This window comes from Glandiceps talaboti, chromosome 14, assembly GCF_964340395.1.
Source record: "Glandiceps talaboti chromosome 14, keGlaTala1.1, whole genome shotgun sequence".
NCBI lineage: Eukaryota > Metazoa > Hemichordata > Enteropneusta > Spengelidae > Glandiceps > Glandiceps talaboti.
The window spans coordinates 10,894,250-10,966,338 of record NC_135562.1 but is presented as its reverse complement, the minus strand read 5'-3'; the positions used below and the strand labels follow the sequence as shown (position 1 = coordinate 10,966,338).

The 72,089-nt window shown below is 36.5% G+C and overlaps 1 protein-coding gene across 3 annotated transcripts; it reads right to left on the bottom strand.

Annotated features, from left to right (window-relative positions):
• Nucleotides 1-46,067: 46,067 nt before the first annotated feature.
• LOC144445587 (uncharacterized) lies at nt 46,068-55,553 on the bottom strand. Of its 3 annotated transcripts, XR_013481919.1 has the most exons (5): nt 55,075-55,553; nt 49,883-50,316; nt 48,905-49,048; nt 48,550-48,725; nt 46,068-47,902 (listed from the first exon to the last, which is right to left on the bottom strand). XR_013481919.1 is itself a non-coding variant. In XM_078135195.1 (4 exons), the coding sequence occupies exons 2-4, from the start codon at nt 50,272-50,274 to the stop codon at nt 47,836-47,838; spliced, it is 603 nt and encodes a 200-aa protein (XP_077991321.1). In that variant the 5' UTR covers nt 50,275-50,316; nt 55,075-55,553; the 3' UTR covers nt 46,068-47,835. The 3 variants fall into 3 exon arrangements, 2 of the variants coding, with proteins under 2 accessions (XP_077991321.1, XP_077991322.1); XM_078135195.1 differs by lacking the exon at nt 48,550-48,725; XM_078135196.1 differs by lacking the exon at nt 48,550-48,725 and having other exon boundaries at nt 49,887-50,316.
• Between the last annotated feature and the right edge of the window lie 16,536 nt (nt 55,554-72,089).

Below are 72,089 nucleotides of genomic sequence, written 5' to 3'. Positions count from 1 at the left end.
AAGCCACCTATGGCTCAAGATTTACCTTACAATACATGTGATAAACAGAGTAGGAAGACCACCTGTTGATCCAGGATTTACCTTGCAATTCACATGTGACAGACAGACTAGCAAAGCCACCTATGGCTCAGGATTTACCTTACAATACATGTGATAAACAGAGTAGGAAGACCACCTGTTGATCCAGGATTTACCTTACAATACACATGTGACAAACACAGAAGGAAAACGACCTGTTGATTCAGGATTTACCTTGCAATACACATGTGACAAACATAGTAGGAAAACGACCTGTTGATTCAGGATTTACCTTGCAATACACATGTGACAAATATAGTAAGAAAACCACCTGTTGATTCCGGATTTACCTTACAATACACATGTGACAGACAGACTAGGAAAACAACCTGTTGATTCAGTATTTACCTTCTTGCAATGCACGTGTTAAACAGAGTAGCAAATCTACACATTGATTCAGGATTTTGTCTTACAATACACATGTGACAAATAGAGTAGCAAATCTACCTGTTGATTCGGGATTTATCTTACAATACACATGTGACAGACAGACTAGAAAAACAACCTGTTGATTCAGTATTTACCTTGAAATGCACGTGCTAAACAGAGTAGCAAATCTACATGTTGATTCTGGATTTACCTTACAATACACATGTGACAAACACAGTAGGAAAACCACCTGTTGATTCTGGATTTACCTTGCTATACTCCTGTGACAGACAGAGTAGGAAGACCACCTGTTGATTCAGGATTTACCTTGCTATACTCATGTGACAGACAGACTAGCAAAACCACCCATGGCTCAAGATTTACCTTGCAATACATATGTAACAAATAGTGTAGTGAAACAACCTGGTGGTTCATGATATACAATACATATGATTCAAACATAGTAGGAAAACCACCAGTTGATTCAGGATTTACCTTACAATAAACATGTGGCAAATATAGTAAGAAAACCACCTGTTGATTCGGGATTTACCTTACAATACACATGTGACAGACAGACTAGGAAAAAACAACCTGTTGATTCAGTATTTACCTTGCAATGCACGTGTTAAACAGGGTAGCAAATCTACACGTTGATTCTGGATTTACCTTACAATACACATGTGACAAACAGAGTAGGAAAACCACCTGTTGATTCAGGACTTATCCTACAATGCATGTGTTAAAAAGAGTTTCAAATCTACTATTTGATTATGGATTTACCTTACAATGCACATGTGACAAACATAATAACTAAACCATTTGTTGAAAATGTTTATAAGTTAAATAGAGTAGTAAAATCATCTGTTGGCCTACCTTATCTGTCAAATAGTAGAGGAAACAACCACCTGTAGATTCAAGATATACTTGACAATACACGAGTATCAATCATAGTAGTAAAACTACCTGTCAGTTTATGAAATACCTTGCAATGCATTGAAGTAAAACAATTCAGCAAGACCACCTGTTGATTCATATACAAATGTACAACAGCGACTTAGAAAGCAATATGTAAATTCGGGATAAATCCTATGATATATTGGTTCCAAAAGAGAATAAAAAACCACCTATTGATTCAGAATATATATCCTAATATTAAGATATCAGACATAGACTTATTACACAGAAGCTTCTGTTCACTGGTTTAGATGGTGGTCACAAAATGCAAATATGTGATCCATGCATTAGGCCATTCATTGATGGAACCACCATCTATTTGACAGTGGATTTAAGGTGTATTAGGTCACTCATTGATAGAACCATAAGTTATTTGGTAGTGGTTTTGAGAGAGATTGGGTCACTCATTGACAGAACCACCACCTATTTCATAGTGGTTTTAAGATATATTGGGTCACTCATTGGTAGAATCACCATCTATTTGATAGTCGATTTAAGGTGCATTAGGGCATCCACTGATAGAACCATAAGTTATTTGGCAGTGGTTTTATATAAGGTCAGTCACTGATAGAACCACCATCTATTTGATAGTGGCTTTAAGGTATATTGTGTCACTCATTGATAGAACTACCATCTATATGATAGTGGTTTTGAAGTATATTGGGTCACTCGTTGATAGAATCACCATCAATTTGATAGTGGTTTTAAGGTATATTGGGTCACCCATTGATAGAACCATCATTTATTTGATAGTTTTAAGGTATATTGGGTAACTCACTGATAGAATTGCAATCTATTTGCTAGTGGTTTAAGGTATATTGTGTCAGTCGTTGATAGAAGCACCATCTATATGATAGTGGTTTTAAGATATAGTGGGTCACTCATTGATAGAACTACCATCTATTTGACAGAGGTTTTAAGATAGATTGGGTCACTTATTGATAGAACCAGTAGATATATGATAGTGGTTTTAAGATATAATGGGTCACTCATTGATGGAACCATCATTTTTGTGATTTTGAATTAAGATATATTGGATCACTCTCTGATAGAATTACAATCCATTTGATAGTGGTTTTAAGATAGATTGATCACTCACTGATAGAACCACCATCTATTTGACAGTGGTTTTAAGGTATATTGGGTCACTCACTGATATAACCACCATCTATTTGACAGTGGTTTTAAAGTATACTGGGTCACTCGTTGATAGAACCACCATCTATTTGATAGTGGCTTTAAGGTATATTGTGTCACTCATTGATAGAACTACCATCTATATGATAGTGGTTTTGAAGTATATTGGGTCACTCGTTGATAGAATCACCATCAATTTGATAGTGGTTTTAAGGTATATTGGGTCACCCATTGATAGAACCATCATTTATTTGATAGTTTTAAGGTATATTGGGTAACTCACTGATAGAATTGCAATCTATTTGCTAGTGGTTTAAGGTATATTGTGTCAGTCGTTGATAGAAGCACCATCTATATGATAGTGGTTTTAAGATATAGTGGGTCACTCATTGATAGAACTACCATCTATTTGACAGAGGTTTTAAGATAGATTGGGTCACTTATTGATAGAACCAGTAGATATATGATAGTGGTTTTAAGATATAATGGGTCACTCATTGATGGAACCATCATTTTTGTGATTTTGAATTAAGATATATTGGATCACTCTCTGATAGAATTACAATCCATTTGATAGTGGTTTTAAGATAGATTGATCACTCACTGATAGAACCACCATCTATTTGACAGTGGTTTTAAGGTATATTGGGTCACTCACTGATATAACCACCATCTATTTGACAGTGGTTTTAAAGTATACTGGGTCACTCGTTGATAAAATCAGCATCTATTTGATAGTGGTTTTAAGGTATATTGGTTCACTCACTGATAGAACCACCATCTATTTGATAGTTGTTTTAAGGTATATTGGTTCACTCACTGAAAGAACCACCATCTATTTGATAGTGGTTTTAAGGTTATATTGGGTCACTCACTGATAGAACCACCATCTATATGATAGTGGTTTTAATGTATATTGGTTCACTCACTGATAGAACCACCATCTATTTGATAGTGGTTTTAATGTATATTGGGTCACTCACTGATAGAAGCATCATCTATTTGATAGTGGTTTTAATGTATATTGGGTCACTCACTGATAGAAGCATCATCTATTTGATAGTGGTCTTAAGGTATATTGGGTCACTCACTGATAGAAGCATCATCTATTTGATAGTGGTTTTAATGTATATTGGGTCACTCACTGATAGAACCACCATCTATATGATAGTGGTTTTAATGTATATTGGGTCACTCACTGATAGAACCACCATCTATATGATAGTGGTTTTAATGTATATTGGGTCACTTGTTGAAAGAATCACCATCTATATGATAGTGCTTTTAAGATATAGTGAGTCACTCACTGATGGAACCATCATTTGTGTGATAGTGGTTTTAAGGTTATATTGGGTAACTCACTGATAGAAGCACCATCTATTTGATAGTGATTTTAAAGTATATTTGGTCACTCATGAGAACCCCGCAGTTTATTTATTCTTTTAAGGATGGGGTAACTAGCGTCCCTTGGTATACATAGTTCTTGACGTCAATTTAAACTGGCCTTGGCATCTTTCTAATCTGCCGTATCCGGTCCGGATCATGTTACGGCATTTCATTTCAACGTATGTATTGGACATAGCGCACGTCACAAAGTTTCCCAAAACGAGGCCGAGAGTTTAAAGACCGTGTGTGACATGGACCAATTCTTGCAATCGATTTCGTTTGGCCTTGAAATTTTCTAACTGTCGTATCCGGTCCTGAGCACGTTTACAGCGTTTAATTTTCATATAGGTATGAGAATAGTGCACTGCTATAATATTTCCAAGATGGGGGCGAGATTGCAAACTTCCTACTGGTGGACAATACAACCCCACCCGATCGAGTTCCTTCATTTCGTCAAGCTCTAACAATAATTAATAATTCATTTCTGTATGTTTTTTACATTAATAACAATAATCATAATAATAATCTTTATTTATACTGGATAGTTCTTTAAGTACATAAACACTTGTCTCCCAAGAATTCCAGTGAGGGCCATCCCTCATGAGTTCAGTGTTAATAATGCAGATGGAAATCGGAGCACCTGGGGAAAACCTGCGTTGTTCGGTAGAGTCAAACTGAACGACACTCTTCTTACTTTCAGCGTTGTAAATTTTAATCAAAAACCCTCAATGGGTTCGAAGGCAAGTGGTTTAACCACTCGGCCACCAACAACCTAGAGAGTTCTTAGGTTTACAGTTTCAAAAATGACGAAAGAGGACCATTATTTGATTTGTACTATATTTATCCACATCTATATTCTTACATTACTTATTAAAAACACGATGAGTCATGAACGCGGACCAATGGTTTTATACTGTCTTTCGTTCATTTCAAATTCCATGTACATTTTCTCTGAAGGTCATATATTGTTTATTACTGGTATCCAAAATTTATTCAACGCCTCCTGCTATTTCATTACTACAATTTGATAATTCTGTCGAATCCAGTGTGGATACTGAAGAAAGACAAGTGATTTGTGTGATTTGAAAGTGGGTAGGTAGAGAAAGTATGGCCTTGGTATGCAATTTTTTTTTAAAGTGTTGTAACCTGTCAGGTGATTTGTACGTGATTTCGTTCCAACCTGTTCAGACAGCAACAATACTTTCCAAACCGAGGCAAAAGAATTAAAATACACGAGCAATGGACAATGCAGGTATTGATAGCCACTCACACAAAGATCTTGCTTTCAAGAATGACGAAAGAGGACCATTATCTGATTTGAATAATATTTTCCTATATCGTATTTATTTTCTTACACTGAGTTACCTTGACATATGATACGTTATACAATAGAGACTTCTAAGCTGAACGACCTGACACCCACGATGTCAACAATTTTACTCGTTAGGTATTTCGCCGAGTCAGTGCATTAAGGTCGTATCTGCTATGCAATTGTATAGGCAGATACGACCTTACTGCACAGACTCTGGACAATGCAGATGGACGGACGGTCAGACAGACAGACAGACAGACAGACAGACAGACAGACATACAGACAGACAGACAGACAGACAGACAGACTGCCTGAGTGATCTAGTGCTTGAATTATGTATGCATGCATGCATGTATGCATGTATGTATGTATGTATGTATGTATGTATGTATGTATGTATGTATGTATGTATGTATGTATGTATGTATGTATGTATGTATGTATGTGTGTGTGTGTCTGTGTGTGCCTGCCTGCCTGCCTGCCTGCCTGCCTGTCTGTCTGTCTGTCTGTCTGTCTGTCTGTCTGTCTGTCTGTCTGTCTGTCTGTCTGTCTGTCTGTCTGTCTGTATGTCTGTATGTATGTATGTATGTATGTATGTATGTATGTATGTATGTATGCATGTGGTGGGTGTGCGTGCGTGGGTGGGTGAGTGAGTGAGTGATTGACAATAGGCCACCCTCTTGCAGTTGAATTCACATGTTCATATATACTTGCCTTAAAGAAACGCTTGTCCCTGCGACTATTACCAGTGCATTTACACTACGTTGTGTGCATGTGTTCTACAATGTGATACATTTTGAATGTTTCTTCTCTCGTGTTCCTTAGTTAGTTACAGTTGGCTGATAACCTTTTTTTCCGTGAGGCCTTTAACCGTAGGAAAATCTTTATTTACGACTGAGATGTATGTGATATTTATTCATTATTGTATTTAATTTGATATTCTTTGTGTCCTATAAGCCAGAGGGTTGGATGTGGCTCTTTTTGTAAATTTTATTGAAGTATTATATAATTTGTTAAGTCCACATAGGACACCTTAATAAACATGACATAACATGACATGACATGACATGACATGACATGACATAACATAACATGACATGACATGACATGACATGACATGACATGACATGACATGACATGACATGACATGACATGACATGACATGACATAGCATAGCATGACATGACATGACATGACATGACATGACATGACATGACATGACATGACATGACATGACATAGCATGACATGACATGACATGACATGACATGACATGACATGACATGACATGACATGACATGACATGACATGACATGACATGACATGACATGACATGACATGACATGACATGACATGACATAACATAACATGACATGACATGACATGACATAACATGACATAACATAGCATAACATAACATAACATAACATAACATAACATAAAGTAAGATTTTTGTCGAACCAAGAGATGTTTCGTTTCAGGTGTTGTTATTTTAGTGTATTAACAGCATAACTATAACGATCACAATCTCCTCTACAATACCTTTTAACCAATAATATGTTTATTTCGTATCAAACTTTACAAAGCCTATTCCTAGTCTGCCCCTGTGTATTTGTTTCATAACATTTACACGTGTCAGATGATTACTGTCTGTCCCCAAGCTCCATTCTCTGTTCACCATTCAATGTTTAATGCTTTCTACTTTTAAAAACACTTTTTCGAAGATGTGTTTTCTTTTTCCGTTTGAGATACTTTGTATATCCATTCAACAGTTTTATAATTTATGATAATAACATACAGACTAGTCTCCTTAAAAATGGCAGCAAACTGCTGAAAAGACATCACAACTATATAGTATATGAACAGTTTGCGACAATTCCATGGGGGGGGGGGGGTAAGCACACGGTCTCGGTGACGTCACGGTGTGAGTGGATGAGAAAGAAAACGTAGTCCTTTTTTTTAGAAAATTGATGAATAATTACAATGATACATTTTATTGCTGCTTGTTTTTTTTGTTACTAGTTCAATGTAATCATGATAACTTTGAAATATAAACTTTACTTTAGTATTCTGTATTTTGGACTTCTAAATTTAGCCTGATGATCAATAATATCTAATAATCACGAAGACGTCTTCAATATTTGATCAGTGGCTAATAAAAGACTTCTTCAATGCTACATTCGACCTATCCTCGTTTCATGATAATTATAATCCCATACGATAGTTCACGAATGACCATTAGTTGTGTTAGTGTATATATCCCCAATTGTTTCCTTTTTTCTACCAACAGCAGAATACACGTACACCTATAATAGTACATTTACTGGTTCTAATCGATAACCACGTGCACCTTTCATTCAAGTGACATTTCCTAGCTGTTCCATCGATTTTTTTTTTGTATTTCACTCGACTATGGTACCGATTACCTTGATTAACATTTATGCTAAGATCCTTTCATAATTCACAATTATTTTACTGTTGGTGAGCAGACTAAAGCCGATGGAAATTTTCAATGTCGTATAATGCTATGGATCAGGCATTGTCCGTCATGAGACGGCAGAACAAAAGTTTCAATTGTGTTTCAATTTTGATGCCGGCACCTCTTTCTGCCTGAGGATATCGAACCCTTCATATTACCATATTTGGTTCAGTCAGACAAGTACACCGATATTTGTTGAGTGTTTCATTGAATGAAAAAAATATCATAAATCATGCAACAGACAAGAAGTATAGAGACGGTAGCGATATAAAACAAACAGAAAGAAAGTATGCACTTTAAATCGATGAATGCACGTAATCTAACATGATGACACAAAAGTTGTAGGCCGACGAGAGACAAATGAACAGTGACCTGACACTCGCTGCGTCACACAAACCCAGATACTAATATCTAACGCACCAAGGGGACAATTTCACATGATATCAAAGTTACTAAAATCTTACAAAATTTCGCCATATGAAAGCTTGTACCTGCTGCTTTTGAAATAATAAAACTTTGCGGCGATTCACCGTGACGGTCTCCTTTTCAAGGAAATCAAACATCTTCTATTTGGCCTACAGTGTTAACACAGTATTCAACGGCCATTTCAGATGATTCTAAAACGCTTTCATTTTGATTTTAAAAAGTTTGCAATGCCAATCATTATTTGTTAAACTTGGTTTTCAGCTGAGAATGGGTTGGAGTTCCCTTGAACGAAGTAAGAGATAGTAGGTTTTTTTAGACTTTAAGTTTCGAGGTAATGAACGTTACGATAGAAGTGCACATTTAGTTTAACTGGACCAGGTATGGTTCTATTCTGTTGTTAAGAAGTTCATACGTAACTATGACAACAATTTAGCTGTATAGTCATGAAAACAATTAATATTTTTAATGTTGTCTTTAATCACACATTGAAAATGTCAAAAATTTGCAACGTTTGGCAAAAAACATCGAGATCGCTTTGAAAGTCAATAGTTATAAAAACCACGGCTCTGAAGAATGAATGAATGATGAATGAATAAATAAATAATACTCAAATAAACAAACAAAAACCAAACAAACAAACAAACAAACAAACAACAAACGAACAAATGAATGAATGAATGAATGAATGAATGAATGAATGAATGAATGAATAATGAATAAATAAATAAATAAATAAAATGCTAGTTTAAGATTCAATAAAACAAACACAACAGTTAGTTTTAATCATTTTATTTGAGAAATAGAACATACAGAAAAAAAAACGATCTGGTGAAGGAGCATCTCAACATTCAACAGCTTCTCTTTTTGTACAATTGTTGTTACTATCATTGATGCAATTTTCGTTGTTATTATTGTTGTTGTTGTTCTAACTTTTGTTGTTTCTGTGGTTGATATTATTGGCAAAGTTGTTGTAATGTTGAAACTGATATTCTAAATATATAACAGAAATTGCTGCTAAGACCGTGTGCAAAAGCTTTTCAATACTTTGCGTTCTCGCAAGGAAAAACAACTCTCTGTTCAAGTTGCCATGACACTACCTAAAAGATGTGCCGATAGGTATAGAACATAACAGTATGGATGTTACGAATTGGTAATTCCTTCAGATCGCTCTCGATGTAACACATGTTAGTTTTATCATCAATGCTGGTTATGTGTTTAACGAACAGTATGGTCACTACAAGTACACAAACTTGTGCAAACTTCTACTAATATTGGATACATCATTACACCCAGTTTCTTTTTGCATGTGCATGTAGGTTCGACTGTACGCCGCTTTGCCGAGAGTTTTGTGAAGCATCCCGATCCGTAACTCCATTTTAAATACTTAACGATCATAGTTTTTTTCAGGTTGTCTATTACAGGTGTATGCAGAATCTCTGCAAATTCAGATCAACTGGGGAGATGGAGATACAAATGATGTACCGCTATCGTGGTACGTTTGAATGTGGTGACATTCGACATGTATGTAAAAAAAAAAACTTGTTATTAAACCTTACGAGTAGGTCTATGTATTTGGGTTTCCTTTTTAGTTTAGATAATTTCGTAGATCTTTTGCGTGTAATTAACTAATTATGTAAACACTTCAAGGACCGCGTATAGTAAAAAGCTTTAGCGCATAAAAAGAAAGTTTTATTCCCAGAACGTCATATTTTCAATTTGGAACATCGGCATTCTACTTGTCCGTATGTATATGTACGTTGCCACTATATTTCTACCCGTGCATTTCAAGTGCTGTCGTTCTTTTCATAACAGTCTGTTTCATATTTGTGTTCACTGGCTCTGTTTGATACAACCACGCAGAAACCAAATAAGAAACTGAACAAGTCGCACTTTAAGATAACAAAATTGTATGAATGCAGTTTCTTGCGACCGTTTGTCTAAATTGAAACGAACTGAGGTGCCACCATGCAGACAACAAATGCAGTAGAGATCAAAACATTGGCGCCGGCGTGTCCGCATCTAGTTGGCGTGTTTGCAGTACGTAAAAAAAATGTAGCAAAAATTGCTATCTTGCTAAAGTGTAGAATGTGCAGTTCTGTGTGGTTGTATCAAACAGTACCAGTGAATACTAGCATAAAATGGGCAAAAGTGTTCGTTGTTTTGTCTCCGAAAATGAGTCATAACTCGAAAGGTCAGATTTCACATTATCAATAACTTGAACCTATCTTTCTATTACTTTTGCCCTGTAAGTATTTATTGTTGCCAATGTTGTTGTTGTTGTTGTTAGTATAGTTGCTATTGGTTGGTATTATTATTATTATTATTGTTGTTGTTGTTGTTGTTGTTGTTGTTGGTTTAATTGTACTTGTCATCATCATGGGTGATCGTCTCTCAACAATGTTTCATAAAATAACTTATACAATTAAGAAAAAAGAACAAATTAAGTATTTCTCGAAATTCTCCGACATCAGGCCTCTTTATCTTTTAATCTTACCAGCGTCAGAGTGAACACGACCATCGCTTGACATTTCGTCTAAAATTCGTAGAATTTGTTCATAGAATACACATAATTATGGAACACTCACTTATATGAAAAAATATAGGTTGAGGTACGCCACAGTGATTAAGTGGGGGTAATTTACACTTTTCCTTTAAATCGTGTACCGGAGTATAAAGTTGAACGACTGTTGGTTTACCCAACAGTCAGCGCGCGCGGTCGGTCACCTTTTACGAAACTCCCCAAATGTACAACCCTGGACGACGTAAAGAATGCTTGATTAAGCTTTAGCTTGCTAGACTGTTAATTACAGGAAACTTGAAGATGTATCGAGATAAGGATCATTATATTAAAAACAGATTAAAAATGTGGTTGGTGGTGTATATAAATTAGAGCGTGTACAATGATCAGATTACAGCACTTGTCATCAATCAAACAGGGGGCTCCAGCCCTAGAAAAAAAGCCAGCCTCTAAAATAATGCAGTCTTATGTCAATAGAACAGAAGTCCTATCTCTGCATAACTGCCACCGCAAACGGTTGCATTATCATTTTATTCATTTTGTTATTGTGAATGGATTTTCTGGGATTTTTTCTAAATTTTCTTTCTTTTTTTAATTTTGTGTACTGATACAGTGTTGTTTTTAGTGTACCGCCAAGGTCGGTATTGACCATGCTACACATACAAATGACTGTTCAGTCGTTTACTCTCGTATATATAGCGAATCGTCCTCTTTCTTAATTTTTTTTATTAAACCTGGAAAACAGAGACAATTTTGTGGAACCGTGTGATAACATCGCTATTTCTGATGAACTTGAATATTTTATAGTTCATCGCGAGTTTAAAATCGCAAATATTCGTGCGCTGGGTTCGTTTCATCCATACACAAGTACAATATAAGTTTAATAAAGCTTTTCCTTTGAAAGTTGCATTAGGATACGCATGAACTGATATCACTGCAACAAGTCGTACGGGCGAATGGTTTGCTAAACGTGGAACGTTCTCACATTTCTACCCGTACTTTGGTATAAGGGAGTGACACCCCCGTAAAGTAAATGCGTGTTATCTGATATAAGCCGTGGCGTTTGAGAGTGTGATTGGTAACGGTACATGCTATATGGGTAAAGTCATTGAGAGTCTATGCACTGTGACAATGGGCTGAATGAATGGATGCGATCTTAGAGATAAACAAACCCACAGAGTAACCTCTGAGGAGAATCGATGTCGGGACGACGTGCTCGGCTAAGATGAAGGCTGAGATGTAAAAAAAATGGTTGTGAATGGGACAGACCGTTCCACCAAACCAACTGTACAAACATTCACCCTATTGTAATGTTTCGAATAAAATGAAATTTCTGGAAGTGAGTAGTTGGAATTGTGGTATCGGAGACAGCATACATTATCAGATGTCGGGTCTAAAACTTTGCTAATCAATTGAAAAGTCAGGAAATATCAACTTGGTGGTGAACTGACCACGTTACGCGTATATATTCAATATCATTTGTAAGCGACACGTAACGGGTTTAGTGGATTTGACACAATATCATATGTTTGTCGTTATTATAAAATTACACGTTTGTTTGTTTTTAGAAACCGTGAGTTTTCGCCATTCAAGAATTTGAAGGTTTATTTTTCATTTCCACAGTGTGCGACTTCTCCCCGTTTGAATTTCAAGGTCTGTGACTATTAATACTTTTTCAATGATAAGCCAGGGGAATTAACTAAGAAAATTCAATTTTATCAGTAGCTTTGACAAACACTATTTTTCACACCCATGTTGGAATACCAACACCACATCAGCGGCCAAGTATATATGTGCGTGCTTTTGTACGAGCAACATATAATCACCGCCAGAAAGTGTGGTTTCATCGTGGCGACAACAGCGTTCAAATAATCTCTTACTTGTACCTCAGTTATCGAACTTTTTAGACAATTTATGTGTTTCAGGTCATTATCATGTTATTACCCAGCTTTGACTGATTTATTTTCTATATAATTTTTATCTAACGACATCTATGTTTCGTAATTCTCTTTCATTTTACGAGACATCTCCCTGACGAAGCGCTGTTATTTCTTACTACCATAATCTAAAATGTGGCCACTTCTGTACTGATTATATTTAAAAAAAAATTTAAATTGTTGGATTATTGTGAATTAAAATGAATTGGCGTTGAAGCTTTTACTTTTACAAATATAAATAAAAAAATGAAAATAGTGGAAAATGTAAATGTTCCAATATTACAAATACTAAAATCAACGAAAGATTTTGGTGTAATTAAACGCCCTTTTCATACTCATGTCTGGCGATAGAAAGTTTTACGTGACACAGTTAAACTTTGCATGCATCGCACACTTTATCTCTAATATTTCTTTTATTAATGCAGTCTGCTAACTCGGTCAATAATTATTGTTTTTATACTCCAGGGAGGCATTTTCGGGATACTTCAATAACGTGGTTCGTTAATAGCACCTGCAGGCTTTTTACTCGAGTAATATTGTACTCAACTTAATGTGGTTATAATTGATAATGTACAGAAAATAAGCTATCGTACGCAACCACCTGCAGCTAATATACTGGACTATACATATCTGTGACGTGTCAAAAAAACAGTATACAGTCCTCCACACACATAATCGTCTACCCACTGAGGAGCGAATTATCGGTTGCAATTTTATAAAAAAAAACTATAAAAATTAATAAACGTTATAAAGCAGATAGTCGCATATACAGTCTGGTTGTTCACTGGTTTGCTCGCTGATGCGGTCTTGCGAAATGTTGAAGCCGTAAATTAATCAATTTGAAAGATAAAATACTGTTATACGAACAGTTTGTTTGCCGAGAGGATATTTAAACAAACGACTGATGCTATTCAGCAGAGAATTGTCCACCCTTGTTATCCGCTAACTCCTTTTCAGTTCTGTCATCTCACGCTCAATATTTTCAGCAAAACAGTTCGACGAATATTAGACTTTTTAAAGTGTCGGATGGTTTTATCGGGCCCACTAAAATGTACAAATGTAGACGACACACACAGTCTACGTTGTATCTGTTTCAGAGTCAGCTCCCGCCAAACGCTGTGTGCGAGTTACATTAATGTGCACGTGTCTCATTTTATTATCGGCCAAACTTTTCCTGTGTTCCGAACCGTAATTGTATCTGAACTGCTACGTAAATGAGCGCTTGCGTAGCTTTTCCAAATTTAAAGAACAAACTAGCTTGTGATTGCGATCCCGTCATTAACTTAACTATATGGAACAGCCCCCCTCCACCAGCACCACCAGCACCACCACCCCAACCACCACCACCACCACCACCACCACCACCACCTCTGTCACGTGACTTTGTTGGTATAAATGTGAACGACTATTTTCAGAACAAATATACAGCTATGGCTGCATGGCTGTTCTTGGATCTAACTTTAGCTATCGACGGTGAGATGATATTCAACAAAGCTTTCGGTGATTTCACGACGTCTGATATCCCAGTAATTTCTGCTATATCCTGGTAACTACGGTTGCTATGACAGACTTTCGAAGCCAACGAGAGTGGAGTGGAGTGGAGTGGAGGTGGAACAACAATATTTGGTTTTCAACCGACAATGTCGGAAATCAAAATTTGACACTAGTCTGGGTGAATGTTTGCAAATTCGAACACAAAAATGTATTAGTAGATAACTACACACAAATAAACATATTGCAAAATATTGTCCAAGAAGATCATCACAATGATAATATTCTTTTATTTTCATTTCATTTCATTTCATTTCATTTCATTTCATTTCATTTCATTTCATTTCATTTCATTTCATTTCATTTCATTTCATTTCATTTCATTTCATATTTCATTTCATTTCATTACATTACATTACATTACATTACATTACATTACATTTCATTACATTTCATTTCATTTCATTTCATTTCATTTCATTTCATTTCATTTCATTTCATTTCATTTCATTTCTTTTCTTTTCTTTTCTTTTCTTTTCTTTTCTTTTCTTTTCTTTTCTTTTCATTTCATTTCATTTCATTTCATTTCTTTTCGTTTCATTTCATTTCATTTCATTTCATTTTTCATTTCATTTCATTTCATTTCATTTCATTTCATTTCATTTCATTTCATTTCATTTCATTTCATTTCATTTCATTTTTCATGTCATTTCATTTCATTTCATTTTTCATTTCATTTCATTTCATTTCATGTCATTTCAGAACTGAAATTGCTAATGGTTGGATCAGATCGGTTGTGGTGGTTCCCCACTGGTTGGATAAGATCTGTTGAAGTGGTTCCCCACCGGTTGGATAAGATGTGTTGTGGTGGTTCTGCCATTGGTTAGATAAGATGTGTTGAAGTGGTTCAGTCATTAGTTGGATCAGATCTGTTGCAGTGGTCCCCCACTGGTTGGATTAGATGTGCTGTGATGGTTCTGTCATTGGTTGGATAAGATGTGTTGTGGTGGTTCTGCCATTGGTTGGATAAGATGTGTTGTGGTAGTCCCCCACTGGTTGGATAAGATGTGTTGTAGTGGTTCTGTCACTGGTTGGATTAGATGTGTTGTGGTGGTTCTGTCATTGGTTGGATAAGATGTATTGCAGTGGTTCCCCACTGGTTGGATAAGATGTGTTGTAGTGGTTCTGTCACTGGCTGGATAAGACGTGTTGTGGTGGTTCTGTCATTGGTTGGATAAGATGTATTGCAGTGGTTCCCCACTGGTTGGATAAGATGTGTTGTAGTGGTTCTATCACTGGTTGGATTAGATGTGTTGTGGTGGTTCTTCCATTGGTTGGATAAGATGTATTGCAGTGGTTCTGCCATTGGTTGGCTCAGATGCAAATGTCCTTTGCAGTTGGTAGATATTTCAAGGGATTCAATCAACATAGACTACAATTGTGTTGCTAGACTACAACTCACTTGGAGTTTATAGGCATTTACTTATAACAAACACAAAATAAGCCTGAAGTCGTAACATTAGCACCTTTAGTTGTATGCACCTGCCCAACGTTCCAGGAGTCACTTGAACCTAAATATTTGCAGCATGTCTAGACGAAAACCATCTGTTGCTGTCGGTAGTAGTTTCAAGTCTTGGCATGGTGAGAATTCAGACAGGAGACCTTTTACAAAATGACATTTTCAACAGCCGCCTACTACTCGGTATTCTTAACAACGTACTAAGTGTTCAGATATCTGAACCACGTGTGGCAAAGAACGTAGGAGACTCCCTGCAGGTGTACTTTTTTTTATTACAGTAGCCTGATGGATGACGACTGGGTATTTATTTTTTCAACTAGTAAACCATAATAAAATTATTTTATAAATTAAAAAATCTAAAATAAATACCAACCCTCATCCATATGGCCACTATGGCCATTGAGAGCTTCGATACACAAATGGGACCAGGTATGTCACTATTCGACATGTTACAGCAAGCTGTTACGCCGTCATCCTCCAGAATATTGATATTTCAAAACCAACTTTAGACCATTCTGGACAGTACAGTCAAATTCAATATTTGAGCCCAACCCTCATCCATATGGTTAATATGATCATTGAGAGCTTCGATATACGAATGTGACTAGGTATGTCACTGATGGACTTTATCATGTCACAGCAAACTGTTACACTGTCATCCTACAGAATGTTGCATGTAAGATATTTTTGTAACCAACTTTAGACCATTCTGGGCAAATTCAATATTTAAGTAAAGATGAGTAAAACTTAGTGAGGGATAAAATGATGGGGGCACTCACATATACGAACAACAGCAGTTATGTTATGTATTAGATATTAACTGCTGCGACAGATTCGGATCTAGTTTGGGTTTTTCATCTTCTTAACAAATGCGATAAATTTTATATCACAATCTTCTAGTTTTGGTTATCGCTTTAAAAACTTACTTTACAAGTGAAAATACTTTCATTTTATCAGCAAAATATCGAGAAAGTGTAAGAAAATAAAAACGCAAAATAGACCAGAAGATGTTTACTACAATGTTTAGTTGCTTTGATGGGAATGTCTTTTACTTGCAATGTTTGTTGTACAGTTGTGTAAAATAGTCTGTATACAGGCCTGGAGTGAATACAATGGGCAATGTACATACTTGAGTACTTGCTAGTTTACCAGTATACACTTGCTATAATGGTACGTATACAGGGTTGGTTATAATGGCTAGTATACAGACTTAAATGACGTATACAGGGTTGGTTATAATGGCTAGTATACAGATTTAAATGACGTATACAAGGTTGGTTATAATGGCTAGTATACAGACTTAAATGACGTATACAGGGTTGGTTATAATGGCTAGTATACAGACTTAATATATTACTTGCATACAGGTTTGATTTCGGATACGCGACAGAAAATATGACAAGAAATGAAATACTCACAATAGAACGGTCTTGCACCGGTCTTGTTTCCCATAATTTTAGTATGCCCTTGTCACTTTTTTGTTAAATTTTCCAGCTCTTCAGACCACCCTGGTTAGACTTGCTGACGTCTTCTCTGTATTCTAAATACTTATTGACAGATGAATCGAATGTCAATAGGATTTGGGAGTTTTTGTGGCGCAGGTTTCCATGTTCTCTACTGATACGAAGGGCAAAATGCAAACCAAATAAGTAAACTTGGGCATCAAGGAGTGCCTGCGGAGTACGATCTCCAAGAGTTTCTTTTCCCCAGAGTGTACTCTCTTCAGCTAGAGTTATTACCTGAGAGTGTCTTTGTTAATTCCAAGCCCTGTATTAGCACTCAATTTAACTGCATAGTCAAGACCTCTATGTAAATCTCTGAAAATTGGATCGTTCAAACACTGAAGGTTACAGATGTGTTCTGAGAATTGTAGCGTTTGATTCGGGTTAAACATTGTAACGAAAAAAGGCACAAAACAGACGAAAAAGCCCTCAAAATCACAGCAAATGCTACAATTATTGCAGCTAGGTCATTATTAGTTTTATTTCACTTAAAGCTTTACTGTTACAGTTATCCTAAACACTACTAATTCCTGCACCCTCGTCTGCACCCTGAACATCATTAAATTCCATAAGAAAAATAACTCTCGGGAGCAAACTCAGGCAAGTCACAAGAACCAGGAGAGTCACTGTCAGACCTCTCTGCTCCTGAACATATCTCGGGTAAAGCAAATGTCGTCAAAATAAGACATGTTACCTGCGCCAAGGCCCCAGCTCAAATAATGTCTGTAGGCAGGTTGCAATCATAAACTTAACCATTCACACACCTGTTAAATCTTGATGCAAATTCGCCAACTTAATTAACATCTTCAGACGTGAATATTAATGTTAGACACCTGTTATGGCAAGGCACGTGTTACGGCAAAGCTAGACGAGCTATGGACAAGAGATCTGCTTTTCTTTCTTTTTTTCTCGTTTTAATTTTTTTTAAAGTATCGACATAGTCGACGAAAAACTTACACGATCGACATTTTTGACACGACTGAAAACCCAAAATGTCAATCGTGCATTTCAAAAAACTTTGCAATCGTGCAGCACGATTGACATTTTTGAAAGCCGACACAGTCAAGTTCCACGATTGACTAAAATATGGGCTGGACGGGTATTTTTAGAATTACCTGCTTTTCGCGAATTCGGCATGAACCATTAAAGGATAAAAGGAGTCATTTAGTTATATGTGAATTTCCTATAACTTTTTTTTACTAAAATAAGCATCCAAATTTTTTTTCAAAATTGGGTTTTTAACAAAGGGTTGGTTTGTATAACATTTGTTATTTTCGATCGTAGTTTAAGTTGGAGAACCCCCCCCCCCCTCCACACACTCGGAGTTTCTAGCCTGGAATGACTTCGGGGCGCGACCCTCGGCGATTCTATCTAAGTATAAAAAATATGGTGGAATATATTTCTTTGAGTCGAGTATATAGGGCAGACAAGACAAAAGTGAAACTCGTCTTCTACACTATTGGTTTCACAAACTCTTTCCAGACGATTTATTGTTGCGCAATTGACGATCTAGTTTCGATAGCCAATGAATGCGACGAAATCGTAAGACTACATAAAGCCTATCTGTAGCAATCCTTGTTAATAATTCAGAGATAAGTCTCCTGCCGTAAACCAGATTTAAATTTCGTGTAAGAGTCAAGTTTTGGAAACAATGATAAAGGAATTGTACCATCTTTGGCTGTCAATGTCTTGACAATGCAATTCACAAAGCTCTGAACGTTCAATACTCCTTGATGAAACCTAGCTGCAATAATTGTAGCGTTTGATGTGAAGTTGAGGGCATTTTCGTCTGTTTTTGTGCCTTTTTTCGTTCCGACGTTTAACCCGAATCAAACGCTACAATTCCTCTAACGCAAACGCAAATAGACGGTACCGATTCTGATCTGAATCGCAAAGTTGGGCGGACTTTTCTGCTAAATTACGCCTTACCTGGCAAAATATCGGACATTTCCTAACGCCAACATTAATTACGGAGCCTTCAAGACCAAAGAAGTGTTCAGAAGTACCCCAATTCCGTCAAAATCGGCAAATGTAGCAAGGCATGCAGCAGTTTGAAACGGGTAGTACGCTGACCCCTCGCCCATGTTTTCAATGTGGTCTCGTCTATTTGCATTTGCATTAGAGGAATTGTAGCGTTTGATTCGGGTTAAACGTCGGAACGAAAAAAGGCACAAAAACAGACGAAAAAAGCCCTCAAAATCACATCAAACGCTACAATTATTGCAGCTAGATGAATCCATGCTTCACCCATCTCAAATACGAAGACTAGCATCTTAAGATCATGAGCCCAACAAAGCTTCCCTAGTTCGGCTTCATTAAAATGTAAATAAATATCATTTATTAATTATGAGCTAATCTATGTGGTGGCATTGACAATAAACTAATACAATATTGGATAATACGTACAATTCTGAATGAACGAACATAAAATGACCAAATTTATATTTGACTCCCACTTCTGAAATGCTCTAAGGATAAAACAACCCAACTGACTCCTTTACTTGCAAGATTAGGTGCATTCTGATATGTTTTAAGGACAAAACGACCTAACTCACCTCTCTAACTGCAAGGTTAGGTGCATTTTGATGTGTTCTAAGGACAAAACGACCTAACTCACCTCTCTAACTGCAAGGTTACGTGCATTTTGATGTGTTCTAAGGACAAAATAACCTAACTCACCTCTCTAACTGCAAGGTTAGGTGCATTTTGATGTGTTCTAAGGACAAAACAACCTAACTCACCTCTCTAACTGCAAGGTTAGGTGCATTCTGATATGTTCTGAGAAATAAACGACCTAATTCACCTTTAACTACAAGGTTAGGTGCATTCTGTTATGTGCTAAGGACAAAACGACCTAATTCACTTCTCTAATTGCAAGTAATTCACCTCTAACTACTTAATAGGTTATGTGCATTCTGATATGTTCTGAGGATAAATCGACTAAATTCACTTCTCAAACTGCAAGCTCAGGTGCATTCTGCTATGTGCTAAGGACAAAACGACCTCACCTCTCTAACTGCAAGGTTAGGTGCATTCTGATATGCTCTAGCTCTAAAGACAAAACGACAAAGTATGTTGTGAAAACTCTCGATTTCGCCGCCATACATTAAAATGGACAGGCTCTTCCAACCAAACATTTTGAAAGGAAGTCTAATATCTACATCAATGATATCAAATTTTGCGAAAGCTCTCTTTGCCCCAAATAAAGCTTTTGTTGCCTGACTTGCAACACGGCGGTGAGCCTGGCCCCATAGACCAGAGCTGGATAGCACAATGTCAAGATAAATTATACATAGGGACAATATCTATTTTTCCCAAACATTCTCGCATGTCTTGAGCCACGTCTAAAAATTATATTTGATTCATTGACAATTAGTTAGAAGACGCTGGAGACCAATTGGCGTGGCATTGAAAAGGGCAATCATGAGCAGATAATAAATAAAACAGTGTGATAGAAGCTATATGAATGCCGATGTAGTCATGATGTAAAGCCAAGCACCAAATCATTGATGGAGACAAAGCACTACCTGGTTGAACTCCAAGCTCACAACTAAAGAAATTAGAAACCGTTGACCCATTGAACTGAAAAGAACCTGTACTAAGAATTTTGTTGAAAAGCATGAGTAATATACCTTCAAAATTTAAGGGAATGTATTTGAAAATTTCTGGTGCAATCCCATCAACACCTGGGGCCTTGTCAACTTTCAGACGATAAAGAGAACTGTCTAACTCTGTCTACAGAAATGTTATGTATATCAGTATCGGGGTCAAAGTCGAACAATCAATTCCATCAATATGTCAACCCTAACCCTAACTCAACTCAAGTTTAGAGTCAGACAGTAAAGTACTTCACTGACATCAAGGAGTGGACACAATCAATAACATATTTCACCTGACTGCATTAATTTGTTGACGTTTTGTTTTTTCTCAAAGTCCCATAATCAGTACACATATGTCGATGACTCTAGCACTGCTAACTGATCTTTCAAGGACGTTGATATAACTCAAACACATGAATTTACACAAAACGCTATCAACACCTGTTGGAGTGTTTGGCACACCTGACATTTTGAAAACATTCGTACACCCCGATCACAGAAAAGAAGACTTGTTTGATCAGCTACTCAGCCCGGTTTACAAAATTGCACAACTTGTAATTCTCTGTTTATACATGGGTTACTCAGATTACAAGGTCTGGGGTTGAATCAAAAGTCAGCTGCTCGTCTTATTACTAATCGCACGAAGAAATTCTAAACGCCAGTCACCCCTCACCCCAATCCCTTAAGAAACTTTACCAGCTCTTGGTAATATGCAGAATTCAGTTGATTCTAAATGCCCCGTACCACGACCTTGAAAACTGTTCTTTACATGTCTCTTAAGCAGTAGATACACAGCTAACCATTCATAATTGCAGGGTAAGTGAGAAAAAGGAATAAAAAAAACCAGGTGATCGGTGACAGACCCGAGCAATCATACACTTACAGTTATATTACCTATGTGTTCACTCTTTTGGGGATTATGACGTCATAGAAGGCAGAGTGGTGAATCTTCAATGACGATTTTATAATGTTTGATGGATTCATCGGGCTGTTTAATATGTAGGTGTCGTGTCTTACAATAACAACAATAGCGAAAATGCTTGTGATCTAGGAGAGTATATCGGGTTGATCATCGAATTCTATTGCCGATGGAACCTCAATAAAACTAGGAGCTCAACTACTGTTACAAGTCAATACCAAAATCCCTGTAATGATAACCAGACTCAAAAAATCTCTGTTCCACTCACTTCGATAGACAAAACAGTTAATGGCATCTTGATAGACTTCACAGTTAAACCGATGTAGTCGTCAACATCCATTAACTAGAACAGACAATAAATGAACTCTATAAAAAAAAGACCTCATTATACGATTAACTGGCGTCGTATACAAAAACATCAAGTCGACATTGACGTAGACATGTATTGACATTCATTATACTCGTGCTGTGTTTGTCTGGTCCGTCAGACTATACATGCACCTAAAACAGAACTCAATCACATATTTTGATACCGACGTTACTTACAGCTGGATACTTCTTGTCATATTCTCTGAGCAAAGGTGCGACATGCACACTTACAGCACAACGCGGTAACTTTGATATTTCCCTCATGGGACGTGGTTATTTTTTTTTTACACATATTCCGAAAACTCAAAATGCGAAATACAACAACTACAGCAATGTCTGCATACACTTGGGATGTAGCGGCAGACAAGTAATCATGTTGTTTATCAGTAAGCGCTTACTACCAAACTAGAAAATCTATAGAGTTTCGATTAGGCGACACTGTGTTTTTTTTATGTCCACCCAACGTTTTTTTGTTACGAATACACAAACAAAATACAGGCACTGACAACACGCAACCACATACCATTGACAATGGGAACATAAATGAACAGATTTGTGATTGAATCATCCTTCTTTCATCTGACAGCGATGTTGATTTGTGTTCACAGTGAGATAAAATGTATCATTTTATATACCTGCATGCTAATCAGTGTCTGTATTTTGTTTTATGTCATTTGTAAAAGAAAAACCTTGTGTGAGATATAACAACAACACCCTGCCGCATAATTGAAACTTTATAGTCACTCTGGTTTGGTAGTAATTGAAACCCTATAGTCACCCTGGTTTGGTAGTAATTGAAACCCTATAGTCACTCTGGTTTGGTAGTAAACAATTGATTGATATAAAATCACCACGTCCATGTGTAATAATTTCCTGTTTCTACTGCACTCAGAAAGAAAAGCAACGCGTTAGTGTCATTTACAATGTGATAAGGTAGTTTAGACTACCATAATTTACTTTCCACCCCCACCCCGACCCGGCGCTTGAAATAGGGTTAGCTCGATGTTGTATAAAGGAAATGACTACAGCATGTCTAGAGATACTTCCCCCATATATCTGGAATGTTTGTACTTTGAACTTAATGTCAGAAAGTCAATCTTGCCCTCTCAAAAAACATCTATTTAATACATCAAAACAAATATAAGTTGTTAAATAAATATTTTTTATAAATATTTTTTTGCTGGTTGGCCAGGTACAAAAAGTAATGACTTTGCTGGTTGGTAGGGTGTAAAACTAGGGGTTTTCTGTGATATACGTTACGCTGCCTGTCGATTTGGCATCAGGCCAAGATCAATAGTTCAATGTAAGCTTTTTTAAACAAAAAAAACAAAAAACGTAATTCTTTTAGTCGGGGGGACCTAAATACAAGAATTTTCGGTATTATTACATGCATGATACTAATATATATGTTTGAACAAGGGTTTTGTATTCATAGTACATAATGATTAGAAATTTATTGTGCAAGTGGAGTGGGACCCCTAACACAGAATTTAGTGTTATTGTCCTACATTAACCTACTTGTATAACTTTCGCCCCTAATCCCACTGCCCATTGTACCACAACCGTTAAATCTAGTCAACACAATATTTGCTTCATGTACCATGTTGTAGCTTGTAATGTAATGTGATTCTAAACACACGTATAGCATCTACGTCATTCGGCTTTGTAAAACACTTCCTATTCGATGATGGTAAACAGCTATTTGGGCGAACGATAAATGAGATATAGGATTTCAGCGAAAAAAACAATAAGCCATAAATACTTGTGTAAATGTCTACCACCGCCACCACCAACAACACATACTTTCCCACTTGTGTGTCACTGTGAACCGTAAGCTTCTTAGCTATATGTAATTGTATAATATACTATATAGACAAATACATACTCTTTACGTCATTGACACCATTTACATGGAAGCACTCCCAATTCCTGCTGCACCTTTATGTTGGTTTACAAATTACAACGCAGTCACTTGTGGACACATTCTATTCAACAACAGACATTTAAAAAAAATAATAATATTTACGAATATTCACCAAAAAATACCGTTCTGGTATTTTTTGAATATTCGTAAATACGTAATAACGCAATTTCTTATGCATTATGACCATCCTTGAATGGAATATTAGCTCACAAGTGAGAATGTGTTTTACATCATCACAAAACCTTAAACAAAATGTCGTCTGGCCTAGCTAAAATCTCATTAATAAGCTGCATTTCATCGTCTGGCTAAACAAATATTTCTGTTGATAAAAGTTTTGATCCAGACGATAAAATGTAGCTGTGTTTAATAGTAAGGTTTTTGTTGAGGCAGACGATAAAATGTAGCAATGTTAGTGAGATTTGTTTCTGAATGGCTAGAGTCCTTGGGCAAAACTTGAACCACGATTCTGCTCCAGTCCACCCAGTTGTATAATTGGGGACCTTGTATAGGTTCGGGTCTTTGCTAGGGATAATAATAACTCGGCCCTCACGAAAAAACGAGGCTATAAGGTTTATTATTGTTATAATAATTATTATTTTAAACATATTTAATAGTAAGATTTTTTGTCCAGTCAGACGATGAAATGTAGCAATGTTAGTAAGATTTTGTTCGGTCAGACGACAAAATGTAGCATTGTTGATAAGATTTTTGTCGAGTCAGACGATGAAATGTAGCAATGTTAGTAAGATTTTGTTCGGTCAGTCGCAATGTTGATAAGATTTTTGTCGAGCCAGACGAGGAAATGTAACAATGTTAGTAAGATTGTGTTCAGTCAGACGATAAAATGTAGAAATGTTATTTAGATTTTTGTTGAGCCAGACGACAAAATGGAGCATTGTTGGTAAGATTTTTGTTGAGCCAAACGACGTTTTGTTTAGGGTTTTTAATTGCAATGTCCCAAACGCAAACGAGTCTTTACCCCTCCTGAACGGTCATCACATATAGGAAATCTCCTGACCCCTCCTAGATCCCGAAAACATCCTGCCTTAGGATACCTATGGGAAATATCCCGACGCCCCCTCCTAAATACCCCCCCCCCCCCGACTTAAGATACATATGGGAAATCTCCTGACCCCTCCTTGAACCCGAAACCAGCCTGACTTAAAACATCTAACTTCCAACCCCTCCTGAAATTGTACTTGCTCACATTAGACATATGGGATGTCTCAAGAAACCATTTCATCGTCTTTTTGTGTATAGCGCGTGACTTGGTGGCATTTGCAGACCTGCATATAAATGCAAAACCGTTCTAACTGAAAGTAGCCAGGGGCACCTAATGTAACATACCTATGTGTATTCGAGGGCATAATATTCATGGTGTTTTGTGACTTCTTGCAATACTTGTCGATCGAATTATCTAATGACATTTCTATACTTACAAGTTTACAAAGTACAAATGTGCGATCGATTTATTGCCAAGGTCACCTTGAGATATGTATGATGCCGCCCGCGTACACTTTGTGTTGCTTTGCCATTCAAATGCCATTGCCAGCTTAAAGAAGGGACACATTGAAATGATATAATGGTCGTACACAATGTGATCATAATGGGTGTCTTTATATGGGTTTATTCAATTTATGTTACAGCTTTGTAGACGTTCTCTGTATTAATACAATTTATCAAGGTCGTGGTGAGCTTACTGTGTACAAGTAACTCTGATAATCAGATTAGGATCAAAAGACTTAGCTAGCAGAGACTTAGCGGAAAAGCAAAAGAAATCTAAATATAACATAAACCATAGACCCGAGGGTCTATACATAAACAGCAGTGATAAAGAATGTAACACAAAATGGTAACTAACTATTTAGGTTACCTATTATCAACTTGTTTGCGGTAATTTCAAACGCTATGAGTATCACTTGCAAACAGATGGTTAGCGGTCTCCCTTTCAATTGTATGGCCATTGCCACTTTAAGCCAAGCCACGCCACGCAAAGTCGTTAAGGCAAGCCAAGCCGAACTGTATATTACATCATGGGGTGAACAGCAGCTGACATGAGCCTCATTATTAATATTATTATTCATTATTATTATTTATTATTATTCATTTATTAGTCCTCAAAGGATCTCACAACAAAATAAATAAAAAATGATATACACAGATTAGTAAAAACAAAAAAACCAACACAAATACACAAATACAACTTAGCATCGATTTAACAATTTGACGGCTGACGGAACAAAACTCTTACTGTATCGAACTTTGGAGCATTTAAGGCAACGGTATCTTCGCCCAGATGGGAGAATATCAAAATATGCATTATAAGTAGGTGTTTATCGTCAACAGCAGTCACACGTGCCGTGCACATGATCAATAAGGTCGGAGAGAGCGAGAGTACGCAGGCCCACAATTTTAACAGCAGTGAAAGAAATGTTCACAAGTTTGTGATTGTCATACACTTATTCCTCCTTACGAAATAATTCAAATAAATTGGTCGTTCGTAAAATATCAATTATGTAGATTTTTTTGTAAAAACTTAAATATAGTTCAATATTTGGTTGAGTATACATGACAATCCCATTAAATATGATTAAGTTGGTTAAATACCTTATGTGATTTTATATATATAAAAAGTCTTGGTAATTGACTTTTCTCTTGAGGTGAAATTGCCTGTATTTGCATGGTAAAACATTGTCCTTCGAACTACGAAATCTTGCTTCAGACAGACATTGATGTATCCACTGGGCGCAATGAACAGGTGTCAGACAAGTTAATCACAAGAGGGCGCTCATCTCCCCAAAACTTTTCATACAGCAAAATAAAATAAACTTGAATAAACCTGTGTAATGTGTAACCATAAGCATACGAATTTGATTATTTGTTCACTCTGTTATGAAAATATTTACACCGTGTTTATTGTTTTTAGAATGTATTTTTGTTAGAAACGTGTGACGGTAGATTTGAGGATTACCCAGGTCGCCAAGCGTTAATTGCCTTTGTTGTCTCCACATCATCAACAGTCTAAACTCTGACACATGTTTTTGGTTATTTCAAATATGGTTGACAATGCTTTTGGGGTCAGGGGTCATGACGTTGAATGACACCTCATGACTGAATCACATAATCCGACATGACATCCCTTTAATACAGACTACTGAAGTAACAAATCTGAACCGTACTGACAGGGGAATGCGTGGAACGCACGGTGGTGTGTGTGTGTGTGGGGGGGAGAGCAACTCCCATAGGCAACCATATGGGACGGGTCCTCTGGAAAAGGGTACGGGGGGGGGGGGGGGGGTTGTGCTCACAAGGTATGAGAAGGGTATACTTTCCAGCATGTACAGGTATCGCAAAAGGGTAGGGTTTTAACTTCCCACAAATTTACATAAAACTGGTCCAGTGGAAAATGATAAATACCCCGGGAACAGTAACATCTAATAAAAACCAAATCAAATAAAACAACCCAACCTTTGGCGATAATAAGATGAAGTCATCACTATATTACCACAATGCACTCTCTTCTTGCAGAAGGGATACTTCAAAGCAATTCTTAGTATCTATTTTGTAGGATACAGTTGGTATGAGAAAGGGTCTCTTTTTTGGATTTTTGGTATGAGAACAGTTTGGGTTAAAAAGGTTTCAGAGCATCCCCCGTACCATTTTATACACAGTTGCAACCCCCCCCCCCACCCCCACCCCGGGGATGGAACGTCATGTGGACGTCAAGGAAAACCGAGGACATCACTAGAAACTCAGGCTACTGTGTTGGTTAGAATAACCTTTTTATAGACATACTGAAATACCTGAGTCACCCTAAATGAAAATATTTGTTGAATCGTTTACACAATGCTATGCATACCTCTATGGCACTTAGAATACTCCAAATGAACGAAGCTAACAGTAGTATATTTTATATTCAAACGAAAATACAACAACTACATATACAATCCTCCAATCAGTTTTACCACCATCGTCATAAACCACCATCGTCGTAAACCACAGCCTCTTTTACGACACCGTCCAAGACAGGCGCACCGTCGTTTTTCGTTGCGTCAGTAGAAAAATTGTACTAAGGCTTGCAAGAATGCCACGGTTTCGTCACTAGTAGACAACTCGTCATTTTCTTTTTTATTTACTTTCATGTGTGGAAATTTACAAAATGTATGCGCTCTATATTGTATCTGTGTATTATAACTGAGTGTTTTAAAACAGTTTTAGAAAGTTCAGATATTGTATTTTAAGTATCTAAATTTGAAAATATGTGTACAGGAGTTCGATGACGACTAGTTGCCAGTCAACTACCTCTAATCGCCTTTCCTGGTATGGTGTAATCAAGTAAACTATATCTTATACATTTATGTTTCTATGAATATAATCAACATTATTATATGTCATAATATAAATGTTATCTTAATTAAATTTCTCTCTTCTTGTAGCTCCACACTTTTTTTAGTGTTTGTAAAATACAGAATAAGTTTCATTTCTGATAATCGCGATTTTATCGACAGCAACAACTAGGGCACACTCTGTCAATACCCCTCATTATAAATTCTTTACAAAGGGGTTCTAATTGCTGCATGACTACCTTCATCAATGCTTTAAAGACGTTTTGCATAATATGTATCATCTATAAACTTGTTACATATTCATGTCCAAGACTGCAGCTGCCCCGAGTTGAATGAAAAAGATGGAGTTCGTAGAAAGTTAAGGGAAATACTGATGAGAAGACGATTTCTCATCCTTGATAGGCGATAGTTGTCTAGTGAACTAATAAAATTCAAAACCCTGTCCTCGCTGTAAAAAAAAATGATAAAAAGGAAAGCATACTAATTTCGATGAGTTACAAAGATTTTAATTGTGATTGGCAACAGTGATTGAGGAACGGGGGAGAGCCGATAATAGATGGACTTATATAATAAAGGGACGAGTAGAACATCTCTCTCTCAAGATGGCAAATTAATGTCCTTGATGTTTTCTTTGAAGACATAAACACAAAAGATAATATGTACACAGCCGCCCCTCTTGTTTTGATTGAAGACGCGCCCTTCATTTACGAGAGTTTGCAAAGTAATCCCCATAGAGAACAAATGCTTTGATTTAATAATTGTTTTCATTTGGCTTTGCGACTACGACACCAAACCATGTATATACCCACCACCAACTAAACCTTGTGTTAGAATGGTTCAGTTTATAAGAAAGTAGCTATGGACCCTTGATGAAACAACTAGTTAATACAAATCGTTCAATCTACACGTGTGTTGAACTGTTAACATATAAACTACAGTAGCTGAGACGTTTATTTAAAAAAAAAACAGTACAATGTAACTACGTTTGAATAGGCGGATAATGACAAAGAGCGCATCGGTTAAAACTAGCAGGTAAAAGGAAGCAAAATAAAGAAACCTGAAACTAAAATAAATTTGATAAACTATAAAAAAAAAAAAAAAAAAAAATTAACGGCGTGAACTGAAGTATCTTATCCTTTGAGAATATATTGTTTATAGTTCCTAGCTTCCGATTCAAAGAAGACACCGGAAGGTATGAGATCACCGGAGATGCTGGTGACCATTGCAATAACATCACCTAGTGTCCTAAGATAATACAATGTTATAGCCAGAGAACAGGACTGGTAAATAAAGCCATCCACATTAGATAGAGGACAGCCACTAAAGGTATCAACCACATATGACATAGTATTCCACTGGAGAGAGGTATTAACGTTGAATAATTAACCAGTGTGTTTGATCAATGTCCGTAATAGACCGATGTAACGTCTCTAACTTTACCGTTACAAAATAACAGTATTTTACTTTCCCACACGTGACCTATCCTTAGAATGAACACATCAAGCAACGAATAAATATTGATAGTTAACAGCGTTAGCCAGTCTTTCAACTTCATTTAGTCAATGACGTTGGAGACAGATGTGATAGTCCGACCTACTAAGAGAAAACTAAACGGATAATCAATCCGTTAATGGCTTAGAAAGTCGGTTGGGATTAGGATTAAAATGCAAGTGTGCAATCCAGTTTGGTATATCACAGAAAAGTAGATCAAGACTTGAGCTAGAGCTACAGAAAAAGTTATTCTAGAACAAAAGAATGATCATTTGCTATCCTCATGACTGCTTTGATAAAATACAACTAATGTGGGAACATAAAAGCCAGACCTTGGGCTCCTTTGATGATATAATACAAATCAGAGAACCTAGGATTGAATCCCTGGCCTTTAAGCACTACAACGTGTAAAAATAGACGTTGGTGTAGAAAATTTGATATACTTCCAACCTAAAAATAATACTTCCTGCTGAAACAGGGAAGAGTGTACATCACGTGAACACTGTAGATCATTTGGCAAGTTGAGATTGTAATTTTGTTGGCTAAATAAGCATTTTTTCTTACTGAACACAACAGGATTAAGATAGTTTTGTTTACGTCCACTCATCTTTTTAGACTCCCCTTAATAACAACTATGCTTTGTGCGGCATTAAAAGTATATGTTGCACCTCGGTTACATATAGTCTTCCGGTAAACACTGCCTGATTTAGCTGTAAATTCATTGATAATATTGTCATAAAACTGCCTGAAAACCCCACCGGGGTGTTACACTATAGTCAAAGATTCGAGATTTTCTTTTTACTCATTCTATAATACTCTCCAAAAGTCGTACGCAGTGACATCACTCGTTGCTTGATGGCTACGTTTTGTATTTTACGAGAGTGTTGTTCTCCTTTTTCTGAAGTGATCGTTCACGTATTCTTGACAAATAGCCTTAGTCTGCTTTGTATGGAACTCCGTTCCCATCTATACAAACAAATAGGTAGGTATATCACTGTCCTTGGCGTTTTGTGTAAGACGTTATAAAACAAGAAAGACGCCTGCCCATACTTATTTTGAACTATGGAGAAATGCCGCCAGTCATTCTCCTGAGATCGGCAGAACGTTCCCAATTTCGCGGATTAACTCCCAACACATGACAACAATTTCTAAAATTTCGACTTTGAGAGTGACATTTCTGGCTTTGTGTGAAATTTCAATTTCATTTTCATGATCATACAGGAAAAAAATAATCGCTCAAGAACTCAGACTGTTAATAAATGGAAACCTTCAGCAAGACTTTGTTCGAATGGTTCGTCAACTTTGATTTACACTAACCGTACAATTTTTTTGCTTGAGGTAAAATGTTAAAAATTTAGGTTTGAAAAACAGTCACAACAAAATCAAAATGAAATCTTGATTTACCCCCACCGCGCGGCCTAAATTACAGTTGCCGTTACTGAGCAACCATACCTTCCTCAGATGTACTGAAATTTCGTGACACTGATCTTAAACCTTGTATAAAATTTATCTGATAGCTTGTGTAAAAGTTACTGTTTTTCAAGTTTTCTGTATAAAAAACAGATGATGTGGGTTAAAGTTACTGCTTTTCAGGTTTTCTAGTTCTGTATTTAAAAAAAACAGATGATGTGGGTTACAAGGCAATTAAGTTTACAACTCCAATCTAAATCTCTTATCTGTGACCTTGTTTTAATTGGGGGAGGTGGAGTTGTTATACCATATTGCAGCTGTCAGGGTGAGACATGTGTCTAGCTTCTGATACAAAAAAGGGGAGTTAAAGAGAGATGAACAAGAACTATGTTCATCATCGCCGAATTGGTTCCAAGTGTGAAGTAAATCAATATGAATCATATATCTATTTCTACTCTAGTGACTTTGATCGACACAACATTCGTGGCGTTCCAATCAGCTGCCCACTCGCTTAAACCGACGGCAAACATTCAGGAACTTCATAAAAGTGACAGTAAACGAAGTCAATTAAAATCTCATTTCAGCGCTAAACGACCCCGTATGTATAACCGTCCCATGTACATTGGTGAAGATCTTTTGTCTGTATCTTGTCGTCCGTTAAATTACGGTCTGACTAAAGCTATATTCTTCCCTAAAATTCTTTGCACGTGTACACAATTACTCGAGGTTACAGAGTCACCATCATGGATACAAAGCCCAGAGGACCTATCTTATGCTTTCTATTCTTTCATTGTGTTTTTGATCTGGAAAAGAGTAATGGAATTTATCGAGCAAACAAGGCGTGAAATCAATTCCAAAAACATGAGAAAACAAACAATAGATTGATTACAAATAGTTGTCTGATCAAGTGAATGGGGACGCGTGGCCAAAAAAACCACGTTTTACTTGCAAAAGCGCGAATTGAGGGGAAAGTGATCTCTATACAATTTTTCACGAAAGCATACCAACAAATTACTGTAAAACAAAGTGGTAAATCAAACTAAACAAAGATTGGTGTCACGGTAACCGAGATATATTCAGATAGTAAGTAAAGCCGAGTCTGTCTGTCTGTCTGTCTGTCTGTCTGTCTGTCTGTCTGTCTGTCTGTCTGTCCGAGATATATTCAGATAGTAAGTAAAGCCGAGTCTGTCTGTCTGTCTGTCTGTCTGTCTGTCTGTCTGTCTGTCTGTCTGTCTGTCTGTCTGTCTGTCTGTCTGTCTGTCTGTCTGTCTCTGTCTGTCTCTGTCTGTCTGTCTGTCTGTCTGTCTGTCTGTCTGTATTTGTGTATGTGTATGTATGTATGTATGTATGTATGTATGTATGTATATATATATGTATGTATGTATGTATGTATGTATATATGTATGTATGTATGTATGTATGTATGTATGTACACGTACGTATGTATATATGTCTGCCTGTCTGTCTGGCGTGTATAGATGTATGTTTTTTCTTACAAAATGGTTCAAAGTTAATCATGTAAAAAAATATAAACGTGGGAATATAGCGAAAGCTTGTACGATTTGGTGTATAGGAAATTGAAGCCTTAATGATTGACAGAAACTAAAGTTGCATAGATGGATAATAATGACAACTATTTCATTATTATGGACGACATTGTTAGGGGGAAAGAAAGAATCGTGTAGTAAATGATGTATAAATACGCGTTGATTAGGTGTACAAGGAGTTGAAGTAGGTAGCGCTCATATCGAACACGTAAGTATCCGTAATGGTCACGTGCTTTATTGATCATTGCTCTTCCTTACTTTAACTGCTTGTACACTTCTTTAACTTTTACGTAATGGGGATAATTCCCTGACAAGTGTTGATATAGTTATTTGATTATCAGGTTCACCAAAAGTCATGGATGTGACCTTCCCTTTGTTGTCACTGACTGTATCTCCATTATGAACTCAAACAACGTGGTTTGAAGTGATGTCAAGTACAGTTGTCACTGTTTGAATGCATAGTGTCTAGGGGGGCATGCAGTCGCGTGACCTCTATCGTTTGATTCACACAATGACTAAGAACACCCAAAAACAAACAAAATCTCTCAAGCTGGCAACTAACAACTAAATAATATACACAGTTCAAAGTTCTGAGAGGGACATGTACAGAATAAATCACACAACATTTTGACGATATTCAAAAAATGGCAATCAGAAACATGTTGATTTTGATATGCTGTGTTCTCTCGTTTGTTTTTGGAGAGTTAGACTTCATTCGTAAAAAAACCATCTTACTTAGTAGATATTCGTTACTCAACTAACAGTTACAACGCTTGACAGCCAACGAAAACGTTTTCCCTTCTTATCACAATCATTTATATAGCATCCATATCAAGTGTAAAATAACATTGGTTTAATTATAAGACTACCATGTGGTATTTCCAACTGTAGTCAATTTATAAATAATGTTGTCAGCTAACAATGTAATGAGAGTGCCCCAACTGTAATTATCTATAACTGTAACTGAGATGTCCATGTCTTATGATATCTATGTTTAGTATCTTGTGGTTTTATGACTAACTTGCGATTTGCACTGGTATCACTACAGATTGCTTTAATACATTTACTTAGAGACACTGTTTTACACATTGAGTGGGTTTATTTAGAGACATCACATACTAGGCAGATAATTAAACCAGATGTAACAGTATACTTTCACACTTGCTATGGATGCTATGAACAATTGTGACAAGCAGTGAGAACGCTTTAGTTGGGGTGTTAAGCGTTTCATTACCAGGGACAAACGTCAACCCACATCGCTTCTATTATCTTTGGACTCTGATAGAGGAATTGTGATCCAATCAACAAAGGAAGTGTTACCTTCATGATCATTCCTTTGCACCCCCAAAAGAACATTAAAAAAAACAATATGGCTACCCTTGTGTTAATTTATTCAAAAATTAAATTTATAGAAAAGTTTTTCTTATGAGGAACACCATCATTTAATGCTGGTTATTTCTCTTTCTTTTTTACATTTCCTTTTGTTCCCCTTTCTTTCACATGTGCACTGGTGGAGTCTTTTTTCTTTTGATTATCAAAAATAAGTAAATAAAACATTAATGTTCCTGAAGCAGTAAAGGATAGGGCATTCCATCTTCACCTATAAGTATCATCGACTTTATTCTCAGTTTTCCGTTAAACTTCTCAGACCACAGTGGTTTGACGTTAAACAGATAAATGACTGACATCCCCTCCCCCGTTTGATTGTGCATACACAATGAGACCCGCACACACACACACACACACACACACACACACACACACACTTCGATTCTTTCCACACTGATGTTGAGTTAACCGACTCCGTCTAAGTTTATTTAGATTGTATTATAAATACATTGATACTAGTATTGGTTTGTCCCGATTTAATTTCCTCCTTCTTAAAATCATACCTTAAATTGACCTGACAAACTATTAGCACATCCCTCTCAATGAAAACAATGTATACATTCATGTACATATACGAGAAATACACATAAAAGCAAAAGAAAGTCCCCTACAATATTTTGCGTCAGTAGATATGAGAAAATTTTGGCAAATTTGTAAATAGCTTGTACCTACTAAATGAAGAGGTTTATTTCTCATTTAGAGGCCATCGGCCAATAATATATATATATATATATATATATATATATATATATATATATATATATATATATATATATATATATATATATATATATATATATATATATATACACAAACAACTTGAAGTCTAAAGACTGCATACGTATAGTACTGGAAGGAACTGAATGCAGAATATATCAACACATATCTTACGAAGTGAAAACGTTTTCTCTAAATTTGAATGTATTGTAAATATATATTGCAAGTTGTCTTAGGGTGACAAAGGGGTTTGGTTGATATTACAATGTTATACATTTGTATTTATTCAAGGTGTCTTTGAAACAAGGGATGGGGTTACGTATACAACAAGGTTATTAATTTTACAATTCTAATCCAAAGTCACTGATCTGTAGCTTTGTTTTAATTGACAGATGAGGAGTTGTTATTCCATATTGCAGCTGTTAGAGTTAGACATTGCTAGATCATTATCTTAAGATGATGATCATAAGTGGTGAAAAGCAAGAGTTTGCCGTCACAATATTGGTTTTGTCAGATGTGATTTTAAACAAAAGTAGTTGTGTCTGCTATAGTCCCTTGGGAGCAACAAAACGTAAATGACATTATGATTGACTCTAAAATTACACCGACGTGATCAACAACATACAATAACTAAGATAAAAGGAACAACAATAAACCAAGTCAATTAGAACCCCATTTCATCACTAAACGACCCCGTATGTACAACCGTCCCTTATACATTAATGGAGATCTTTTTGTCTATATCTGGCCATCCGTTACGGAATACCTCTACAAAGACTTCATCAATTGACCAACGCTTCTTTTTTCCGCTACAATCCTTTACACTCCAATGGAAGCTAATTTAGTGTTACAATGAAATCAACATGCAAATAAAAACATATGGAAGACCACTGTTAAATTTTCCATTCTAGATTCCCACATCTAGGAAAAAGGACAATGGGTTTTTTCCAGTTGATCAGACCTCATCAAATTATAAGCAAAGTTTTCTTCTTGTATTGACGTCTTTCACACACCAATGACACAGATAATTTAGTGATACAATGTCTTCAGTATCAAACAGAGCCGACGGATGGTAAATTGAAATGGACTGAAATTAATTTCTTATTTAATCAATTACCTACATTGCTTCTTTCTTAGATAATATCAGACATTCACATTGTGAGTGTGGCCGCAAGGGCCTTGATTTTACTTTGTTTGCGTGGTGATGGCATCGTAACGTTATCTGTGTTAGGACTTCAATGCAACTTGCAATAGAAGAAAGAAACAAACCCACTGCCCTTTTCCAACAAATGGGCATCTGGCAGAATTTAAAGTGTATCAACAGTCTGTATGCCGAAGCGAAGATATTATACCACTCATCCGTGTCATTGATGTGTGAAAGAATTCAACACAAGAAGAAAACTTTATTTATAATTTGATGAGATCTGATCAACTCGAAAATATAATATCTAGTGTAATACTTTCGGCATACAAACAAAGCTTAATGAAGACTGTTGTTCCACTTTAAATTCTGCCAGATGTCCATTTGTTGGAAAATGACTGTGGATTGTTAAAGTTGGCAAACCTCATCAATTGCAAATAAGCAAAGTTTCTTTCTTCTATTGCAAGTTGCATTGAAGTCCTAACACAGATAACGTTACAATGCCATCCCCACGCAAACAAAGTAAAATCAAGGCCCTTGCGGCCACACTCACAATGTGAATGTCTGATATTTATCTAAGAAAGAAGCAGTGGAGGTAATTTATTATATAAGATGTGAAATTAATTTCACTCCATTTCAATTTACCATACGTCGGCTCTGTTTGATACTGAAGACATTGTATCACTAAATTATCTGTGTCATTGGTGTGTGAAAGACGTCAATGCAAGAAGAAAACTTTGCTTATAATTTGATGAGGTCTGATCAACTGGAAAAAATCCATTGTCTTTTTTCCTAGAAATGGGAATCTAGAATGGAAAATTTAATAGCGGTCTTCCATATGTTTTTATTTGTATGTTGACTTCATTGTAACACTAAATTAGCTTCCATTGGAGTGTAAAGGATTGCAGAGGAAGAAAGAAACTTTGGTCATTTGATGAAATCTTTGTAGAGGTATTCCTTAACAGATGACCAGATATAGACAAAAAGATCTCCATTAATGTATAATGGACGGTTGTACATACGGGGTCGTTTAGTGATGAAATGGGGTTCTAATTGACTTCGTTTATTGTTGTTCCTTTTATCTTAGTTATTGTATGTTGTTGATCATGTCGGTGTAACTTTAGAGTCAATCACAATGTCATTTACGTGTTGTTGCTCCCAAGGGACTATAGCAGACACAACTACTTTTGTTTAAAATCACATCTGACAAAACCAATATTGTGACGGCAAACTCTTGCTTTTCACCACTTATGAACATCATCTTAAGATAAGGATCTAGAAATGTCTAACTCTAACAGCTGCAATATGGAATAACAACTCCTCATCTGTCAATTAAAACAAAGCTACAGATCAGTGACTTTGGATTAGAATTGTAAAATTAATAGCCTTGTTGTATACATAACCCCATCCCTTGTTTCAAAGAAACCTTGAATAAATACAAATGTATAACATTGGTAATATCAACCAAACACATTTGTCACCCTAAGACAACTTGCAACGTATATTTACAATACATTCAGATTTAGAGAAAACGTTTTCACTTTGTAAGATATGCGTTTATTTATTCTGCATTCAGTTCCTTCCATGTACATACGTATTCAGTCTGCAGTGTTTGTATATATATGTTATTGGCCGATGACCTCTAAATGAGAAATAAACGTCTTCATTTAGTAGGTACAAGCTATATACAAATTTTCCAAAAGTTTTCTCATATCTACTGACGCAAAATATTGTAGGAGACTTTCTTTTGCTTTTATGTGTATTTCTCGTATATTTATGTGGATGTATACTTTGTTTTCATTGAAAATTTGAGAGGGATGTGCTAATAGTTTGTAAAGTCAATTGAAGGTACGATTTTGGGAAGAAAAGGGAAAGAAACTCGGAACAAACCTTTACTAGTATCAATTTATTTATAATACCATAATTATGTTGTACTTAGACGGAGTGGGGTGAATCACCATTGATGAGGAAAGAAGAGTGTGTGGGGGAGAGGGGGAAGAGAGAGCGAGACAGAGAGAGACAGAGAGAGACAGAGAGACAGACATACAGAGAGACAGACAGACAGACAGACAGACAGACAGGCAGGCAGGCAGGCAGGCAGGCAGACAGACAGACAGACAGACAGACAGACAGACAGACAGACATATATAGTGCTCAATCGGGGGTTCAATTGTTTTTATTTTTCGCTTTCGCTACGTAGCGGATGGTAGCGAAGGTAGCAAAGTGAAATGATTGTCAAATTACATTGCCTGGGATATTAATGCGCCATAGATGTCGTAGGAACTACTTTTGCACACATGGGGTATTCTTTAATAGAATTTGTTTCGTGTACTTCAATAATTGTTATTCATATGGCACCTTGAACAGATAGTAAGTGATTTTTTAATTATTAATGAAGTGACCTGTTAAAAGCAATATTTTCTCTCAAAATCTAGTCAACTAGCATGGTGGATGTAGCGTAAGGTAAAGGTAGCGATTTTTTTTCCAGCAAAAATATTGAAATGTGGTAGCGAAGGTAGCGGTAGGTAGCGAATTTTTTTTTTCCAGCAAAAATATTGAAATGTGGTAGCGAGGGTAGCGGTAGGTAGCGAATTTTTTTTTTCAGCAAAAATATTGAAATGTGGTAGCGAAGGTAGCGGTAGGTAGCGAATTTTTTTTTTCCAGCAAAAATATTGAAATGTGGTAGCGAGGGTAGAGGTAGGTAGCGATTTTTTTTTCCAGCAAAAATATTGAAATGTGGTAGCGAAGGTAGCGGTAGGTAGCGGATTTTTTTTCCAGCAAAAGCGCTGAGATTTGGTAGCGAAGGTAGCGGTAGGTAGCGGAGGGTAGCGGATTTTTTTTCCAGCAAAAATATTGAAATGTGGTAGCGAAGGTAGCGGTAGGTAGCGGAGGGTAGCGGATTTTTTTTCCAGCAAAAATATAGAAATGTGGTAGCGAAGGTAGCGGTAGGTAGCGGAGGGTAGCGGATTTTTTTTCCACCAAAAGCGCTGAGATTTGGTAGCGAAGGTAGCGGATTTTTTTTCCAGCAAAATTATTGAAATGTGGTAGCGAAGGTAGCGGTAGGTAGCGGATTTTTTTCCCCAGCAAAAGCGCTGAGATTTGGTAGCGAAGGTAGCGGAGGGTAGCGGATTTTTTTTCCAGCAAAAGCGTTGAGATTTGGTAGCGCAGGTAGCGGAGGGTAGCGGATTTTTTTTCCAGCAAAAGTATTGAAATAAGGTAGCGGAGGGTAGCGGATTTTTTTTCCAGCAAAAGCGCTGAGATTTGGTAGCGACGGTAGCGGTAGGTAGCGGAGGGTAGAGGGTAGCGAATTTTTTTTTCAGCAAAAGCGCTGAGATTTGGTAGCGGAGGGTAGCGAATTTTTTTTTTCAGCAAAAGTGCTGAGATTTGGTAGCGAAGGTAGCGGTAGGTAGCGGAGGGTAGCGGATTTTTTTCCAGCAAAAGGATTGAAATGTGGTAGCGAAGGTAGCGGAGGGTAGCGGATTTTTTTTCCAGCAAAAGGATTGAAATGTGGTAGCGAAGGTAGCGGATTTTTTTCCAGCAAAAGGATTGAAATGTGGTAGCGAAGGTAGCGGTAGGTAGCGGAGGGTAGCGGAATTTTTTTTCAGCAAAAGCGCTGAGATTTGGTAGCGAAGGTAGCGGAGGGTAGCGGATTTTTTTTTTCAGCAAAAGCGCTGAGATTTGGTAGCGAAGGTAGCGGTAGGTAGCGGAGGGTAGCGGATTTTTTTTCCAGCAAAAATATTGAAATGTGGTAGCGAAGGTAGCGGTAGGTAGCGGAGGGTAGCGGATTTTTTTCCAGCAAAAGGATTGAAATGTGGTAGCGAAGGTAGCGGTAGGTAGCGGAGGGTAGCGGAATTTTTTTTCAGCAAAAGCGCTGAGATTTGGTAGCGAAGGTAGCGGATTTTTTTTTCAGCAAAAGCGCTGAGATTTGGTAGCGTAGGTAGCGGTAGGTAGCGGATTTTTTTTCCAGCAAAAATATAGAAATGTGGTAGCGAAGGTAGCGGTAGGTAGCGGAGGGTAGCGGATTTTTTTTCCACCAAAAGCGCTGAGATTTGGTAGCGAAGGTAGCGGATTTTTTTTCCAGCAAAATTATTGAAATGTGGTAGCGAAGGTAGCGGTTGGTAGCGGATTTTTTTCCCCAGCAAAAGCGCTGAGATTTGGTAGCGAAGGTAGCGGAGGGTAGCGGATTTTTTTTCCAGCAAAAGCGTTGAGATTTGGTAGCGCAGGTAGCGGAGGGTAGCGGATTTTTTTCCAGCAAAAGGATTGAAATGTGGTAGCGAAGGTAGCGGTAGGTAGCGGAGGGTAGCGGATTTTTTTTCCAGCAAAAGGATTGAAATGTGGCAGCGGAGGGTAGCGGATTTTTTTCCAGCAAAAGGATTGAAATGTGGTAGCGAAGGTAGCGGTAGGTAGCGGATTTTTTTCCAGCAAAAGGATTGAAATGTGGTAGCGAAGGTAGCGGTAGGTAGCGGAGGGTAGCGGATTTTTTTTCCAGCAAAAGGATTGAAATGTGGTAGCGAAGGTAGCGGTAGGTAGCGGAGGGTAGCGGATTTTTTTTCCAGCAAAAGGATTGAAATGTGGTAGCGAAGGTAGCGGTAGGTAGCGGAGGGTAGCGGATTTTTTTTTTCAGCAAAAGCGCTGAGATTTGGTAGCGAAGGTAGCGGAGGGTAGCGGATTTTTTTTTTCAGCAAAAGCGCTGAGATTTGGTAGCGTAGGTAGCGGTAGGTAGCGGAGGGTAGCGGATTTTTTTCCAGCAAAAGGATTGAAATGTGGTAGCGAAGGTAGCGGTAGGTAGCGGAGGGTAGCGGATTTTTTTTCCAGCAAAAGGATTGAAATGTGGTAGCGAAGGTAGCGGTAGGTAGCGGAGGGTAGCGGATTGTTTTCCAGCAAAAGGATTGAAATGTGGTAGCGAAGGTAGCGGTAGGTAGCGGATTTTTTTTCCAGCAAAAGGATTGAAATGTGGTAGCGAAGGTAGCGGTAGGTAGCGGAGGGTAGCGGATTTTTTTTCCAGCAAAAGGATTGAAATGTGGTAGCGAAGGTAGCGGTAGGTAGCGGAGGGTAGCGGATTTTTTTCCAGCAAAAGGATTGAAATGTGGTAGCGAAGGTAGCGGTAGGTAGCGGAGGGTAGCGGATTTTTTTTTTCAGCAAAAGCGCTGAGATTTGGTAGCGAAGGTAGCGGAGGGTAGCGGATTTTTTTTTTCAGCAAAAGCGCTGAGATTTGGTAGCGAAGGTAGCGGTAGGTAGCGGAGGGTAGCGGATTTTTTTTCCAGCAAAAGGATTGAAATGTGGTAGCGGTAGGTAGCGGAGGGTAGCGGATTTTTTTCCAGCAAAAGGATTGAAATGTGGTAGCGAAGGTAGCGGTAGGTAGCGGATTTTTTTCCAGCAAAAGGATTGAAATGTGGTAGCGAAGGTAGCGGTAGGTAGCGGAGGGTAGCGGATTTTTTTTCCAGCAAAAGTATTGAAATGTGGTAGCGAAGGTAGCGGAGGGTAGCGATTTTTTTTCCGGCAAAAGCACTGAGATTTGGTAGCGAAGGTAGCGATTTTTTTTCAGCAAAAGCACTGAAATGTGGTAGCGAAGGTAGCGGAAGGTAATAATAATAATATAATAATAATATTCTTTATTGCCAATCGATAGAATCGAGAGGAATGTGCCTTGGCGTTGCTCAAAAAAACACTCAAATACAGAAAAAGACACCACAAAAGCACCATAAAATCACAAACGACTGATAAAAATGCAGTATTATGACACAAAAATACAATCTTAAAACGCTACATTCAAATGCGACAGTTTTGAACTGCTTTGGAAAGAAACTGTGTAAAAAAAAACGTTTCCCTGAGGGAAGGAGTTCGTAAAAGTGATGCGCCGGGTGTGTTGTATCCTTTATAATCGTGTCGGATCTCCGTACAAGGCGACCAGCATAAACAGAATCAACCGATGGAACCTCGCACCCGATTATTCTTGAAGCGGTCTTAGCTATTCTTTCAAGACTAATTCTATCCTTCTGTGTCGCATTACCGTACCAGACAGTAATAGAAAATGTAATAATACTCTCAATGATTGCTCTGTAAAAACGAATGAGAATATGTTTACTTAACCCAAATTTCTTAAGTTGCCTCAGGAAAAACAAACGTTGTTGTGCCTTTACCAAAATTGCGTGTATGTGGGTATCCCATCTCAATGTATTTGTATTGTTGAACCTAAGAAGGTAAACGATTCCACCTGGTCAACATGTTGATCATTGATTTTAAGTGGGGCAATTAAACCTGGTTTTCTGCGAAAGTCGATGAGCATTTCCTTTGTTTTCTTAATATTCAGCTCAAGGTTATTATTTGAGCACCAGTCAACTAGCCAGGCCACCTCGGAACGGTAGATGACTTCGTTGCCATTTTTAATCAGCCCAATAACTGTAGTGTCATCTGCAAATTTTACGAGTTTTACAGACTCATTATGGGAGACACAATCGTTGGTAAACAAGGAATATAACAACGGTGATAGGACACAACCTTGAGGTGCGCCAGTACTAAGAGTGATGGAATATGATGTTTTATCCCCAAGCCTAATGGTCTGTGGCCTATTCAACAAAAAGTCCAAAAGCCAAAAACACAGGGACGTATTAAAATCGAATGATTTGAGCTTCTCAAACAATTGCTTTGGAACGATCGTATTAAATGCTGAACTATAATCTATGAAAAGAATACGTGCATATGTACCAGGTGATTCTAGATGTTGTAGAACAAAGTGTAAACCAAGAGCAACAGCGTCATCAACTGACCTGTTCGCTCGATATGCAAACTGGAATGGGTCAAGAAATGGCTCGGTAGCAGATTTAAGGTATCTTAGACCTTCATGATTACGGAAGTTAGAGCTACAGGTCATGATAATCGTTCAAACATGATATTTTCCTTCTCTTTGGAACTGGAACTATTATGGAGGACTTGAAACATGCGTTTCAAGGTAGCGGAGGGTAGCGGAATATTGTTTTACCCGGCGACCGAAAGTACACCAACACAGAATCAAAAAGCCTCCACCAACATATGTGGTAAAGATATTAAAACTAGTCCTACAAAAATACATTTGAATTCAATGGAGAATTCTAGAAGTATATATCTATGGTTGTAGTATGGGTTCAGTGGCATCATGGTATAGCTGACATTACATTCGATGAATTTGAGCAAAGAATACTCGAACCACACAATAAGAATATTATATTCTTGGACCTTTTCAGAGATGATATTGTTATGCTATTGGACGAAACAAAAGATAACTTTAAAGTGTGGGTCAAAATTAATAACGATTTACACTGAACTTTTAAGTTTTCGTTTTAAAGTTCGTAAGGGGTGGACCATTTGATATCCTGAGGAGGACTTGGAAGATTTCGGGGGGAAAAACAGATGCCAAATGGAGTTTCTTGAAAAAAATCCGGATCTGAGTGGGTGATGGAAAAAAATGTCTTGGCAGGGAAATGATGCACAAGTTCGAGTGTACAGTTCAACCTGCTAGTACCTCTCCAAATAGGACACTTGTCAGATCATGACTAACATTTTCAAACACATGTCAGGGACCAGTCAGTTTCGTTGGCCTGTGGTACATATATATATTTGTTCTTGTCACTATTTCTTTCATAATTTTTTTAAATATTACTTCATGTAAGGTTCAAACATAACTATACATAAAATTATACATATACATGTATTACGTAGCTACCACACTAGTTTAAGTTCACAAATGATGTTTAAGTTCACAAATCAAGTTTCCGATTTGCATTTTCAGTGTGTCATCATACCACGGCATATATAAAAACTGTCAACGATGTTTATTTAATTGAAAATCAAACATGTATTGAAATATGTAGTTTACTAAATATAATCTGTGTGTGATAGAACAGCATCTTTTTACTCTCCTTATCACCCTGTGCGAAAACCAAACAGAAAATTGTGGCAACAAAAGTTGGTGTTCAACATAGGTGTATAAAATCCGGATATCTCAAAGGAAAGAAAAAAAAAATTGCCAGCATAGACGAAGGAGAAAAAGATAATTCACAGGCAAGCAGGTGGGAAAAAATATAATAACTCTCCACCAATCCCCCCCCCCGGATATCAAATGGTCTACCCCTAACAGGAAACAACGTACTTGGATCGACAAGTTTACAAAGATCGGAGATACAACAAAGGAAGGATACTTGACACAAACCAATACAAAATTAACTGACATATTTCAGGTCTTCCATAAAGAGTATCGATCGTCACCCGATAGATACGTTTAAAGAGTTCTCTAAAGGTGAAAGCCTTAGATGGCGACGTCCGTAACTGTATCAACACAGGGGATTTTGTCAACAAATTAAAAGATTTCGCAAACAATCTACAACGATGTGGATATGAACTGTTTTAGAACAAAATCACGCAAGTTATGTACGAAGTCAATCACAAAGCCAGAAATATTTATCTTCAAAAAAATCCTGCAATGAAAAGCATGTGTGAAAACAAAAGATTTGTTCATAACAACATACAACCCATTCATCAACACAAAAGACCTAAAATTGGCAACCAAAATATGTGAAATCATGTAAAAGAATCGAATAGTTGTTCCCTGAAAAATCACCAATAGCCTAAAAACGAAACACAAATCTTTGTGACACACTAGTTACAAAAACACGAACAACATGAATAGTCAGAATCAACACAAGACATCGGGTTTAAACATTGAAATTTCGGTATTGTTACTACACGCACACATGTCAGAAACATAAACAACATCGAAAACTTATTATTATTATTATAATTATTAATATTATTATTATCATGAATTAACATTATGGTAAATATTGTTAAATGATTTAGGAAGGAACCACACCATGGTTTCGAAACCTATTGTATATGGATCACATGCAAATAATGCCAAACTTTAGATTCACCAGCGTCTCGCAATATAAACATTTAGCTAATATTTACCAACCGAAAGTATTATTTTAACTAATAGCGTACACCGTAGAAGTGACGCACATACAGAAAATACTTAAAGTCTGGAGCTACCCCCCCCCCCCCATACCTACCTGCTTTCTCCAACGCCTTTAGAAACATCATAGTTCCATAGCTACAGCTCGATACAAGAAATATTAGCCAACCAACAACAGACAGTACATGCAAGTGTACAATAAAACAACAACAACAACAACAACAACAACAACAACACACACATATACATACATACATACATACATACATACATACATACATACATACATACAACGTATGCAACACGACCTAGAATACATTATTCCACAAAGTATACACCACGGACACTCGATGAGCTTCATTTTACCCTTGCTTTTGATGAGTAATAGAAAAGCTGGTGATTATTTAATTATGCGTCAAGTTTATAAAAAAATGTTTGATACCTGTGAATTAAATGGAACTGTCGTACATATTCCACTTTGGTAAAAACCCTATGAAAAAAAAATATATATATGTGTGTGTGTGTGTGTGTTGTAAACCGTTTGTGGGACTTGTCAATAGGGGCACTTTTCAGCCCAGGTACATATATGTAATTAATATTATACATATTATTAATGATTTATTAATAGTTAATTTAACACTACACTTTTTAGCCGTCACCTACAAGTAATGAATGGTATATATAATGAACCCATAACAGAAAAACGTTATGTGACACCTATTAATCCACATATATCCCTTTCCCTTATTCGTCTGTGGTTGCCATGCTAGCCCACATAATTGACCTTTAACAAAGTTCATCTACAGCCAAACATCAAAGCAATTGGCATAGTTTTTTTTATTAAGTTGATAGCACAGAGACAGACACTTTACCATCCCTATAACACATACTTTACAAATTGGAAACATTTGTACACAATAATGCATTTGTGCAATGCAGGGTCTCACTTCACTGTACATTGTATGTGTATTCATGGATATTGTCAAGGGGTGAGGAAAGGGTGCAGTTTTGAAAATAATTAGAACATCAGACAATGGTGTTATTTTTTGAGCTTGACAGCAATTTTTATTAGAAAATTTAAAATCAATACAAAATTACAGATGTGTAAACAATGGAGTTTTATATATCTCAAGATGAGTACAAGAAATAAGATCTACAGTCATAAATAAGCCAGCTACTTTTCAATATTAATGGAAAATGTCTTCCTCAAATCATTTGGAAGAAATGGTTAACTTTTCACAACTGGTATGTTTCTCAGGAATCATATATATGAAACACTACTATAACAGCCTGTTAAGTCCAATTGTTCCTCTCTCAGAAGTGAGTGACATATCACAGGTAAAATATATTTTTCTCAGAAGGAAACAAAGTACATGACACCAAATATAAAAACAGTAAACCTAATGTAAAAATGTCATGGCTTACACCTAGGTGCATTAAACCACAGAAAAGTTTAGTAATAATATAAAAAAGGTAAACAGAAAAGAAATGCTGGCATAATCTTGAATAGACAAGTAGCCTTTTCCAGCCTTAAATACAAACGCTACGAAAGCTAAAAGTGGTTGGATATAACATTATCAATAAATATGCCAAGACTTTAATGTGGGAGTACATTACAATTACATATTGTGGTAGCAATTTGTGTCACATGAAACTCAAATTTTAATAGCATGTAAAACATAACATGATAGCTAAGAGAAATAAAAATAGCTCCAATGGCACTGAGGTACAACTGTACTGTTTTCAAAACATTTCACATGGTGAGCCATGCTAGGTATACATGTTAATTTGCTAAACGACCAAGAAGTTGCCTATCTACCCTATTGTAATCTTTGCAAATCATTTGACTGTTATTATGGGTGTGGTCAGGTTGGTAGAAGTATTTGCATAGATTTTTAAAATGTTTACTCATTTGTCTACAAAGTGATGTTATTTCACTAAAACATAATGCCATTTGGCTGTTGCCATGGTTGATTGGGCCAATTTTAATAGTCAAAAGGTTTGAACATCTGCAAAATAAGTCTAGTAGCATCTCACCAAGTTCCAGTCCAAGAACTTCCAAGTTTGTAATAGAAGTTTTTTTTACCAAAAAGACAGATTTTAGCCCCAGTTTCTATATTTGTATATTGGTGAAATCATAATGTCACGAACAAGTCTTAATTTACACCCTCTTGAGAACATTCCCACCAAATTTTAGACCAGACTGCCGAGTAGTTTCTGAGTTTTAGTTTTCTTCTTACCAAAAATCACGTTTGACCAAAACCACACACCTGTGACGCGAACATTTTCATTTGAACAATTTCCCAACTAGACATCACAAGTATATGTCCCTTCAAAACAGTAGGGGCTGGCAGTTTTTGAGTCGTACACACACACACACACAGACACTACTGGCCTATAGCACTACTGAACCTAGTTCAATTGTGCTAAAAAAAATCTGCCAACAAGACCAAAAAAGTATTGTTCCCACCCCACCCCTCACCTAAATCACACATAATGCACAAGTTAACCACTAATGAGCTCCTCAATTGGGGTAGGGGGGGGGGACCTGTTCAAGCATGTCTGAGTTATGGCTTTGGACACGGAAAAATCACAAACAAAATGGCTGCTAGGCGGCCATATTGGATAATATCAAGAAACAAATTGACGTGCATATGTATGCCATAGTATGTTGCCCCTGTACTAAGTTTGAATAAAAATTGGTCCAGGCATCTCCAAGAAACAGCTCCGGCTAAAATAATTTGTACTACATTGTTCATTAGTGCATCTGATAAGCAGACTTTACAATTAACATACATGGCAATCGCCATGACAATCTTGGCTGTACATGCCATGTGCAATGGTAGATATTATCTTTTCCATATGCTTTTCCCTGTCACTTGACTGGATGAAAAGATACTGTTCTTCTGCTTTCGCTGTTATGATTTCATATGCCAATTCCCCATTGAAAAACATATCTGACACAGCTTTTTTCTGTAACTGTATTTGTGAACCTGTAATTATACAAACATAACGTTTTAACATACAAGAAGTTTTGTGATTTTAGAATTGATGGGCTACAAGAAAATGGATGCATACAGTAACAATAATTGTTGACGTCAACATAGTAAGGAGACTTTTGTCATAGCTCAAACCAGTGTAATAGTTTAACACAGTTCAATTTTTCTGTAGCACAGATACAACTGAAGTTGTCACATGTTTTATTAATGGAAGTTCCATTTAAAATAAGTATATTGGATTAGAGTATTTCTTTTAATTGCATCATAAAAGTAAAAACTTTGTAATACTTTATGTTTAATATTAGTGTATTCATACAATACAATTAAGCCATTTGTTGCATTCTTTTTGTGTAACCTTAATTTTCTGTATGAGTGTCATAAAAAGTTGTTCTGTATTGCATACATGATTTGAAACCTGATTCTTGGTTGGTTTGATTTTAAAGGTACTGCAATGGCACTCCTACGCAGTATTACAGGTATCATTGTCACTGCCATGATAAAAGTTATCTTTATCATCATAAAAAAGAAATCATTCATTAAAAGCATTTCAAAATTTCAAAGTGATGAAATCAGCCATGTCACTGTCATTCACATCCAAACATATGAAGTACATTCACTTCTCTTCGTCTGTGACTACTTACGCGCAAAAGGCAGGTAAACCTCAACCATAAAAAATTACATGCTGATCTATGCCATAGTTTGTTGTCCTTGTAACATGTTAATTCAGAAATTGGTACATCCATATCTGAGTACTGACGGATGGATGCATAAATAGATAGACAGAACCCAATCCATAAGTCCCCATTCTGGACTTCGTCTGGCGGGAATTAAAAAGATAATGTTTGTGTATAGGAACAAAGAATATGGATGCAGGAACACAATCTAGATATGTTAGTCCCCTGAAGTTTTCTCTGCTGCACAGAAAGATTTGGTAAGAGTTAAAAGAACAATAACTGAAATTGCCATATAATAATACACAAGTTCAATTTCACTTACCAGAAACAACACCGTATTTGTGCAGATGTTGAGGGCTCAGCTTTATTTTGTAAGAAGTCTTTCATTATGCCGTCTCCTTTGAGTTGTCTCACAACATCATTGTATGCTTCTGAAAAACCTCTGAAGCTAACCCAAGAATGGTTTCTGAAAAAACAGAATCAGTACAACTATATTAAATACCCTCATATTGAGGAAAGGAAAAATGAAAAATGTGCATACTTCCTCATATAGCTCTCCTCTGTAAGGCACCTATGTTTGCAATTTAAGAGAATGATATAGAGCTTTCAAGTGTAACACAACAATGTAAGGTAATGGCACAATCAGCGCATGGTGAACGTTCCTGTATGAGTTGAACTTAATACCTGTGTTAATTGTTAACATTTTAAATTTACACCTTTTAAAATCAAAGCACAATAAACATCCCCTATTTAAAAATTCCCAAAGGTTGTACTTGCAAACATTTTTTGAATGTTTACTCACTTGCCTACCTAATGATGTTGTTGTTAGACCAAAACATACTACCACTTAGTTGTTGCTATGGGCATGGTCACTGTTGCTAGGGCCAAATGTTGCAGAAGAACAATTCTGAGAATATTCCTACCAAATATCAGGTCAATCTGCCCAGTAGTTTTGGAGATCAAGATTTTTGACCAAAAATTCACATTTTTTGACCCAAAAATGGCTCTTAATCGGCTAAATTGCATAATATCCCTAAACAAATTAACGTGCTTATGTATGACATCGTTTATTATCCATAGACTAAGATTGAAAATAATTGGTCCATGAATGTCCATGAATGACTCCGGTCGGACCCACACACACGGACAGAACCCAATCTATAATCCAACCCCCCCCCCCCCCCCCCCCCCAAAAAAAATATCAAAGGTTGCAGCAGGTCTGTAGACACAAGTTGGTGTGTTTTCTTTATGAATGTGCTACAAACGTAAGTAAGAAAGTAAGAAAAGAAAATATAAATACTTACGCAAGACAGGCCATCCATTCATGAAGGGCAACAGCTGCAAATGCCTCTTCAGAAATAGACAGAGCATCTTTTCTCCTGATATCTGATGGATAAAACTTGTGCCCTCTTTTGTCTCCTCATCTTCCTCATCAATTGCAATTCTATGATCTTCGAGCGCTCTTTGAAATATAACCTCGATGTAATTAAACCTCTTGGGCATGTTGACAAGTGCATGATTGATGGAAAAAAATAAACATTGTTCCCCAACATATGTTAACTTGGCACACAACAATGTCATTATCACATTTTCTTCTAGGTACTTCATATCTTTTGAAATATGGATATTCACCAAAGCATCATGGCTTTTCTTAAGGTTTTGTATTCTTCCATCAGCCTTGATAATGTCCATCTTGAAGTTTTGACCTCTTAGGCATACCTGACAGTGTAGATCCTGAGTGGATAACAAGAGGAAAAACAAGAAAATGCTATATTATTGTATACTTAGTTGAAAAATGGCAATCTATGCATGTCATCAGAAAATTACTGCACATTTATTGTTCATAATTTACAAGCCTGCTGCCATGATGAGTAACATTAAACTGGAATGTCATAAATAATTACAAATATTTAATTTAATCAACTAGTCTGCCAAAAAAGCAAACAAGGAACACATATCATAAGCAAACAAGACATTGTATAATGATATAGTCCCGCAGGTTCATTTGGGTGTTTTTGGCGGATAGGTTGTGGTGCAAACAAAATGTCCGCAAGTTGGCCATATTGGATCATATCACAAAATAAATTGATGTGCATATGTATGCAGTAGTGTGTTGTCCTTGTAGTGAGTTTGAGACAAATCAGTCAAGCCATGGCTCTGGAAAGCAAAACAAACAAATCACAAAATGGCCACCTGTCGGCCATATGGGATTGTATCACAAAACAAATTGACGTGTATGTATGTCCATGGAAGTATAACGTATGTCATAGTGTATCAAGTTTGAGACAAATCGGCAAAGCCATGTCTGAGAAATGGCTCCGGACATATTCCAGACAGACAAATGAAATTGTGACAAAATGGCCGCCTGTCAGACATATTGGATCGTATCACAAAATTAATTTACATGCATATGTACGTCATACTTTGTTGTCCTTGTACCAAGTTTGAGACGAATCGGTCCAGCCATGTCTGAGAAATGGGTGCGGATACACGCACACACGGACGGAACCCAATTCATAACTCCCCAATCCGGACTTTGTCTGACGGGGACTAAAAATGACAATGCCTACATTTGTATATGTGGTATCTCTTACAAAAGTATCAAATCACAGCCTGTTCACAAGACACATGGCAGACAAAAGAGTTTACTTTGTAAATACCAAGTGCTGCAAGTCAGTTGCAAGTTGATCTTACTCTAAATGGTTGGGATGTACTACCCAACAACATTACTAAGTATTCTATAGCCCTGGTTTGGCACTGGCCTGGTCTTGTCCTAGAGCAAAAAAGCCAATGTGAACGCATACCTTGTCCCAGATGACGCCCTCGCATGCTACCTACAGTACATGTTGACTTTGTTGCCATTGTCTAAGTGAAGGCAACAAAGAGGATTACCACATAGGTATTGTTCTGATCATGGATCTATTCTCTATAGAGAATCATAAACATTATTGGTAATACAATCAAGTGACTGAGGAAGGAACCATATCATGGTTTTGAAATGCATGGTACAAGGGTCATAATGAAAACAGTTACTTAGTTACTATACAGTCCGACTACTGTCCTGCCATATTATTACCCATAACCAGTCAACCCATGTATATTCTCTTCAACATAATTAATGTACACTATGAAGTGCCATTGTCACATAAGTTGATGTGAACACATACCAAAAGTTAATTCTGGATTAATTTGTTTCCTGGGACCAGGCCACGGCCAGGATTTTTAGTAATATCAACAGCCTAATTAACTCAACGTACTTAATATACAATGAAATAGCATCAATGCATAAACTATTGCCATGGCTAATAAAAAAATCCATTTCAATGTTATGAAAAACTGTCAATTGGTCATAGGCTTTGTAATTTTTAACATTATAGCTTACACACTAGTCTACATACGATTGCGATTATTTTGAGGACAATAATACCATGCCAGGTCACCAAAGTGTTTCAATTAATTTCGTACACAAGGAAATTAAAAGGAGAGACAAGCCCTGGTAATAAAGTGATTGCCTTGCAACGTGAGTTCTAGAGAGTGAACAGTCTGTACCATGGACCAGTATTGTCACCTGGATATTGTGGAACATTAATTAGGCTGTTCACATTTAACATTTTGTGTATGGCCAGGCCCTGGTCCAAAAAAACAAAACAAGTGTGAACAGTTAATTGTCCTGGGACGCATAAGATTTTGTCCAAGGTGAGAAGCTGGTTTAGGCTACAGCCTGGTCTTGTCCTAGAGTAAAAAGTCAATGTGAACACTACCTGGTTCCAGATGACACCCTCTCATGCTGACCTACAGTATATGTTTACCTTTTTACCATTGTCTAAGCAAAGGCAACAAAGTATCTTGGTGCATATATGAGATCAATACTAAGACAATGAACTATGTGTACATTTCTGTTGTCTTTTAATTTATGCAGGTACTGGTATTTAGGGTAAAGGACACTTACCCACCAGCATCTCCCCATATCATTACCCATAAAAAAAATCAGCCATCAATATTCTTTTAAACATAATCAATGTACGCTATGAAATTCTATTCTCACAAAAAAATAGTTATGACTCCATGGGCATGAGCCCAATTTTTGCTGGTATGACTGACTGTATCTTTTAGTGTGGAGATCTAGAGGCGAGTCATTGACAAGTAATCACTAAAATCTAAACATTCCGAGTTTCTCGGGTTTGGGTTGTTCACATAAATTGAGTGACAAACAATCTAAACAGCTGTTTCCTTGATAAGTTGCCCCCCCCCCCCCCATTCCATTGTGTGGCAATGCTGATTGAGCAGGTCAGACAATGGGAGTTAATTTCACAACTCCTAGGTGACAATGATATAACTCGACACGAACAAGTTTTTACCACATATTTTCTTGGTAATTCGAGTGAAGTAATGTGAAGAAGTGACTCTGTCTGCAGATAAAACTCACTGTACAAGGCGATGACTGTATTTCCTGGAACTGTGTTCCACTTTAATTCATGATTTTGATTTTTTTATTCTTCGCGAGGAAAATGTGATTTTATAAACTGATAACCAAACAAATGCGAAACAAATAAACTGAACTGACCACTCAACATGTGACGCTGTGCGTCATACCCATCAGCAGTGATGTCACTAACGCATTTACTTGCAACCAATGGCAATAATACATTTGCTCTTACGAATACGAAAATAGTATGGGGCCCGTTCTGGTCACACTTATGTAGAAATAATAAAACTACTGCTGTAATTAATATTATGCATTCCTTGAATTACTTAAATGTCTTTTGATTAATTTTATGTACCGGTCTTAATTTTATGTAGTCTTTAATTAATTTTATGTATTCCTTGAATTAATTTCATGTATTCCTGGAATTAATTTCATGTAGTCTAGAATTAATTTATGTATGCCCTGAATTAATTTTATTTATGTCCCGAATTATTTTTATGTATGTGCCGAATTACTTTTATGTATGTCCCGAATTATTTTTATGTATGTGCCGAATTATTTTTATTCATGTCGTGAATTAATTTTGTGTATGTCCTGAATTAATTTTGTGTATGTCACGAATTAAATTTGTGTATGTCCCGAATTGATTTTATGTATGTGCTGAATTACTTTTGTGTATGTGTCAAATTAATTTTGCCCCTACAATCCTTTGCGCAAGATATCTTATTCAAAATGGCGGCCCACAGCTCAGAGTGGTGCACGGTGCTCGGCAGGTATACTAGATATGTTTTTTTTCTATACAAATAGTGATGGGTATAGAAAAAACCATATCTAGTATACCCCCATGAGTATCTGTTTATTTGCTGGTTTATTTAATTATTCTATTTGTCCCTATACTTATCGTTCGTTTGCTTGTTCATTTGTCATTTATTTGGTAGTTTATTTATTTATTTATTTTTTTATTTATTTGTTTTGTTTTGTTTTGTTTTGTTTTGTTTTGTTTGTCACACGGTTCCTGGGTCCCCTGTGATACAACATGGACCTGGACAAAGGCGCTTGGAAATTTCAAAACACCAATTGGAACACTTGCGTTCCCTCTTCTACCCATGGCAGAAAATTGCTGATATGCTTCAAGTGAGTGTTTCGACTATTCAGCGAAGACGAAAGGCACCTTCGTCCAGGTCCAAGTTGTATCGATGTTACATGTTATTTGTATAATATGGGAAGGTAGTCCCGTTGGATTGGGCCCTTCTCTCGCTAAGTCATCCAAAAGCAAAGACAAAGTCCCGTGGCATCAAACATTCGAAACTTAACTTCATATAGATCGTCTGTCGATCCTAAATTCAGGGGAGACAGAAAAACTCGAACAACTGATTTTAAATTGAGCAAAAATTGGTAGAATCCTCCTTGATTTCTTTCTCGAATGACAACCCGCTGAGCATCACTGCGGGCCGCCATTTTGAATAAGAAATCTTGCGCAAAGGATTGTATTTGTAGGGGCAAAATTAAATCGGGACATACACAAAATTAATTCAGCACATACACAAAATTAATTCGGGACATAAATAAAAATAATTCGGCACATACATAAAAATAATTCGACACATACATAAAATTAATTCCAGGAATACATAAAATTAATTCAAGACTACATAAAATTAATCAAAAACACATTAAAATAATTCAAGGAATACATAAAATCAATTGTAGACAACATAACAGTGCATACAATTAATCAAAACACATTTAAATAATTCAAGGAATACATAATATTAATTACAGCAGTAGTTTTATTATTTCTACATAATCATGATAATTGTGACCAGAACGGGCCCCCATAAAAATAGCGTTATCAGATAATAAGATGGTATGCATAAGTTGTAAAACTGACAGGTCAAGTCTCAACAAAGACATAGCTTTTATTTGACTGGTGTTGAAGATGTGTCAAGCAACAAACTGTAATTTTTAGTACAGAAATAGTGGAGAGATGGGCTGGGAGAGCGTAAGTAGAACATAACGTACATACTTACGTGTAAACGAAAAGAGAAATATAAAAAAGTACTTACGATGATATAGTAGAGAGCTAAAACCCGGGGACAAAATGACGATGCAGCTGGAGAATGGAGCTGGCTTTTATCTCGACCTCTGACCTCTGACTTCTAGGATGAATACAACATGTACAACGCAACGTACACGTAACCAGACTCTGCATGTGTACGCAACGCAACGCAAGGCCTGTTTACTCATGCAGTGTACTTCCATGGAGAAAATTAGTGCAGAGATACAGCGCGGTTGTAACACGATGTACACCATTTAGTGTAACCGTAATACAGTATATTCAATGTATAATCATTGAATGTGTTGGAATGTAAAAGGGTACGTTTAGAATTTGAACAAGTGGGATCACGGTTGTCTGTTTGTAACGCAAGTGGTGACTCGGTCGGTGTACTTCCACGGCCAAAAAAGGAGTGCAGAAATAAAACACGGGTAACACGATGTACACCATTTATTTTGTGCAAAAAACATGACGGTAATACAGTCTGATGTATAATGTAGATTCCTAAAATGTGTCTGAATGTAAAAGAGTAAGTTTTGAATCTCGCTACCTTCGCTACCCTTCGCTACGTAGCGGAGAGAAAAAAATAAAACCAATTCAACCCCATATCTTGCACTAGATGGACAGACAGACAGACAGACAGACAGACAGACAGACAAAGACAGAGAGGAAGACAGAGACAGGGAGAGAGACAAAGACAGAGAGGGAGACAGAGAGAGACAAAGGTTCTCATTGTGCATGTAAATAAAACTGGATAGGGAGGTCAGTTATTGTATGTAGTACAGAGAATTGATAACAAAGACGATACTACTCATATGGGAAGATGGAATGGCCATCCTTTACTGCTTTAGAAACATTTTTTTATTTCAAAATGTTTAATTTATATTGGATAAACAAAAGAAATATGCTACAACAATATACATGAAAGAAAAGGGGACAGAAGAAAAAGAAAAGAAGAAAAATAACCAGCATTAAAATGTGTTCCTCATTAAAAAAACCAAAAATGTTTCTATAAATTTAGTTTTTGTACAAATTAATGCAAGGGTAACCACATTCGTTCTGTTTTATGGTCTTTGTTTGAGAGGGGCGAACGTTGATAATGACGTTGAACACTTTCTTTGCTGGTTGGATCACAGCTCCTCTATCACAGTCCTTCTGTTACAGATCCTCTATCACAGTCCCTTGATCACAGTTCCTCTATCACAGTCCCTTTATTAAAGTACCAAGATAATAGAAAGGTTGGTAGGTTAATAGAAGGGTTGTGGGTTGATGTCCATGGATATTCCCAGGGCACAACTAGCAACAAGCAAACATTTACAAGTGGAACTTGTTACAAACAGGGAAAGTAAAGAAATAAATTGGATTAATGATACGTAGCACAGCATGTTTCAACTACAGATACTTGTATTAACATTTCCTAGTTTTAATCCTTGCTTGCATGTAGACATAAAATCTGTTCATGTCAAACAATGCAAAACGAGTCTCAGTAGTTCCAATATGCTTAGCCCAGTGCTATTATTCCAAATCATTTATTTATTTCCCTCTTTGTGACAAGTAAATCCTTGCTTGTCGCTCGTTGTAATAATTGCCTGGAATTTAATAACATCACTTAATCCGTCTGTACAATATCGAAAAACGTCTTCAAATTATTTTGTATTTCTCTATATCCTCAAATAAGTTGGATAGTACCGTCAAGAGTTCCAGACTCACTATATATGTCTTTGTATTGGCAAATACCATGACAATCAATTGCAACAGGGTTTCAATATTTTAATGGCCAATGTTCAAGTGTGAATCCCTTGTACATTTTATACTACTGGGATCCATCTTGGTGAGACTCTTGGTGTCCCAGTCAGTATCTGATTCTTGTAGGTTTGCTGACAGGATCGGATTGTATTCAATCAATCCTAGATGCAAGTTGTAGTCAGACAAAAATGCAAACGATGGTCCGCATGATGGCGTTGTAACACCCAATACTTTACTCGAAGAAGATATACAAGAAAGACTCGGGGGTGGTCATTTGATGGATGACTTGTGTCGGAGGGATAATGCTTTACGGATGCGATCACACAAAGACAAAATAAGTTGTGTGATCTTTGATTATGCCGAGCAGAAGGCTAATTAATATGACCTCGTTTCTGCATATTAAACTGTTAATGGTGATATCTGTTTAAATCTTGTTTTTCTATCAGTATGCGCAAAATGTTCCAACTTTGAATTAAACAAAAGAAAACTGAGTTATAGTAATCAAAGGTACACTTTAGTGGTGGTTGATCTGTGAGTTTGTGTCTTTGAACTTCATTGAGTGTTCCCACTTTACAACGATCTTCTACCAACTGTATCCCTAAGCCTGTCTCAAGCTGTGCTAAAACTAACTACTTTCAGCAAGTTTCTCTTTTGATGACAGTGTAATCTTTCACTCTCTGATGTTTAAATGTAAACAAGTTGTTGATAAGACTAAGGCTGCCTTGTCACTCCACAGATCATATGACACTGGCACATACACTCACTCACTTCACTCAGATGGTAAACAAACAACTCCAACATTTGATGTTAAATTAGTAACTAGAACACATTACAACATTGCAACTTTGTTCATTATACCAGATTAGATATCCCATAATGTAAAATGAAGACTCTACTTAAAACTCCACTGGTGAATTGTACACTAAATAAACATCAAGGAATGAAAGATTACACTGGGATCAACAGAGAATCTTGCTGCTAGTAGGTAGTTTTAGCACAGCTTGAGACTGGCCAAGAGATACAGTTGATCGAACATTGTTGTAGAAGGGAATTGGGACTCTCGTAAATTCCTATTACAACACTGAACACCCCAACTAAAGCGTTGTCTATGCTTATCACAATTGTTTATACCATCCATGTCAAGTGTAAATGTATAATGTTTATCAGTCCAGTGAGGCTTCTCTAAATAAACCCACTCAAGAAATGTAAGCAATCTGTAGTGATCCCAGTGCAATTCAAACATTTGTCATAAAACCACAAGATACTCAACATAGATGTCATAAGACATGGACATCTCAGTTACAGTTATAGATAATTACAGTTGGGACACTCTCATTACGTTGTTAGCTGACAACATTATTTATAAATTGACTACAGTTGGAAATGCCACATGGTAGTCTTGTAATTGAACCAGTGTTATTTTACACTGGATATGGATGCTATATAAATGATTGTGATAAGAAGGGAAAACGTTTTCGTTGGCTGTCAAGCGTTGTAACTGTTAGTTGAGTAACGAAAATTTACTAAGTTTAAAGATGGTTTTTAACTCTCCTTAAAAATCAACGAGAGAACACAGCATATCAACACCAACATGTTTCTAATTACTTTTTTGAATATCATAAAAAATCGTTGTGTTTTTTGAATATCATAAAAAAAAACATTGTGTGATTTATTCTGTGCGGCATGTCCCTATCAGAACGTGTGTGTATTATTTAGTTGTTAGTTGCCAGCTTGAGAGTTTCTATGACATATTGTGTTCTTAGTCACATTGGTTGAATGAAACGATATATTTCATGCGACTGTGTGACCTTTGACACCATGCAAACATTGACAACTGTACTTTACATCACTACAAGCCATATTTTTGTGCTCATAATGGAAATACAGCTAGTGATAATCTGATTGAAAATTTGATGTGGTGAATACGGCTCGATTTATTTATTTAATACTTCTACTTAACGCAATAATTTTCCCACATTGCGTCGCTTTGGCGCATTCATTTTATGGCAGACATCAAAATTATCTAAGTCCAGGGCCAGGCCCTGACGTCAATCCCACAAGAAGTATACTGACTCCGTAAGGGAAAGTCTTGTTGACACTCATATAAGATACAGTGACAACGCACAGTTCTATTGTTAACATAAAAAACGCCACAAAAAGATCAACTTTGATAAACTCAATCTACAAATTGAAACATTAGCGGGAGTCTCTGAGATGAGACGTCGAAATGGACGTCTCTCGTCACATGTTTTGTCTACTGTCACTGTCGCGACCTCTGACCTACTCACTGACATGTGCGAAACACTGAACTTGATACCGGAAATCGGAACATCTATCTGCCACAGCTCAGAAGCCTTGGTAAACCACATTTATGGGACAGGTTGTGATTTTCATTTGTTGATGGGTTAGATTAATGGAAACAAAATGAGTACATGTGTATTTTGATTCCGAAAAAGCTGTGTTAGGGGATCGTGTTGCATGATGTTGACAGTGACACACGTGATTGTTGGGCACTGACTGAATCAATGCGTGATCACTGACATGGCCATATAGACGGCCGATGCATGTGCGCCGTCAGACATGAAGAATGAACTTGTACATGCAAATCAGAAAATAATTACAGTGGTATTTACAAAGCATCCTAACTTTGACGTTGTTGATAGTTTTAGTTAAAGATTTCTGAGTTTCAAGGACACCTCATAATGTCAGCTTCTGGTATCAAGTTTACAGTATGTAACTAATGCTCTAATTTGATAGCAGGACCAAATCATGATACACAGATAGTAACGGTAATTAATAAAAAATAAATTATTCAAAGTTTGTTTGACTGTATTATTTGTAAGTTTTTCGTTCACATTTGGTACTTTTTAAAGTCAGGGATTTGTTTTCTTCAAAACGTCAACTTGGTTTTTCTTAACCTCGTCATAAATTGGAAGAGGGAATGATATTAAAACACAGCAGTGTACTAACAGTTCTACAAATGAAACAAGTGGTTGCAAGATTAGGATTTCTCATTTTATTCAATCATATGTTCCCTGTGACTTATTTTGAAGTTGTTCTTTGTCCTTGTCTGAAATAAAAAGGAATTATAAATTTGAGCACTGCTATTCATTGATATTCAGATTAAAAATTGTGACTACCTGGCTGTCCAATCTTTCTAAACAATATATAATATACTCTGTAGAAATGGCTTAAAATTACATGATCTTAATTGCCTTCTTTTTTTAAGGTGTATGGAATTTTTTTATGTTGTTAGGTAATAGTCTATGTGTAATGGAATGTCTAAGACCACAGTGTCTCTATAGTGGTCTGAGGTAATATATATGAATATTTCATAGACAATAATAATTGACCCCACTCCCTGTCAAATGACCCCACTTTTTGCAACCAAGGGGCATTTGTCCCCACTTGTTGGAAACCTTGGCAGAATACTGCCGTTTACCCCCCACCCCGGCCTTTGTTACGTTGGAGCAGCATGTGTCTTTCATGGCTGAAGTCGTTGAGGTTTGATGAGGGACAGGGCTCGAAATTAATGCCGTCGTGTGGTACATTTTGCTGCAATGTAATAATAGCTCAGAATATTTCTATCATTTTCAAAATTATGCTTAAAATTGGCAAAAGTCATACTGCATTCCTCAAAAAGTTACATACTGAAGTTCAAATTGGAAGCTTGAAAAAATTGTTAGCGATGTCAATGCCACTTTGATTAATAGGACGAATGTATTAGTACTCCTGATAAAATCATACAAAAGTTCATGGCTACAGATACACAAGGATGATAAGTATTCATCTCCTTACAAAGTTGTTCTACGGACTTGTCAACCTTGCTAAAATGAAGGAAAGAGACCTGTAACAAGGAATTCAATAAAGAGAAGAGAAAAGAAGTTGTAGAGAGACTGACAGGACAGAAAGGACAGAGAATAGAACTGAAAAAATGCTTATTTTTTTCCTTGCCCCTTTTTTTTATTTCGCCCGCCTGCCCCGCCTGACTATTCCACTGGAGATGAGAAACAAAAAAGGTCACCCTCACAAATATCATGTTCATGAACTTTGATGATCCTGATAATAGACATTAGAGAAATGATCAATGAATGAAGGAAGGCTTTCCGTGAACAACATACAAACAAAAACTAATGAAGAACTAAGTCTTGTAATGACCCATAATCCGAAAGTTTAGGTAAACAGATAAGGATAAACTTCATTCTGTGAACAACAACAATGTATGTTTCTAAAGAGGTTTCCACATATATTACTGACATGACATATAGGACAATTAATTTTCGTTTCGTCACGAAAATCTTACACTTTATCTTGCATCAGAGTATGAACAGACACATGTTAGTTTTGGCAACACTGATAGATTGGAAAATAATTGAAAAAAAGAAAATGCACGAATTTCTGTAATGGTAAGAAGTGGGACCAAGCTTTCATATGACAGTGTTGTACTTGGATTTCCGCACAAATTAGTCCCTTGGGTGCAATCTTCCCTTCATGACGTTCATCAACGAATGGAGAATTAAAAGCAATTAAGATAACCTTACATTATGTCAGGTGTGGTGTAATGAGTAGAATCCGAGTTATTGTCTTTGCCACTTTTAATTAAGCTGTCAGAACATGAATAGCATTTTTGTAAACCGCTAAACCTAACTGATTACCATAAATAACAACAAGTAAATTCGACTGACAAAAGACAGATAATCTGTTAAGGATACCGCGCCATTTACAATAATCTAAATGTATCTCTGTTCAGCCGTTAAAACAATGTGTTTACGAAACACTGTCATCAAGTCATTTCAAAAAAGGCTTCCCAGAGCAAAAACAAACCTTTACTTAGCTTTCAATGCCTACAACATACAAACAAAAACTAATGAAGACCTAAGTCTGGTAATGACCCATAATCCGATAGTTTGGGTAAACAAGACAAGGATAAACTTCATTAAACAAATAGTGCTGCAAAGAATGGAGTTCCGGGGCATGTGAACCATAGACCCTCAAGGGTGGAGAGTCTATGTGTGAACTAATACCATATTGTTTGTCTTTCTTATGTCATTCAAAATGGAACTTTACTACAATCAGACGTAGAGGACACTGTGGTTTTGAATAACGAATAGGTTGCGAGATTGTACTACAGTTAAGTTACGTGAAAATGATTAGTAAGAGCATGAATTTAGCACATGTATTTTTCATATCTCACAGCTGCATCACATTGCACTATAATTTCTCTTGTATATTTAAAAAATACATTATCTGTGGCGTTATCAAAGTCGAAGACAAGAGACAGAAGGGTTATGGTTTCTGATTATCATTTTTACTTGGAAATTTATCAAATACGCCAAACATGTACTGATAGAGTAAACGCATGTTTCATTACCATATTCGAAATATTGGAAAATCTTTTTAAAATTAGAATTTTAAAATATTTTCATGGTGTTTCCTGAATTCCATTTCTTGATTTAGGCTGAAATGCGTTGGAATCTTTTTCTTGAGCAAATTACTAACAAAGACAGCAAAATTTACCTAAACTGTCGGATTATGAGTAATTATTTCCACATTTTATCATTCGCCAGATCTGGCATAGATAGTATCAATGGGGTTTTCATTAGCTTTTGTTTGTATGCTGCAGGAATTGAAAGCTAAGTAAAGGTTTGTTTTTACTTTGGGAAGCCTTTTTGAAATGATGACTTTTTACCTAAACTATCGGATTATGGGTCATTACCAGATATAGAATCCGTTACCTTTTCAGTCCACATGTTTATGTAAATGTGGAATGTTAAATAGACATGAAGAAAGGGGATTTTAACAAATATTTGACTGCAAATGGATATTTGAAATACAAATATACACCTTTTTACGTCTTTCTTAACACATTATTTCTGCTGTGAAAACTGAATGACGACAGTACAATGTCTCTTCACTGATTATATCCGATTCTTTTGCGTCCATCGATCTCCCTTGGAAAGTGAGGTAAATCAATTATTCGTTACAATTCACTTGGACGTAGAAAAGTAGCGGATTTATAGGTCTTCATTAGCTTTTGATTGTATGTTGTAGACAGTGAAAGCTAAGTAAAGGTTTGTTTTTGCCTTGGAAGCCTTTTTGAAATGACTTGATGACAGTGTTTCGTAAACACATTGTTTTAACGGCTGAACAGACAAAGACAGATACATTTAGATACCTTCGTTATGACGTGGTATCATTAACAGATTATCTGTCTTTTGTCAGTCGTGATAATGAATTAGGTTTATCGGTCACTACGTCTAACTCAATCAGCGTCCAGCACCCACTTCTGATCAGTGAAATGATGGTGGTGAATTTAATGGAAAAGGTGTCAAGTATGGCGAGGTGTGAATAATTCAGCAAAATGTATTTTAAATCGTTGAAGAGCCATAGGAAAGAAATATGATGTCTCAGATCTGTATACACACAGGGTGGTTTTATACAAGTATACTGACTTCAAACTTGAAGAGAAGCTGTCACAGAAATGTCATAAACTATATCGCAATATCAAGTTGCGTTTCAATCATTGATTTACGAGCGAGATCAATAGTTCAATATAGGATAAAAAAAACTAATTGATTTTAGTTATGCGTCAGACCCCCACCCCTCCCTTTTAATTTAATTAGTCTAAATTGATCATTGTGTCAGACAGCAAACAGATTTCAAATCAGTATGTATTGGTATGTAGTACTTTGAATACAAAGCCAGTATGTAGTGAGAAAAGTGCTCGTTTATTTGGTACTTTAATGGTTGTTGTAAAAGGCTGACAACAACGTTAACAGTATAAAGAAGTATTCTGAACAATGTGTGAATATTTAGCTAGATACACTGACCATCATGGACGCCTTAAAAAGTATATTTATGGACAGTACTATAGTGCCAGACATTTAGTATACCGAAATTCTCCTATAATTTCTCAATTTGACGACATTTTAGGAAATATTTGTATTTAGGGGTACAAAACAGATTCCAAGAAAATACAACCGTTTTTGTCGGATGAGAACTAAAACCCCCAAAAGAATTCAGCTTGTTTTTTTTTTATCCCACATTGAACTGTATAAAGATCTCACCCCTTAATGTATGATTCTTTCATCTACATGACTTGGTTGTATTCGGAGAAATTGTGAAATGGCAAATTAAGAAATCAATTGGAAAAGGGTATCCACTTAATGTCAAATGTCATCTTAAAATGAGGCACGTTATTATCAACCCCCGGAGGGGCGGGGGTGATAAAGGCTGGTCATATGGATGACAATTTTATCATGGCTTCCCACTTGAAAAATCAACTTGAAACAACATATGCCAAGTCAGTGTTTGTAACTCAATACATTGCAAAAGATTAACAAAACAGATACAATGTGTGTTATTATACGTACAATAACAAACGTTTCACACATTGTTTTTACAATTTATTGAGTTACAAACATAGACTTAGTATATGTTGTTTTATATCGATTTTTCAAGTAGGAAGCTATGATAAAAATGTTTTATAAAATAAAATATCCAAAATAAATACCCAATCCTCATCCACATGTCCACTTTACCTTAATTAGATGAATTATAGTGGGGATATGGTTGGATATGGTTGGTGGCGCTGTTTATCCGCACCACAAATCAACTAAATGTCGACTTTACCAACATTGAGATCCATAAAGGTGAGGGATGGTTGGATTGACAAAATAGCTGGGTTTATGATAAATAGCAGCTAACAGTAGCTAATAGCCATAATCGGGGGGATATTCAGTTACTATAAATAATAACCACTACACCACAATTAGCCCCTACTAGCTAGCTGACAGCATGGAATGATCACCCATGTGGGCGATACATCCATGCTGGCAGTTAGTAGCCCATGACTCTCTCAGATGGACGCTGATTAACTTAAACGAGAACAATTAGAGATATGATCTTGATATACATTAAACAATTCTTTGTGAAGTGATCTACTTTTTGAACCTTGTACTTTCCCTGGCTCAGCGTTCATAGTAACACATTGCCTCTCCAGAGGACGCCGTGATCACTGCGTCATAGAACAACACACTAATACAAATCTGAGACCACTAAAAGATTTCAACAAATGCATCCCTGTTAAACACCTATATGTCGCCTACATGTGAACATATTTCAAGGGAGGTGTAACTATTACTAGTGTAATAGGTGTTAACTGGCCAGTCACTTAGGCATTGTTACAGTGCGTATCTCTTGACTCATAGGCGCACTTGTTATGTTACAGAAGAACTGAGCTGTTTGTTGCAGATTTTTGTCATTTTGTTTCTAAATTTAGTAATTCACATTTGCTGTTGATTGATTGGTTGATTGATTGATTGATTGATTGATTGATTGATTGATTGATTGATTGATTGATTGATTGATTGATTCATGCATAGATATTCCACTGTCTGTGCTTCAAGTAAGAAGTCTGCTTTCAATGCCACAGTGTTATCTAGTTAACGTGTAGATCATTCGGCAATAAAAAACAACACATATTGAAATGCTACACAAAACTAGTATTGCTTTCCATTAGGCCTAAAAATAAGTCGTTTCGTTCCGCTTACCCGACCTGCCTATTTTTTTCACTGCCGACCATAAACACAGTTTAGTTGTAAACGTATTCGAGAAAAAATAATAAAATCGCGAAAATTGTAAAGTCTCGCAAGAAATAGTGACGGCGGAAACTGATATCAACTTAAAAAGACAGTATAGAACTGTTCTTCCAATCTGTAATGGATGTACATCTGATGAAAAGAAACCAATAACAGGGAGACCGTATGGAAAACAACGGAAAACATAACTACCTGAACAAGACACTCACGTGAAAACGAAATATATAAAAATAAATAAACAAATAAAACATCTACCAACCCCCACCTATTCTAAAATTGAGTATAATCGGAAAACACACTTTTTTTAGGCCTTAGCCATTATGTAAATACCTCATGATTCACCAAAGATCAATTTTCATTTTTATCACATTCCAGGTTCCACATTTTCCCCTATATTGATTCATTCGTCTAAACCAAAAAAAGATCACATTTATGATATCATGTGACTACATATAAAATATCCCATGGTTCTGCAAATAGAAGAGGTCTTTTAGGTAAACTATATCACAATTGCGAAATTCTGAGAATAAATATATTATCTGTCAGGTTCAACAACAAATATAGCATGTACGAAAAAAAGGGTGTTTACATATTACATTTCTGGTTATACATATTAAGGATTATTATAAATTATATTGTTTGACTTCCTCATTCTTCAAATAACACCTAAGTATTTTATTGATTCTCTTATCAATGATTATGACAAGTGTGAAATTGTATGACAAATTATAATATTCCAGGTTGTGCAAATTGATGGGATCTTTATCATTTGTCAGTGCCTTAGCAGAGTCAGAGGTTACTTATAGCTGGTTAAATAGTAGCTAGCAGGGGCTAATACCGGCATAGCTTGAATAGCTGCCTTGCCAGCTGCTAGCTAGCTAATAGCTAGATTGCTGAGGGCTAATAGCGGCGATTAATGGTTAATAGCTAGAATAGTTGCCTAGCCAGGACCCTGGCAGAGTCAGAGGCTGTTAACTCCTAGCTAACTAGCTAGCTAGCAGGGGGTAAATAGCGGCTATTAATGGTCATAATATACTGATGGAATAGGAAAATAGCTTTCATAGCCAGATAACGCCATTATAAAGCTATTCATAATCATATAGCTATAATTGTGTCTAGTAGCCACCTAACTATTTACGGGAATGTTGTGCATCCACCAATACCGCATCGTACTCTGTACCTTAATTGTAGTAGGGTCTGAAAATCTCAGCCTTCTTCACCTTTGATTTGTAACAAGTTCCGTTTTTGAATGACATAGTAAAAAGTCAAACAATAATATGGTAATTAGCCATAGCCTCAAGTGTTCACATACCTTTAGTCCAAAAAAACATTCTTTGCAGCACTATTTGTTTAATGAAGTTTATCCTTGTCTTGTTTACCCAAACTATCGGATTATGGGTCATTAACAGACGTAGGTCTTCATTAGTTTTTGTTTGTATGTTGTAGGCATTGAAAGCTAAGTAAAGGTTTGTTTTTGCCTTGGAAGCCTCTTTGAAATGACTTGATGAAAGTGTTTCGTAAACACATTGTTTTAACGGCTGAACAGACAAAGACAGAGATACATTTAGATACCTTCGTTATTGTAAATGACGGTATCATTAACAGATTATCTGTCTTTTGTCAGTCGTCTTTGTTAAACACTCGTTCCATCTTTAATCAGTATGGGATTGGGTGTTAACTAGGTGAGATGATTTCAAGAATTTGGGGAAAATGGGAATCAGGAAATATAACCCTTATGTCTCTTACTTCCAACATTTATAACTTACCAGATAATATAATTTCTTTTAAATTTATAAGATAAATCATAACATGACTTGATGTTGTAGCTGTGAGGTGTGTAAAGTATATTTGCTAAGGCCATGGTGTTACATATAAAAAAAATATGTTTTCACATGACATTTTTTGTGCTACATACAATGCCGTGCCGGGCAAGAAAGCCTGGCTGTCTAATCAAGTCGTTCACTGCAGGGCAAAATTGAATAATAAAAATTTTAAAATACAAGTTTTAAAAATGTCGTTGCCATGGCTTTATCAGCTAAATCCTACCAGGAGAAATTAAACCTGGTTGGATATGCCGTTCACCTGTACTTTTAGCTTCCATACTCAGGTATTGTAACTGTAGTACAGTATCGCAACTTATTCATTATTCAAAATCTCAGCCTCCTTCACCTTTGATTTGTAGTTTTGAATGATAGAAGGAATTCAAACAATATGGTATTAACTTTTAGTTCCAAGTGTTCACTCTTTAGTCCAAAAGTCGTTCTTTGAAGCACTGTTTGTTTAATGTACAATTTATCCTTGTCTTGTTTACCTAAACTATCGGATTATGGGTCATTAACAGATACTAAGCTCTTCATTAGTTTTTGTTTGTATGTTGTAGGTATTGAAAGCTAAGTAAATGTTTGTTTTGCTTGGGGAAGCCTTTTAGGATAGACTGCTAACAAGGTGATGAAAGATTTTGTCAACATATTGTTTTAACGGTTGAGCAGAGAAAGAGGGAGAGATGCATTCGGATAAATTTCGTGATTGTAAAAAAAAAAAGTAGTTTTGATGTTCAGGTTGAGGGCACAGTCGCAGTCATGTCCGACAGTCTTTGGTATAAACAGTACCCTTAATTTCATTATGACGTCATACAATATTTCTGCTGTCACAGTGGTACTGCTTAGATTGTATACCTTTACACTATTTAACCTAAATGGTCAAACCCTGTTTCTGAAATTGCCTCACTCGTATGAGTATAGTTATTTGATTATTTTGAAGCATACCACTGGCATATGTTACATATATCACCGGGCTTACAATCTATTACCCCTTGCTTTACACATCTGTGCACGTGCGTACATTGTAGTTGCGAAGATAAGTCCAGTGTCTTGGAATGGAGGTCTCCCATTATACCTCCATGGGCTTGGAAACAAACTGCATCGTTGTATATATGTACAAATTACACGTTGTTTACGCAGTGTACTTTACACGACTTTGTCGTCATAAATTCGATAAATATAGATTTGATCTCTACAGTGGGATCCGAAACAGATAAAATGACGACATCTTATGCGATATAATCATGTGTCTGCTATCCTATAGGTTTGGATGATATGCTCTGGAGTAACATCCTATAAAGCATCAACTTGAACTTACAAACGTGCAGCTACCAGGGTCAGAGGGGTACATGCAATGTTGGGAGTATGTGTCTCATTAAATGAAATTGGCAGTCTTGTACTTTGCTCAAGAAACTAATTCTAATGCACTGATTGTCAGCTAGAATCAAGAAGGGAGAATCTGGAATCATCATGAAAAGGTTTTAAAATATTAAAATGGTTGAAATATTAAAGATTTTCCATCAATTTTCTCGATATTGGAAAATAATTGATCGCCATTTTTTTGTTTATAAAACCAAATTTCTACAATGGTAAGAACTGGGAAGAAAGACGTGGGGTTCTATTCAAGCATGGTGGTAGGAAGGACCTCCATGATTCGAGTTACTTTGATTTGCCAACAAATACGTTCCTTAGGCGCAATCATCCTTTAATGAGGTTCACAAAGACTGAAATAAAAGGAATTGGGAAATTTCAAACCAATTCAAATAACCATAGACACTCTGGAGGGTCTATGAAGTAATTATACAGTATGCCAGGTGTGCTGTAATAAACTGTGGAATCCGGGTTATTGTCTTTGCTAACGTTAATTAAGTTCGCATTTTGGTAAATAGCTAAACCTAAGTAATTATCATGAATAAGAACTAATAAATACGACTGACAAAAGACAGATAATCTGTTAATGATACGGCGTCATTTACAATAACGAAGGTATCTAAACGTAGCCCTCCTGTCTTTGACTGTTCAGTCGTTTAAACAATGTATTTACGAGACGTGCACTTTCACCATGTCATTTCAAAAAGGCTTACCAAAACAAAAACATACCTTTACACAGCTTTCAATGCAAAACAACATACAAAAAAAGGCCAAGGCCCTGACAAAATATTGATCTCTAGCTTCTATTTGCACAACCTGGAATATTATAATTTGTCATACAATTTCAAACTTGATATGAGAACCAATAAAGTATTAAAGGCTCAGTTATTATTTGTAGAACGATGAATATAATCATTTGTAAGAACCCTTAAAATGTATAACGAGAAATGTATGTAATATGTAAATACCCTTTTTCGTATAGGCTATATTTGTTGAACCTGGCATATAATATATTTATTCTCAGAATTTCGCAATTGTGATATATTTTACCTAAAAGACCTCTTCTATTTGTAGAACCATGGGATATTTTATATGTAGTCACATGATATCACAAATGTGATTTTGCTTTGTTGAATCAATAGTCGGGAAAATGTGGAACCTGGAATGTGATAAAATGAAAATGACCTTGGTGAATCATGAGAAGTCTACGTAATGGCTAAGGCCTTAAAATTGTGTGGTTCTGATGATGTTCAATTTTAGAACAGGTTGGGTAGGTAGATTTGTTTATCATTTTTATATATTTCTTTTTTCATATGTGAGTGTCTTGTGCGGGTAATAAAAGGTTTGTGGACGGCAGTGAAAAACTAGATGGGTTCGGGTAACCGTAAGTAAACAATTGTTTAGACCTAATGGAAAGCAACACTAGTTTTGTGTATTATTTCAATATGTGTTGTTTTAGTTGCCGAATAATCTACACGTTAACTAGATAACACTGTGACATTGAAAGCAGGTTTCTTACTTGAATCATAGACAGTGGACTATCTATGCATGAATCAATCAATCAATCAATCAATCAATCAATCAATCAATCAATCAATCAATCAATCAATCAATCAACCAACAAATCATCAACAACTTCTTCTGTAACATTTCCCACACTCGAAGTGTGCCTGTGAGTTAAGAGAAACGCACTGTAACAATGCCTAAGTGACTGGCCAGTTAACACCTATTACACTAGTAATAGTTACACCTCCCTTGAAATATGTTCACATGTAGGCGACATATGGGTGTTTAACAGGGATGCATTTGTATTGAGAGTTGAAATCTTTTAGTGGTCTGAGATTTGTATTAGTGTGTTGTTCTATGACGCAGTGATCACGGCGCCCTCTGGAGAGGCAATGTGTTACTATGAACACTGGGCCAGGGAAACTACAAGGTTCAAAAAGTAGATCACTTCACAAAGAATTGTTTAATGTATATCAAGATCATATCTATAATTGTTCTCGTTTAAGTTAATCAGTCATGGGCTGCTAACTACCAACATGGAAGTATCACCCACATGGGTGATCATTCCATGCTGTCAGCTAGCTAGTAGGGGCTAATTGTGGTGTAGTGGTTATTATCTATAGTAACTGAATATCCCCCGATTATGGCTATTAGCTACTGTTAGCTACTATTTATCATAAACCCAGCTATTTTGTCAATCCAACCATCCCTCACCTTTATGGATCTCAATGTTGGTCAAGTCGACATTTAGTTGATTTGTGGTACGGATAAACAGCGCCACCAACAATATCCAACCATATCCCCACTATAATTCATCTAACTAAGGTTGAAGTGGACATGTGGATGAGGATTGTGTATTTATTTTGGATATTTTATTTTATAAAACATTTTTATCATAGCTTCCTACTTGAAAAATCGACATAAAACAACATAGACCAAGTCTATGTTTGTAACTCAATACATTGCAAAAACAATGTGTGAAACGTTTGTTATTGTACGTATAATAACACACATTGTATCTGTTTGTTAATCTTTTGCAATGTATTGAGTTACAAACACTGACTTGGCATATGTTGTTTCAAGTTGATTTTTCAAGTAGGAAGCCATGATAAAATTGTCATCCATATGACCAGCCTTTATCACCCCCCCCCCCTTTCGGGGGTGATAATAACGTGCTGCATATTTTACATGACATTTGACATTCAGTGGATACCCTTTTCCTTGATTTCTTAATTTGCCATTTCACAATTTCTTCGAATACACCCAAGTCATGTAGATGAAAGAATCATACATTAAGGGGCGAGATCATTATATAGTTCAATGTGGGATAAAAAAAAAACCTCAATTCTTTTAGAGGTTTTAGTTCTCATCCGACAAAAATGGGTTTACTTTTCTTGGAATCTGTTTTGTACCCCTAAATACAAATATTTCCTTAAATGTCGTCAAATCGAGAAATTATAGGACAATTTCGGTATACTAAATGCCTGGCACTATGATGATGCCCATACTTTGTAAAGCGTCCATGATGATCATTATAGTGGAATATTCACACATTGTTCAGAATACTTCTTTGTACTGTTAACGTAGTTGTCAGCCTTTTACAACAACCACTAAAGTGCCAATACATACATACTGGCTTTGTATTCATAGTACTACATACCAATACATATTGATTTGAAATCTGTTTGCTGTCTGACACAATGATCAATTTAGGCTAATTAAATTAAAAGGAGGGGTGGGGGTCTGACGCATAACTAAAAGCAATTAGTTTTTTATCCTATGTTGAACAATTGATCTCGCTCGTAAATCAGTGATTGAAACGCAACTTGATATTGCGATATAGTTTATTACATTTCTGTCACAGCTTCTCTTCAAGTTTGAAGTCAGTATACTTGTATAAAACCACCCTGTGTGTATACAGATCTGACGACGTCATATTTCTTTCCTACGTCTCTTCAACGATTCAAAATACATTTTGCTGA

What these genes read in the sequence shown, in the direction of transcription:
- LOC144445587 (XM_078135195.1), bottom strand. Translation starts at nt 50,274, where the DNA reads ATGGACATTATCAAGGCTGATGGAAGAATACAAAACCTTAAGAAAAGC. An exon ending in GGATGGCCTGTCTTGCGTAA is followed by an intron (nt 49,049 to 49,882) that starts GTATTTATATTT and finishes CTGTTTTTTCAG; the next exon opens with AAACCATTCTTGGGTTAGCT. An exon ending in CAAATACGGTGTTGTTTCTG is followed by an intron (nt 47,903 to 48,904) that starts GTAAGTGAAATT and finishes GTATAATTACAG; the next exon opens with GTTCACAAATACAGTTACAG.